Here is a 72089-nt window from a genome sequence, read left to right as displayed (position 1 = left end):
TACCAGAGAAGAGGAATTTCATTTGGAAAAGCACAGTGATTAAGATGCCAAAGGAAGGACTCAAGGTTTCAAACGGGACCACTGGCCCAGAACTTCTTCCAGAGGATCCCGGGGGATCTGGATGAAGTTTTCAAGATGAGGCTCAAGCCTGGTGCAACACCTTGTTTTCACTCGGAGTTTCTTACAGGACTGCTTGGGCAAGTCACTAAGTGACCCAAGTTTGATTGCTCAGTAATAGTGGGCTTCCCAGGTGGCTCAGCAGTAAAGAATCCACCTGCCAGTCCACAGGAGACACGGGAGACACGGGTTGGATCCCTAAGTTGGTAAGATCCCCTGGAGAAGGGGGTGATAACCCACTCCAGTATCCTTGCCTGGAGAATCCCAGGGACAGAGGAGCCGGGCAGGATACAGTCCATGGGGTCACACAGAACCTGACATGTCTGAGCACACACACACGCACGCGCACACACAAACCATCATCATAATGCTGACCTCGCAGGGCTCTTATAAATGCCAAGGACAAGAGAGGGCAGAGGACCTCCCGACACGAGAAGGGGACCAAAAGAAGTGGAGGAACGTGCCCTGGGGCACCCGATGGCAAGCTACAGTTGAAACCCCAGGCTCTGACCTACAGTGATCTCTCTCCACTGAGCCCCAGATATGACAGATGAGAAGCGGGCATTTGCCCATTACGATCGCTAGAGCATCCTACTGGGTGATGCATTTGAGCTAAACTCTCCTCAAGACACATGTCAGCCCAGTAGAGACTTTGTAGGGGCAAAGTTTTATTACAGTCACACAATCTTCCTGAGCAATCTGCTGGAGCACAGGATTTCCACAAGCTCAAACTCAGCTCAAATTCCTTCTCCCATTTGAGGATTAGAAGCTGGGTCTCTACCGAGTCTGCACAAGAGACACAGAGGCAGCCTCATACCACGTACTTGTATTCATCCCTTCTGAGCACTATTTTAGAGCTCAGAGCTCTCAATATTCCAGAGGCACTGATTATCATTAAAAGTGAAAGTGAAGTCGCTCAGTCGTGTCCGACTCTTTGCGACCCCGTGGACTGTAGCCTACCAGGCTCCTCCGCCCATGGGATTCTCCAGGCAAGAGTACTGGAGTGGGTTGCCATTTCCTTCTCCAGGAGATCTTCCCAACCCAGGGATCGAACCTGGGTCTCCCACATTGCAGGCAGACGCTTTACCATCTGAGCCACCAGGGAAGACTCATTATCATTAAAAATGATTATTAATCTTATGGAGCACCTAGCAAGGTAGGTCAGGCTCCTTATAATATTTGATACTCAAAATGAAACTGAGGGTGGGTATTTTTTTTTACCGTTTCCATTTTATGGTAAAGGAAGGTGAGGCCTAAAGGGGTGAGGTGATCTGCTCCAGGTTGTACAATCAAGAAAGGTGGGCAGGATTCAAAGCCTGGTCCTCTCTACCAGAACCGCACTTGTCCCAGGATACCGCATGCCTCAGTCATGCTGACTGCAGTGCCAGCCCCCACATCACCAGGCCAGACTCTCAAAAATGCAAACCTTGCAGGACAGGCAGCAATGCAAATCCACACACAGCCGGAAGCGGACCTACCCTGACAGGCAGCCCAGGTGGTCACTTGGTCATGGAATGTGCCCAGTCTGATAAGAAGGCAAATGTCCAGCACCTTGTGGAGCCAAGACGCGTGTCAGGTTTCACTGCTGGGCTGTGACAGAGTAGGAGCCATATGTGGTCTCCACCAGCCAGGACTGGCTGGCACCAATGCCCATAGCCTGCTCGGCATGGCTAGACCAGCAGTGGGCCCCAGGCAGCACTTCTTATGTCTTTCTAGGGGGCAGGGCACAGTTCCAAGAGAGCAACCAAGGAATAAGGCAGCAAACCAAGGAACAGAGATCCCCTTCAACCTCTGCCTCTCTGCACCCCACCCCTCTCTCCAGGTCAGCTCAGGCCCGTTCTCCATCATCCAGACTCCAATGCCAACTCCAGCCAGTTCTACCTGGAAGTGAGTTATTTCATGTGTCTGAGCCTGAGTGTCCCTTGGTGAGTAAAACTGGGTCCAGTTGTATGAAGCCAGCACATAGTAAGTGCTCAATAAATGCTGGGCACCTCCTCACTTCTTATAGAGGCCTCCTTCCCTGAATTTCAACTTCTCCATCACCAGGTTCATTCAGCTTAGCATTTTATTAGACACTGGCTTGGCCGTTTAGCTCATGATTTTCTATTCTCGTCTTGTCTCTCCTAGAGCTCCTTGGAGCCGAAAAATAAGGCTGATCTTTCTCTTGTGTCCCCACAGAGCACTCAGCACCATTTGGGACCACAATAGGACCCATCACGTGTTGGTGGGTTGGAGCTCCCAAGTTGGTTAATAATACATGAAACAAAGAAGGAAGCATTCTGTGAGGGGGTTTAAGTATCATGTGCTGTTGTGTGCGTGACCTAATTAATGCATTTCACCCTGGCAAAATGAAGCAGATGCTGGTTTTACTTCCATTTTACAGATATAAGTCTTAGGGTGGTAGTACCCAGAGCCACAAGTACCCAGAGCCACAAGACTAGGTAGCGGGAGAAGTCAGGATTTGAATCCACAAATTCCATCCTGGAAGCTCATGCTTTTAATCGCTATCTTAATTCCAGTTACTCAGCCAAGGTCTGTTCTGTAGGGTCAGATGCTCCCCCCAGCCCCCGCCCCACCACACACACACAAAACCATGAGAAGTTAAAGAAAAAGGAAAATGTGACAAGTAAGGATCAAAACACGTCCTAGGGAAAACCCTGGAGTTGCCTGGCATCTTCCTCTCTGATTCAGGATTGACACCCTGCCATCCAGACCACAGCCCCTAACCCTCTCCTGCTAAACTGACACAGAGAACAATGAGCCATAACCCAAAAAGGAGAATCTTCCTTTTTCTTAGAAGCTTCTCCTTAAATGTTTTCCTCAACACCACAGCCTAGAGAAATCATAGGACAGAAGAGGCAAAAAAAATATTCTATAAATATCATCTTGCTTTTCAGAGATCATCTTTATGGCAGGAATCAAAAAAGTGCTGACTTTCTAGGGTCAATTCCACCTGTCTGTTACACCTCAAATTAAAACTATTTGCATATTGCCTAGAGGGCTTTGAAATTTAGAAATTCATGTGCTATATCTTGAAAGTCAAAAAAAAAAAAAAAAAAAGATCAAAACCAGCCAGAACTTGTTCCCAGGAGATATAACTGAAATGTACAAGAATCCACCCCAGCAGCGTGGGGTGCTCTCCCTGCAGGAAGACTGTCACCACTGTCTGGGTCTCAGCCGAGTTTGGTCCCCCCACTCAGGAGTCCAGCCTGGGTTTGTCCATCACTCTAAACCTAGGCTCCAAGCATGGGGCCAGCCAAAGGTGCTATGAGCCCTTCTTGATGCTTCTAGACTCAAAGAATACAAAGCAGATGGTCAGAGAAGGTGGCCCCAGAGCAGCGTCGTAAGTAGATGAGGAGTGATTCCAAACAGAGACGAGAGAGGAGCTCAAGCCATTTGACACATGTGAGCCCTTTTAACTGAAACAACCAGTTCAGAGATCAGTCATATTACCCCCACTTCAGAGAAGAAGAATCTGAGGCTTTAGAGAGGTCAATTGGCTTGACCAGTGTCACAAAGGTAGTAAATGGAGTCAAGATCTGAGCCCAGACTTGCTGGCGCCAGAGCTCACCTCTGTGCCTTGGGTGGCTTCCCCTCCAAGTCTGCACGATAGCTTGCAGATGTAAGTGTAAATGTTACCTGCACATACCACAGCCAGCAGTTCAATCGTTTCATCCTGAGTCTCAGGTCAAATGGACCGATAACTGGGGTGGAAGGCCAGGTGAGGTGTCACCGTCTGACCAGTTCTACATTCTACCAATGCCCACAGTGTCTGGCAGCAGAGACCAGCCTGGCCGCATACCAAGGCCACAGCCCTGGACAAAGGGCAGGCTCCCAAAGGGCCCTGAAGCCACCTGGCCCCTCTCTCCCTGCTGGCTGCAAGGCCCTGGGCTTTACAGACCACCTCACACCCTGTTATCTTTCTCCAAGCTCCTGGCTGGTTGAGGGCGTGGCCCTGCTCTGGTTTAAAGACACACAGAAGAATGCAGGTCACTGACTCAGCATCCCTGTGGCCCCAGCCATCCAACGTCACAAGCAAGTGTAACGCACATGCACCCCTAGCTAAAAACCCATTCCTCAGGGGAGCTGAGCCTTCTGAGTCTAATAGCAATAGCAGCCAGACTATCTGTGGCCACCTGCCTCATTTTGTGCAACAGAAAAGTTCAGGGAGAAGGCCAGTAGCAAGTATTGAGAATCTCCTTTCTGTCAGTCACCAAGTATGTAATGTATGTATTTTAATCCTCCCAAGAACTCAGCAAGGTAACAGTTACAGTAATAGCCCCATATTACAAAGGCCATTTACAATAGTAATTAGGGGCTTAGGCTCTGAAGGAAAAATTGCCTGGGTTCAAATGTTGGCTCCTCTCCTTACTGCTGTGTGCCCTTGGGCAAGTCACTTCACCTCTCTGTGCCTCACTTTCCAAGCTCATCAGTTCTTTCCTGGACTGCAGCCTTCTGCTCCCCGCGGCCCCTTCCTTACAGATTTTGGATTTCCCAGTCTCCTTAATCATGAGAGCCAATTCCTTAAATCAAATCTCTCCAGTAGATAGATAGACAGGTAGATAGTTAGACAGACAGACAGATAGATGTCTGTTCTGTTTCTCTGGGGAACTCTGACTAATACAGATAATAATAATAATGCCTGATAGCACAGATAATAATAATGCTCATGAGATTGCTGTGAGGGATAATGAGTTAAGATACGGAAAGTTCTTAGCACTTTTCCTGGCACCTGATGAGAGCACAATATGTGTCATTTTAAGCTGTATGGATGAGAATACCTGGTCAAGTAACTTCTCCAAGGGTCAAAATCCAGGACTGTCTGACTCGAGTGGGTGATGGAGATGAAACTGAGCAGGTACAGAGGAGAGAAAGAAACCAAGCCCGTGGGTAAGAAAAGCAAGGTCCAGTGCTGGACTCCAGTGGGTCAGAGCCAAGGGCAAGTCGGTTTGAATTTAGCCCAAGGCCAAAGGCAGAAGGGTCCTGCCCTAGGCCTCTAGGAGGCGAGCTTGAGAAATAGTCAGGGTGACCAATCTGACATGTTTTGCCCATCTTTCCCAATTTTGGCACTCAGAAAATCTCCTGGGTTCCAATGTTGCCTCTTCTTACTGCTGTGTGCCCTTGGGTAAGTCACTTCACCTCTCTGTGCCTCATTTTTCATGTTCATCCTTTTTTCTCTGGTCTCCAGCCTGTTGCGTCCCCGACACCCTTCTGGGACTCCTTTAGTCCTGGGCAAACTGGGACAGCTAGGCACCCTAGAAACAGTTCCCCTGAGAAGACAGAGGTCTGGAAGCCCAGACCTCACCCTGTATGAGACCCTCAGACTCACTCGCTTTGCATTAGGACCTCTGAAGAGGTCAATTTTGTGCAAAGAGAGTTATTTGTCAGTTTTACCAAGGAAGAGACATGCCTCCTCTGCTGAAGCTGGTTCACTGCCTCCAACCTCGCCCACTGTGGGGCAACCACCGCCCCATTCAGCCAGCCCTTCACTCCACTGAGAAGGAAACTGAAGCTCAGCACCAAAGAGACCTGCCCAGGGTCACCGACTATCAAAGCCTGGTTTGGGGGCCCCCAATCCTGTGCTCAGTCAGCCACACCTTGGGCCAGAACACTGTGCTGAATTTGAAGGGGACAGCTCCCAGGCATACCCCCACCAGAAATGGGTTTCCTTTCAAGATGGCGATGAGCCAAGAGCTGTTGGACATGACCCTGAAAGGGCCCTGGGATGTCTGGTTTCCTACAGATAAAGAGCCTCTGAAGCCCAGAGAGACCCACGTTCCTGTGACCAGCTCCCCTCCATGTCCTGCTCGCTCAGGGAACAGGAGTTTCCAGGAGGCACCTGAACACACAGAGCTCCCACGTGAGCTGCTAGTTTGCCCAGGGAGGACAGTAAGACAGCTGTCACCTCCCGAGAAGGGAGTTCATGGTCCCAGGGCGATGGGTGGACAACTGAGTCACCAGGGCAGGGATGGTCACCAAGCAAAGACTTCTTCAGAAGCCCCTTCTTTCTCTGTCTCCATCTCTCTTTGGCTCCAAGCGTAGGCTTGTCCTCACAGCACAAGTCTCCAAACTTCTCCACCACCACACCTGACCTCTGTGGCATGCCCTCACTGGCCTGTTCTCAGCACTTCTGTCTGACATGAAACCAGTTCTGACGGGCTCCACGGTGCCCAGATGCTGAGGTACTGCTCCTCCTGTGGTATTCCCCCCGCCACTTGGGTTTCAGTGGTTCAGAAGCTGGAAAAAGGGGGACTAGACTTTGGCACTGTTGCTTTGGCACCTGGAGTTTGGTGTAGGGAAAGATGGAGAAGGGAGATGGTGGTTTAAGAAGCTCAAGATGGGGCTTTCCTGGTGGTTCAGTGGGGAAGAGTCCACTTGCCCATGCAGGGGGTTGATCCCTGGTCTAGGAAGATTCCCCACACCTCGGAGCAACTAAGCCAGCACACCACCATCACTAAGCCAGCACTCTAGAGCCCCAGGAGCCACAACTACTGAAGCCCACATACCCTAGAGCCTGTCCTCTGCAACTAGAGAGTAGCCCCCACAGCACGGAAGACCCAGAACAGCCAAAAATAAATAGATAGGAAGCTCTAGATGGTTCAAGAGCTCTGGTTTCAAGCCCAGTGAAGGTTTCCAAGAAGCAGGTCAGGAGTGCATGACAACCTTTGCTTCCTCTCAAGCCAAGAACTGCTCATTCTGGTCTCACTTACCAGACCCAAGAGAAGACTATGCCCCAAGAGAGTTGGGCCCAGCCCGGCACTTGGGCTCAGTTAATGCTAGTGGATTTGAACCCAGATTTGCCTCGTGGGACCACCACCTACTTCTACTCATTGTGAGCATTAAATTAGATAATAACCCAGTAACACACATTAAGTGATTAGTTAGCACAATGTCTGGTACATTTTAAGTGTTCCATAAAAAGCATTAGCTTTTCCTATAAATAGTATTATCATGCAGTTATTCAAAGGATTGGGACTTAAAATGTTTGCACAACTTTCTCAGGATTACCCATCCCAAGTGAAGGTCAGAGCCAAGCTGATTATGCCATGCTGATAGGAAAACAAAACTCACCAAATAAAGCATTATTACTTTACTAACATTGCCATGACAGACTGAAATCCTAAATATTTGTCACACAGAATATCAAGGAAGTTAGGATTTAAAAGTCAAGATATTTCAAGGGCAAAAACATCCAAAGCATTTCCCATGAATTTGTAATTTTTATAAGAAGGTGATGAATGTTCATGCTGCATGGTCTTCAACCACTCCTGGGCCTGTCAAGCTCAAGGTCATGGCTTGTGGCCTTTAGCTCTGCTTTAAATTGGCTTAGCATCAGTGCACTGTCACCCAACTTCCTGTCTCAAGGGAATAGCTCCTGGGTCCAGCCCAGACACAAGCTTACTGTCCTTAAAGATCTCTAGAAGAAGAGAGTTCTGACCCTCCTCCATTCTCTTTTCCTTCCCCTGAAGCTAATAATAACTACCTGAGCTTATCAAGTATGTGTACGGTCACACCCAATGAATTTTTCATGTGTCATCTAAAGTAATCCTCACAATAGCCCTCTGAGTTACTGAAATCACTGTTTCCATTTTGCAGATATGAAGACTGAGGCTCAAAGAAATTGTCACCTGCCCAACTAGAAGTCTGTGAAGTCACATCACTCATTGCCTGTTACCTGTGTGTGTGTGTCCTATTACTGTTTAAGCCCATTTTCTCTTGTGCAGTCCTCACTGGAGAGACAGTATTTTTCCTTCAACTTGTGTGTAACAACAGTTAAAGATATCTACTGGCACAGCCACTGTGGAGGATCATTTGCTTGTATCTATTGAAATTTAAGCAAACTTTAAATGATGCAATAGACAGACCAGTTAGACCTAACTGAAATCTATAGGACATTTCACCCCAAAACAATGAATTTCACCTTTTTCTCAAGTGCTCACGGAAACTTCTCCAGGATAGATCACATCCTGGGCCATAAATCTAACCTTGATAAATTAAAAAAAATCGAAATCGTTCCAAGCATCTTTTCTGACCATAATGCATTAAGATTAGATCTCAATTACAGGAGAAAAACTATTAAAAATTCCAACATATGGAGGCTGAACAACATGCTTCTAAATAACCAACAAATCACAGAAGAAATCAAAAAAGAAATCAAAATATGTGTAGAAATGAATGAAAATGAAAACACAACAACCCAAAACCTGTAGCACTATAAAAGCAGTGCTAAGAGGAAAGTTCATAGCAATACAGGCATACCTCAAGAAACAAGAAAAAAGTCAAATAAATAACCTAACTCTATACCTAAAGCAACTAGAAAAGGAAGAAATGAAGAACCCCAGGGTTAGTAGAAGGAAAGAAATCTTAAAAATTAGGGCAGAAATAAATGCAAAAGAAACAAAAGAGATCATAGCAAAAATCAACAAAGCTGGTTCTTTGAAAGGATAAATAAAATTGACAAACCATTAGGCAGACTCATCAAGAAACAAAGGGAGAAAAATCAAATCAATAAAATTAGAAATGAAAATGGAGAGATCACAACAGACAACACAGAAATACAAAGGATCATAAGAGACTACTATCAGCAATTATATGCCAATAAAATGGACAATGTGGAAGAAATGGACAAATTCTTAGAAAAGTACAACTTTCCAAAACTGAGCCAGGAAGAAATAGAAAATCTTAACAGACCCATCACAAGCACAGAAATTGAAACTGTAATCAGAAATCTTCCAGAAAACAAAAGCCCAGGTCCAGATGGCTTCACAGCTGAATTCTACCAAAAATTTCAAGAAGCGCTAACACCTATCCTACTCAAAGTCTTCCAGAAAATTGCAGAGGAAGGTAAACTTCCAAACTTATTCTATGAGGCCACCATCACCCTAATACCAAAACCTGACAAAGATGCCACCAAAAAAGAAAACTACAGGCCAATATCACTGATGAACATAAATGCAAAAACCCTTAACAAAATTCTAGCAATCAGAATCCAACAAGACATTAAAAAGATCATACACCATGACCAAGTGGGCTTTATCCCAGGGATGCAAGGATTCTTCAATATCTGCAAATCAATCAATGTAATTCACCACATTAACAAATTGAAAAATAAAAGCCATATGATTATCTCAATAGATGCAGGGAAAGCCTTTGACAAAATTCAACATCCATTTATGATAAAAAAAAAACTCTCCAGAAAGCAAGAATAGAAGGAACATACCTCAACATAATAAAAGCTATATATGACAAACCCACAGCAAACATTATCCTCAATGGTGAAAAATTGAAAGCATTTCCCCTAAAGTCAGGAACAAGACAAGGGTGCCCACTTTCACCACTACTATTCAACATAGTTCTGGAAGTTTGGCCACAGCAATTAGAGCAGAAAAAGAAATAAAAGGAATCCAAATTGGAAAAGAAGAAGTAAAACTCTCACTGTTTGCAGATGACATGATCCTCTACATAGAAAACCGTAAAGACTCCACCAGAAAATTACTAGAGCTAATCAATGAATATAGTAAAGTTGCAGGATATAAAATCAACACACAGAAATCCCTTGCATTTGTATACACTAATAATGAGAAAGTAGAAAAAGAAATTAAGGAAACAATTCCATTCACCATTGCAACGAAAAGAATAAAATACTTAGGAATACATCTACCTAAAGAAACTAAAGACCTATATATAGAAAACTATAAAACACTGATGAAAGAAATCAAAGAGGACACTAATAGATGGAGAAATATACCATGTTCATGGATCAGAAGAATCAATATAGTGAAAATGAGTATACTACCCAAAGCAATCTACAGACTCAATGCAATCCCTATCAAGCTATCAGCGGTATTTTTCACAGAACTAGAACAAATAATTTCAAGATTTGTATGGAAATACAAAAAACCTCAAATAGCCAAAGCAATCTTGAGAAAGAAGAATGTAACTGGAGGAATCAACTTGCCTGACTTCAGGCTCTACTACAAAGCCACAGTCATCAAGACAGTATGGTACTGGCACAAAGACAGGCATATAGATCAATGAAACAAAATAGAAAACCCAGAGATAAATCCACACACATATGGACACCTTATCTTTGACAAAGGAGGCAAGAATATACGATGGAGTAAAGACAATCTCTTTAACAAGTGGTGCTGGGAAACTGGTCAACTACTTTTAAAAGAATAAAACTAGATCACTTTCTAACACCACACACAAAAATAAACTCAAAATGGATTAAAGATCTAAACGTAAGACCAGAAACTATAAAACTCCTAGAGGAGAACATAGGCAAAACACTCTCCAACATAAATCACAGCGGGAGCTTCTATGATCCACCTCCCAGAATACTGGAAATAAAAGCAAAAATAAACAAATGGGATCTAATTAAAATTAAAAGCTTCTGCACAACAAAGGAAAATATAAGCAAGGTGAAGAGACAGCCTTCTGAATGGGAGAAAATAATAGCAAATGAAGCAACTGACAAACAACTAATCTCAAAAATATACAAGCAACTCCTGCAGCTCAATTCCAGAAAAATTAACGACCCAATAAAAAAAAAATGGGCCAAAGAACTAAATAGACATTTCTCCAAAGAAGACATACGGATGGCTAACAAACACATGAAAAGATGCTCAACGTCACTCATTATTAGAGAAATGCAAATCAAGACCACAATGAGGTACCACTTCACACCAGTCAGAATGGCTGCAATCCAAAAGTCTGCAAGCAATAAATGCTGGAGAGGGTGTGGAGAAAAGGGAACCCTCTTACATTGTTGGTGGGAATGAAAACTAGTACAGCCACTATGGAGAACAGTGTGGAGATTCCTTAAAAAATTGCAAATAGAACTGCCTTATGACCCAGCAATCCCACTGCTGGACATACACACTGAGGAAACCAGAATTGAAAGAGACACATGTACCCCAATGTTCATCGCAGCACTGTTTATAATAGCCAGGACATGGAAACAACCTAGATGTCCATCAGCAGATGAATGGATAAGAAAGCTGTGGTACATATACACAATGGAGTATTACTCAGCCGTTAAAAAGAATTCATTTGAATCAGTTCTGATGAGATGGATGAAACTGGAGCCAATTATACAGAGCGAAGTAAGCCAGAAAGAAAAACACCAATACAGTATACTAACACATATATATGGAATTTAGGAAGATGGCAATGACGACCCTGTATGCAAGACAGGAAAAAAGACACAGATGTGTATAACAGACTTTTGGACTCAGAGGGAGAGGGAGAGGGTGGGATGATTTGGTAGAATGGGAATTCTAACATGTATACTGTCATGTAAGAATTGAACCGCCAGTCCATGTCTGACGTAGGGTGCAGCATGCTTGGGGCTGGTGCATGGGGATGACCCAGAGAGATGTTGTGGGGAGGGAGGTGGGAGGGGGGTTCATGTTTGGGAACGCATGTAAGAATTAAAGATTTTAAAATTTAAAAAATAAAAAAAAATAAAAATAAAAAAGAAAGCTGTGGTACATATACACAATGGAGTATTACTCAGCTATTAAAAAGAATACATTTGAATCAGTTCTAATGAGATGGATGAAACTGGAGCTGATTATACAGAGTGAAGTAAGCCAGAAAGAAAAATACCAACACAGTATACTAACACATATATATGGAATTTAGAAAGATGGTAATGATGACCCTGTATGCAAGACAGCAAAAGAGACACAGATGTGTAGAGTGGACTTTTATACTCTGAGGGAGAGGAAGAGGGTGGGATGATTTGGGAGAATGGCATTGAAACATGTATACTATCATGTAAGAAACGAATCGCCAGTCTATGTTCAATGCAGGATGCAGGATGCTTGGGGCTGGTGCACGGGGATGATCCGGAGGGATGATGTGGGGTGGGAAGTGGGTGGGGGGTCCATGTTTGGGAGCTCATGTACACCCATGGCGGACTCATGCCAATGTATGCCAAAACCAATACAGTATTGTAAAGTAAAATAAAGTAAAAATAAAAATTTAAATGAAATTTAAAATTTTCATACTCTGTCACACAACAATCCCACTTCCTCTGCCCTGAAAAAATACTCACAAAATTGAACAAGGAGCTATGTTCAAGAATCTTGGTTGAAACATTATGATAATGGAAATTTGATAACAACTCAAATGTTCACTGATTGGGGAATGACCAACAAAACAGAAAACTATGCTATATACACAAAACATGAAATTTTAGGCTGTGACAGGAATGAATGAATCTGTTACGTTTACATGGAAAGAGAATCAAGACCTATTGTGAAATGAAAGCAGCTCCAGAATGGTGCTTGTAAGCATGATTCCGTGTGTTGTTGAAAAGCAAGTGTTGCTAATATTTTCTATGCACATATTTGTTTTTGCTTGTTGTTTCTAATCTCTAAGTCATGTCTGACTCTTTGCAACCCCAAGGACTGTAGCCCACCAGGCTCATCTACCCTTGGGATTTCCCACTCAAGAATACTGGAGTGGGTTACCATTTCCTTCTCCAGGAGATCTTCCCAACCCAGGTATCACCTTCACTGGCAGGTGGATTCTTTACCACTGAGCCACCTGAGAAGCTCAAACATATATTTAGATATATGTAAATATATAGGAAAAGGTCTGAAATTATATTAGCCAAACAAAATAATTACCTGCTGAATGAGGAAAAGTAACAAAAAATAGGGGATTTGATCAAAAAGGATTCCAGCTCTATCTAGGCAGTTTTAATTTTCCACAAGAATAACATTCATGTGTTACTCTACAATTATAGTAAATTTAATATAAACTTGTTTTAATTATTTTCATTTAAAATTATAGCATGTGGTGGTAAAGGGTGCAATAGACTCAGACAGATCTGGGCTTCTATCCTGGCTTTACCACTCAGTAGCTCTGTGACCTTAAATAAGTTATTTAAGGTCTTTCTGTGTGTCTTTTTCCTCAGCTATAAAATGAAGTTGATAATCACACTTAGCTTAGAAGTTGTAGTGAGGGATTAAATGAGGTCATGAATAAAGCTCCTAACCCTGTGCATACATAGTGATTAACCACTGAAGGCAACTTTTGTTGCTCCTGAAGATATGTGATCCTTCCTCAGTGATCACTGCAAAGAAATAGAAGAAAACAATAGAATGGGAAAGACTAGAGATCTCGTCAAGAAAATTAGAGATACCAAGGGAATATTTCATGCAAAGATGGGCTCAATAAAGGGCAGAAATGGTATGGACCTAACAGAAGCAGGAGATATTAAGAAGAGGTGGCAAGAATACACAGAAGAACTGTACAAAAAGATCCTCAGGATGCAGATAATCACGATGGTATGATCACTCACCTAGAGCCAGACATCCTGGAATGTGAAGTCAAGTGGGCCTTGGGAAGCACTACTATGAACAAAGCTAGTGGAGGTGATGGAATTCCAGCTGACCTGTTTCAAATCCTAAAAGATGATGCTGTGAAAGTGCTGTACTCAATATGCCATCAAATTTGGAAAACTCAGCAGTGGCCACAGGACTGGAAAAGGTCAGTTTTCATTCCAGTCCCAAAGAAAGACAATGCCAAAGAATGCTCACACTACCGCACAATTGCACTCATCTCACACGCTAGTCCCCACTCCAGTACTCTTGCCTGGAAAATCCCATGGACAGAGGAGCCTGGTGCGCTGCAGTCCATGGGGTTGCTAAGAGTTGGACACGAATGAACGACTTCACTTACACTTTTCACTTTCATGCATTGGAGAAGGAAATGGTAACCCACTCCAGCGTTCGTACCTGGAGAATCCCAGAGACGAGGGAGCCTGGTGGGCTGCCATCTATGGGGTCGCACAGAGACAGACACGACAAGCAACTTAGCAGCAGCAGCAGCACACGCTAGTAAAGTAATGCTCAAAATTCTCCAAGACAGGCTTCAACAGTACACGAACAGTGAACTTGCTGATGTTCAAGCTGGTTTTAGAAAAGGCAGAGGAACCAAAGATCAAATTGCCAACATCCATTGGATTATCAAAAAAGCAAGAGAGTTCCAGAAAAACATCTACTTCTGCTTTATTGACTATGCCAAAGCCTTTGACTATGTGGATCACCACAAACTGCAGTAAGTTCTTAAAGAGATGGGAATACCAAACCACCTGATCTGCTTCCTGAGAAATCTGTATGCAGGTCAGGAAGCAACAGTTAGAACTGGACATGGAACAACAGACTGGTTCCAAAGAGGAAAAGGAGTACATCAAGGTTGTATATTGTCACCCTGCTTATTTAACTTATATGCAGGGTACATCATGAGAAATGCTGGGCTGGATGAAGCACAAGCTGGAATCAAGATTGCCAGGAGAAATATCAATAACCTCAGATATGCAGATGACACCACCCTTATGGCAGAAAGTGAAGAGGACCTAAACAGCCTCTTGATGAAAGTGAACGAGGAGAGTGAAAATTTTGGCTTGAAGCTCGACATTCAGAAAACTAAGATCATGGCATCCGGACTCATCACTTCATGGCAGCTAGATGGGGAAACAGTGGAAACAGGGACAGACTTTATTTTGGGGGGGCTCCAAAATCACTGCAAATGGTGACTGCAGCCATGAAATAAAAAGACACTTGCTCCTTGGAAGAAAAGCTATGACCAACCTAGACAGCATATTCAAAAGCAGAGATATTACTTTGCCAACAAAGGTCTGTCTAGTCAAAGCTATGGTTTTTCTAGTGGTCATGTATGGATGTGAGAGTTGGACAATAAGGAAAGCTGAGTGCCAAAGAATTGATGCTTTTGAACTGTAGTGTTGGAGAAGACTCTTGAGAGTCCCTGGGATTGCAAGGAGATCCAACCAGTCCATCCTGAAGGAAATCAGTCCTAAATATTCATTGGAAGGACTGATGTTGAAGCTGAAACTCCAATACTTTGGCCACCTGCTGCAAAGAACTGACTCATTTGAAAAAACCCTGATGCTGGGAAAGATTGAAGGCAGGAGGAGAAGGGGATGACACAGGATGAGATGATTGGATGGCATCACCGACTAAATGGACATGAGTTTGAGTAAACTCTGGGAGTTGGTGATGGGCAGGGAGGCCTGGTGTACTGCAGTCCATGGTGTTGCAAAGAGTCAGACACAACTGAGCCACTGAGCTGAACTGAAAGATCTGTGAGGAGCTGTGATTTACACCTTAGAGTTGGCAGAGATCCGCTGGCGAGTAATAATACCTCATCACACATCCAGATTTCTAAGGGAAACAGCGAGAGCTCATGCCCCTCCCGTACCCCATTCACAGGCACACGCAGGGACACACACCCTGTGGGAGAAGAAATGGGAGGGCAAGCGATACTCAAGAAGAGAGTTAGGAGGAGAAGAGGTGAAAGCATCTGTTTGTTGAGATCAGCAGATGCTGATGGAAGCAGGGCGGGACCCAAGGGCTCAGCTGCGGGGCATCCACTGCCCTATCCCTGACTTCGTGGAGGCTCCTGTCACTCTGAAGACAGGGAGTTCACCACCAAGGAAACCAAATCCCTAGAATAAGTCATTTGGAAAGAGCATCAGATAGAAAAACTTTAAGACAGCGTTTCTTCCTTTCTGTGAGGCGACCACGGGGTGGATCACGCTCAGCACTGGCTGAGCAGAGAAGGTGAACTGGGCCGGTGGGGGCAATCCATGGGGCCGGGGAAGGTCCAGTTAGGAGGACAGGGCTCAGTCCCTCCCAGCCTGGTCCAGCAGAGAATCCCAGTCTGGCTTTGACGAGGTAGGGGTCTGAGGCTGCTATGCAGGATGGCGTATTCATCTGAATTCCTGCGGCTGACTTTAGAGAAAGAACTCTGTAATCTTGCCCTAAATGCTCAGGAGGGACTAATACTTTCCTGGCACTTAGAGACTGCAAACAGAAGTCCTAAGTGTCGCCTTTGCAGAGCTGAATCCGTGTACCCTGTTTAAATATTAACCAGGACTCTACCTGCCTTATCTCTTTTCCGTGGAAAGGCCTTCCCGGAGAAGGAACGCACAGGGCAGAATTCGGCTCCCACGCCACACGCCCACTAGCGTCTCTCCTGAGCCATCTCCGCAAAGGAGACGCTTCAGGATATAAAAAATCCGAATCCACCCTCCTCGGGAGAAGTTCTCCAAACTCTTAAATCCTAAAAGGAAAGTCTCCTTCAGCCATCTGAGTTTGGGGGCGAATCGCAGGAATGTCATCTGTGGGACTTAATAAATCACTCATTAACTTCTACAGTGCCATACCCTGCAGGTGGTGGCAGGGGACTGGGGGAGGAGTGAAGGGCAGAGAGCTGAGCCCTGCCTGAGATTGGGGACCAAATCCAGGTTTAAATCTTAGCCATCCAACCCGGGACCAGCAGGGTCTGCTGCTCTGAGGGCATCCAAACATCTCAGACCTAAAAGACCAGCCTGAAGTAAAGTCTCAAAGGGGCAATGGTGATCCTGTCCCAGGAGGCCAAGTTCTCCTGGTCACATGGGGCCCTTCAGTCTCTTCTGTGCCATCCAGGGCCCTGGCCTCTTCACTGAGTCTTCCCTAGGGACACCCCAGTTCCATGCTCAAGATTCTTGTCCTGATCCCTGACCCCCTTTAAGGGGCAAGAATAGAAAACAATCTCCTTGGAGATGAGGAGAAGGTGAGCCCACATCCTAGGTCTCCTCGTTCACAGAGACCAGCAGGGTCTTCCCGCTTCCTGCTTCTGATGGCAAGGATCCTACAGATAGATGCACGAGGCGTAGATATTGACAAAGGCAGAGAATTTAGGTTCTTGTAACTCCCTGGGATGAAGCTTTGCTGGCAGCTGTGAGCTGGGGGAGTTTCTGCTCATCCTGACTCTAATCAGAGCACAAGTCACAGGACTGAGTTTTCTGTTTGTACAGTGTCCTAAGACTCTTCTGGTGGGATCTCCGACTCAGTGTCATCCTTTGCTGCCTTTCACCCCTCGACAAACAGCAGATCATCAGAGCAGATGAGGGTCCCCCTGCAGAAGGGACTCCTAGCCACCTCCTATGGAGCTGAGAGTTTAGTGAGAGGGGGCCACCTGTCTTTGCTGTTGTTGTTCAATCACTCAGTCATGTCCAACTCTTTGCAACCTCATAGACTGCAGCACCCTGGCTTCTGTGTCCTTCACCATCTCCCGGAGTTTTTTAAACTCATGTTCATTGAGTTGATGATGCTATCCAACCATCTCATCCTCTTTTGCCCCCTTCTTCTCTTGCCCTCAATCTTTCCCAGCATCAGGGTCTTTTCCAACGAGTTGGCTCTTCACATCAGATGGTCAAAGTACTGGAGCTTCAGCATCAGTACTTCCAGTAAATATTCAGGATTGATTTCCTCTAGAACTGACTGGTTTGATCTCCTTCCTGTCCATGGGACTCTCAAGAGTCTTCTGCTGTCTCTAGAACACTGCAGATGGTCTTCTATGCAGGGTGAACATCAGATCTCATAGCAGGCTTCAGGGAGAAATCTCTGAGAGTACTTTTCTTCCTTATCTTCACAGCCACGAATCACTCAAGACTTCAGACCCTAGGCTAAGTACTTTGCATTATATTATATTATTTCATCCAATCCTCATGGCAATACTTTGAGGACCCATTTTATAGATGGAGAAACTGGGGCAGAGGGGAACCAAGCAACTAGCCCTTGGTCACATGGCCACTAAGCGACAGAAGGAGGATTTGAAACCAGGCCTGTCTAATCCCATAGGCCAAGCTCTCGGACAGTCTCCTGAGCCTGGCTGCTGATGTTACTATAGGATGAATTGAGCAGAGAATCGCCTTGTGCATAACTCCAACCCTAGACAAATGAAGTTCTGCCTGTACTTTGCTGTCCCTGGGGCTGGATGGGGAAGGGTGATCTCCTGCAAGGGCTCCCAGCAACAGTCCAAACAGCCCCCCAAGCCTCAGAGGTTAATACAGCTGCAGTTCGTTTGCATTGGTATTGCAGGGCACTGCATTGTCCAGGAGATAAGTCTGTATTATGCAAATTACTTGTGCCAGGATTCTCCAGAAATTACCAAGCCTCTGGGGAATTGCCTGGCTGCTTAACCCTTTCCATCCATCTACAGAGAACGGACAACACTGATCAATGAAAGAGGTTCCCCAGGACAAGACAACCTGATGAGCAGAGGGTGACCTCTCCAGGCTGGTGTGACAGGCACACAACTCATCCCTCGGGTTTGTCCTTACCGTGGGTCTGAAGCCCAACCGGTTTCTTCAAATGTCTCGAAGGGGAAAGTGTTTCCTTGAGAGGATCCTTGGGGCTCACTGGAGTTGGAAGAATTTCTTCCGTGGGGCTTGAGAGCTCAGAATCATTTACTCTGACCAAATGGTGAGGGTTTCTCAGAGAAGGTGGTATTTGAACTGAGTATGGGAGGTGAATCAACAGCAGAGAAGGGGCATGTCATGGACCCAGACGCAGGAAAGTCCACAGCTCATTTTAGGAGCAGCAAGTGATTGAAGTGGACAAACAAAGGCAAAGTGCACTTTTTTTTTTTTTTTTGGTTAGAAAAATCACTATAACAAAGCTGGGTATATTTTTGGACTTCCCTGGTGGTCCAGTGGTTAAGAATCTGCCTGTCAATGCAGAGGACACAGGTTTGGCCCGGGAAGATCCCACATGCTATGGGGCACCTAACCTCTGAACCTGTGCTCTAGAGCACCCAAGCCACAACTACTGACCCTGTGAGTCACAACTACCAAGCTCACGCACCTAGAGCCCATGCCTGTCACAAGAGAGGCCACCACAATGAGGAACCCTCATACTCCACTTGCTACCACTAGAAAAAGCCACACACAGTAGCAAAAGCCAGCACAGTCAGAATTAAATAAATAAATAAGGATATCTATAAAAAATAAATAAAACATTTAAAAAAAAAAACAAAGCTAGGCATATTTTTTAAAATTACAAGTTCACGTCTTTGAGATATAAAATTCACCACCTAAGCGAAAACCAAACAAACAACAAGCTAAAACACCCACACACTTACACAAAAGCACTACCGTCCAAATCCCCTAGATAGGTTCCTTCTGGTGGGCTTCAGAGGTTTGAAAGCAAAAGGTGAGGTCAACACAAATACAAACTCATAATTGGTATTTGCATAGCTGAGCTCCTGGGTCCAGCTGGAGCAGCCCAGCCCCATGGGGACCAACAGATTGGCCACCTGGGGCTTAGACTGCCAGGTGAGAATTAGGGAAGGGCTCCTTCAGGGAAGGTCAATTTCTTTCGGTGAGAGGCACTTAAGACCTTGACTTCCCCATAAGAAGGAGTCATGGAATCTGTTGGCAGGAGCCAACAGATTGCTTTATCCAACCCTCTGCCACCAGGCCAAATCTACTACATATAACACAGTGAAGACAAGTAGCTGGTGATCATCAAATGTGTTACAATGGTGTTCACAGCCCAGTTGCTCCTCTGATGCTCAGAGATCTTGATGACTCTATTCAGCATATGATAACGATGTCTCCCACATTTACAACCAAAAGCCTTTTCTCCAGACTCAATCTTGAGCCTGGAAGTATAAGCATTCATGGGTTTAGATGATAGAAAATGAGTGCCCTTCTCTGCATATGCTTCCTACATTTGCCCTCACTGATCCCTTGACACACCACACTGAATCCCTCCAATTCTCCTTCCACTCAGTCTGTGAAAAAGCCATACCATAATGGCCAAGAATCGGGCATTAAATAAAAACAGAAACCAGTCTCTAGTACTCACAAACTACCGTGTTCTTGGGAAAGTCACTCAATTCCTATAGACTCAGTTCCATCGCTGTAAAGTGTACACAACAGCATCAGTTTTCTGTAAGATTGCTGTGAAGATCAAAGGAGAGTATAGAAGGTAAGTCTCTTTATAAGTTAGTTCAGTTCAGTTCAGTTTAGTCGCTCAGTCGTGTCCGACTCTTTGCGACCCCATGAATCACAGGACCCAGGCCTCCCTGTCCATCACCATCTCCCGGAGTCCACTCAGACTCATGTCCATCAAGTCAGTGATGCCATCCAGCCATCTCATCCTCTGTCAGCCCCTTCTCCCCCTGCCCCCAATCCCTCCCAGCATCAGAGTCTTTTCCAATCAGTCAACTCTTTGCATGAGCTGGCCAAAGTACTGGAGTTTCAGCTTTAGCATCATTCCTTCCAAAGAAACCCCAGGGCTGATCTCCTTCAGAATGGACTGGTTGGATCTCCTTGCAATCCAAGGGACTCTCAAGAGTCTTCTCCAACACCACAGTTCAAAAGCATCAATTCTTCGGCGCTCAGCCTTCTTCACAGTCCAACTCTCACATCCATACATGACCACAGGAAAAACCATAGCCTTGACTAGATGGACCTTTGTTGGCAAAGTAATGTCTCTGCTATTCAACATGCTGTCTAGGTTGGTCATAACTTTTCTTTCAAGGAATAAGCGTATTTTAATTTGATGGCTGCAATCACCATCTGCAGTGATTTTGGAGCCCCCCAAAAATAAAGTCTGACCCTGTTTCCACTGTTTCCCCATCTACTTCCCATGAAGTGATGGGACCAGATGCCATGATCTTCATTTTCTGAATGTTGAGCTTTAAGCCAACTTTTTCACTCTCCTCTTTCACTTTCATCAAGAGGCTTTTTAGTTCCTCTTCACTTTCTGCCATAAGGGTGGTGTCATCTGCATATCTGAGGTTATTGATATTTCTCCCAGCAATCCTGATTCCAGCTTGTGCTTCTTCCAGCCCAGTGTTTCTTGTGATGTACTCTGCATATAAGTTAAATAAGCAGGGTGACAATATACAGCCTTGACGTACTCCTTATAAGTAATGTACTATATAAATAAAAAATATTATAGTATTTCTGCTTGCAAAGGAACACCAATACCACTGAGCAAATAGTAAGCATAAGAAGACTAAAGTAGCTATATTAACACCAAATAAAGTAGACTTTAAAACAAACAGTATGAACAAAGATAAAGAGAACCATTTCATAATGATAAAAGAACCTATTTATCATGAAGGGATAACAACCATAAATGTGTATGTGCCTGATAACAGAGATTCAAAACCTGAATCAAAAGTCAACAAGATTAAATGGAGAAATAAACTCACAATCGTAGATAGAGATATTACTACCCCTTTCAGCCACTGAGAATAACTAGACAAAACTAATCACTAGGACTTCCCTGGTGGTCCAATGGTTAAGAATCTGCCTGCCAATTCAGAGAACACGGGTTCAATTCCTCGTCCCCATGCCATGAAGCAACTAAGCCCGTATGCCACAACTAAAGAGTAGCCCCCACAAGCTGCAGCTAGAGAAAATCCACTCACAGAAATAAAAACCCAGTGCAAGCATAAATAATTAATAATAAAAAAACTCATCAGTAAATGCATTAAAAAACTGAAGCGACACTATCAACCAGCTTCGATTAATTAATGTTTATGGAATACTACATCCAACAGTTGCAGAATTTGTGGTTTTTTTTTTTTTCAAGAGAACATCATATATTCACCAAGAAAAACCAAATGTTGGTCTAGAAAACAAATCTCAATACATTTTAAAAGATTACAATTTTATAGAGTATATTCTCTCACATAGAATTAAATTGCAAACCAATAATACTACAATATAGAGAAAATGCCATTTGGAAATTAAACAAAACACATCAAAATAACCCATGGGCCAAGGATGAAATAACAAAAAAATTTTTTAATATCTCTAACTGAATGATAATGAAAATACAATATATCAAAATCTGTGGAATGCAGCTAAGGTCATGTGAAAGAGAAATTTTATAGATTTAAATATGTATATTATAAAAAGGCATTTAAAGAAAAATTGATGACCTGAGGATATGTCTTTAAAATACAGATCAAATATAATTGTCAACCAAGAGTAATTTTGTTCTCCAAGGGGTGTTTGGCAACATCTAGAGACATTTTCTGTTATAACTTGGGGAGGGAAAGTTATTGGCATGTGGTGGGTAGAGGCCAGGTTTGGCCCTAAAAATTCTGTGATGCAGAAGTCAATCTCCTCCTACAAAGAAGTATTCAGTTTCTCCAAAGATATACATGTAGCCAATAGACACAAGAAAAGATGCTCAGTATTATTAACTATTAGAGAAATGTAAATAAAAACCACAAAGAACTATCACATTATACCAGGCTGAATGACTACCATCAAAAAGTCTACAAGGAATAAATGCTGGAGAGAGTGTGGAAAAAAGGGAACCCTCCTACACTGTCAGTGGGAATATGAATTGGTACAGCCACTATGGAAAACAGTATGGAGGTTCCTATGGTATCTCTTCATATAGAGCTACCATATGATCCAATAATCCACTCCTGTGCATATATCTGAAAAAGATGAAAACTCTAATTTGAAAAGACACATGCACCCCAATATACATGGCAGTGCTGTTTACAATAACCAAGACACAGAAGCAACCTAAGTGTCCATCAACAGATGAATGGATAAAGAAGATATGGTGTGCATAAAAAAGAATGAAATACTGCATTTGCAGCATGGACAAAACTAGAGAATATCATACTAAGGGAAGCAAGTCAGAGAGAGAAAGACAAATATTATATAGTATTATTTGTGTGTGGAATCTAAAAATAATACAGATAAATCTATATATAAAACAGAAACAGACTCAAAGACAAATAAAGCAAGATTATGGTTACCAAAGTAGAAGGACGGGATGAGGGATGATAAATGAAGAGTGTAGGATTAACAGATACACACTATGGCATATAAGATAGATAAGCAACAAAGATTTATTGTATAACAAAGAGAGCTATATTCAGTATCTTGTAATAAATTATAATTGGAGAGAATCTGAAATATATGTATATGACTGAAATATCTAAAACTAACCCAATAACATAAATAAACTATACTTCAATTTGCAAAGAGAATTATCCAGTCAAATATGTCAATAGTGCCACATCTAGGGAATCATAAATAAATATATCATCAAAAATATTCCCACAAAGAAAATTATAGGCCCAGAAAATTTCCCTGGTAATTATAGCAAACATTTCAGGGAAAAATTAACACCAGTCTTACACAAACTAGTACGGAAATGTGAGAGACAACACTTCCCAATTCATTTTGTGAGGCTAACATGACCTATATCAAAACCTAATAAAGACATTACATGAAAATGAAATTGCAGAGCAATATTGCTCATAAATATAGATGAAAAATTTACCAAAAATTTGCACTGTGGCCAAGTGAAATTTATCCCAGGAATACAAGGTTAATTTGACTTTCAAGAGAACTTATCAATATACTTCACACATGAACTGAAAGAAGAAGGAAAAATGCATGAATATTTCAATGGATCAAAAAAATTCAAACTAAGCACTGCTGTGATTTTTTTTAACTCAACAACTAGGACTATAAGGGTATTTTCTCAATCTGATAAAGGTTACAGATAAAAATCCTATAAAAAAATCATGTGTAATTATGATATTACCATATGAAGAATTATGGATGGAGGTTCATGACATTGTACAGGAGGTGGTGATCAAGACCATCCCCAAGAAAAAGAAATGCAATAAAGCAAATGGTTGTCTGAGGAGACCTTACAAATAGTTGAGAAAAGAACAGAAGCTAATGGCAAAGAGAAAAGGAAACAAATACCCATCTGAATATGGAGTTCCAAAGAATAGCAAGGAGAGATAAGAAAGCCTCAGTGATCAATGCAAAGATAGAGGAAAACAATAGAATGGGAAAGACTAGAGATCTCTTCAAGAAAATTAGAGATACCAAGGGAATATTTCATGCAAAGATGGGCTCAATAAAGGACAGAAGTGGTATGGACCTAAAAGAAGCAGGAGATATTAAGAAGAGGTGGCAAGAATACACAGAAGAACTACACAAAAAAGATCTTAATGATCCAGATAACTACGATGGTGTGATCACTCACCTAGAGCCAGACATCCTGGAATGTGAAGTCAAGTGGGCCTTAGGAAGCATCACTACGAACAAAGCTAGTGAAGGTGATGAAATTCCAGTTGAGCTATTTCAAATCCTAAAAGATGATGCTGTGAAAGTGCTGCACTCAATGTGCCAGCAAATTTAGAAAACTCAGCAGTGGCCACAGTATTGGAAAAGGTCTGTTTTCATTTCAATCCCAAAGAAAGACAATGTCAAACAATGCTCACACTACCGCACAATTGCACTCATCTCACAGGCTAGCAAAGAAATGCTCAAAATTCTCCAAGAGAGGTTTCAACAGTACCTGAACCAAGAACTTCCAGAAATTCAAGCTGGATTTACAAAAGGGAGAGGAACCAGAGAACAAATTGCCAACATCTGCTGGATCATAGAAAAAACAAGAGAGTTCCAGAAAAAAATCTACTTTTGCTTTATGGACTATGCCAAAGCCTTTGACTGTGTGAATCACAACAAACTGTGGGAAATTCTGAAAGAGATGGGAATACCAAGCCACCTTACCTGCCTCCTGAGAAATCTGTGTGCAGGTCAAAACAACAGTTAGAACTGGACATGGAACCATAGAGTGGTTCCAAATTGGGAAAGGAGTACATCAGAGTTGTATATTGTAACCCTGCTTATTTAGCTTATATGAAGAGTACATCATGCAAAATGTCAGACTGGATACAGCACAAGCTGGAATCAACATTGCCGGGAGAGATATCAGTAACCTGAGATATGCAGATGACACCAGCCTTATGGCACAGAGTGATAGAACTAAAGAGCCTTTTGATGAAAGTGAAAGAGGAGAGTGAAAAAGTTGACTTAAAACTCAACATTCAAAAAACAAAGATCATGGCATCCGGTCCCATCACTTCATGTTAAATAGATGGGGAAACAATGGAAACAATGACAGACTTCATTTTCTTGGGCTCCAAATCACTACAGATGGTGACTGCAGCCATGAAATTAAAAGACGCTTGCTCCTTGGAAGAAAAGCTATGACCAACCTAGACAGCATATTAAAAAGCAGAGACATTGCTTTAGTGACAAAGACCCTCTAGTCAAAGCTGTGCTTTTCCCAGTAGTCATGTGTGAATGTGAGAGTTGGACCATAAGGAAAGCTGAGTGCCAAAGAATTGATGCTTTTGAAGTGTGGTGTTGGAGAAGACTCTTGAGAGTCCCTTTGACAGCAAGGAGATCCAACCAGTCAATCCTAAAGGAAATCAATCCTGAATATTCATTGGAAGGACTGATGCTGAAGCCAAAGCTCCAATACTTTGGCCACCTGATGCAAAGAACTGACTCACTGGAAAAGACCCTGATGCTGGGAAAGACTGAAGGCAGGAGGAGAACGGGATGACAGAAGATGAGATGGTTGGATGACTTCACCAACTCGATGGACATGATTTTGAGCAAGCTCTCGGAGTTGGTGATGGACAGGAAAGCCTGGCGTGCTGCAGTCCATGCGATTGCAGAGTCAGACGTGACTGAGCAACTGAACTGAATATCATATATTATGATGGAATATTGATTTATTTCTCTCTAAGATTGAGAATAATGCAAATACGCTGTTTCTCATCACTTCTATTCAACATTTTACCAAGGTTCTAACCAATACAATAAAACACAGAAAAGAAATAATCCAAACAGATTGGAAAGAAAGAAGTAAAGTGCCAGCTCCAACCTGAGTGTTTACATGTGAAATCATTAGGAATCTACCAAAATAGCTACTAGACCTCACAAATAAGTTTAGCAGGATTGAGGAATACAAGGTCAATCCACAAATAATGATTGTGTTTGTATGTATTAGTATCAATCACAAAATAAATTTTAAAATACAATTTCTTTTATAATAACATCAAAAACATAAGATACAGCAATTATCCACCAATAAAAAAAGAAAGACATAAAATACTTTTGTAATAAATTTTTTAAATGCATAAAACTTGTACACTGAAAACTAAAAAGTCTTACTGAGAAAGTTTAAAGTTCTAAATTCATGGAGAGACATACCATGTTCATAGATTAGAAGATGCAATGTTTTAAGATGTCAATCATCTGCAAATTGATCTACAAATTTAATGCAATCCCAATCATAATCTCACTTGGTTTTTTGTAGGAATTAATAAGCTGATTCGAAAGTTTACATGGAAATGAAATGGACCTATAATATTCAAAGCAATCTTGAAAAAAGGAAAACAAAGTTGGAGAACTTACATATTTGACTTCAAGAGTTTCTATAAAGCTATATTAATTAAAACAGTGTGGTAGTGGTGTAAGAATAGATAAAAAAGATATCAATGGATCAGAAAAGAAAATCCTGAAATGGAATCACACTTACATAGTCACTTATTTTCAACAAAAACATGAGAGAAATCCAATTGAGAAAGGAAATGCTTTCAAACAAATTACATGAGAAAAACTGAATGCTCATGTAGGGGGAAAAAAAAGAACTTTAACTCCTATATCTACCCCCCCCCCATACACACACACAAAATGGGTCTTAGGTTTCAATATAAAACATAACACTAAAAAAAAAAAAATTAAAAAAAAACATAACACTACCAAGCTTCTATAAGAAAATAGGGTAATATCTGTATAACTTATGGGGTGGGTGCAAGAAGGCAAGAATTTCTTAGATAGACAGAAATAAACACCCATAAAAGAAAAGATATTCTTGGGCTCCAAAATCACTGAGGATAGTGATTGCAGCCAAGAAATTAAAAGACACTTTCTCCATGAAAGAAAAGCTGTGACAAACTTAGAGTATTCAAAAGCAGAGACATCACTTTGCTGATAAAGGCCCATAGAGTTAAAGCTATGATTTTTCCAGCAGTCATGCATGGATGTGAGAGTTGGGCCATAAGAAAAGCTGAGTGCCAAAGAATTGATGCTTTTGAATGGTGGTGTTGGGGAAGACTCTTGAGAGTCCCTTGGACTGCAAGGAGATCCAACCAGTCCATCCTAAAGGAAATAAACCCTGAATACTCTCATTGGAAGGACTGATGCTGAAGCTGACGCTCCCCCAGTATTTGACCACCTGATGCGAAGACTCATTGGAAGACTCTGATGCTGGGAAAGATTGAGGGCAGGAGGAGAAGGGGGCAACAGAGAATGAGATGGTTGGATGGCATCACTGACTCAATGGACATGAGTCTGAACAAACTCCAGGAGATACTGAAGAACACAGAAGCCTGGCATATTGCAGTCCATGGGATTCACAGAGTCAGCCTTGACTCAGCAACTGAACAACAAAAGGAAAGAATAATGAATTGTACTGCATCAAGTTTAAAAGTTCATCCTCATCAAAAGATACTATTAGAAAAATGATAGGCAAGCTTCAACTTGAAGAAAATATTCACAAAACATAAAACTAACAAATTAATTGTATTCACAATATATCAAGAACTCCTATAACTCAATAAAAGCAGACAATTTACACTATTAAATGTGCAAAAGATTCAAACAGACATTTCACAAAGGAAATGAATGATCAATAAATACGTGTAGAACAAAATGTCCAACATCATTAGTCATCAAAGAAATGCAAATTAAAACCAAAATGATATAGACCAAATGTTGGCAAGGCAGTAGAGGAACTGGAACTCTCATACGTTGTTGGTGGAAGTGTAAAATGGTATAACCACTCTGGGAAAGATCCATCAGCTTTCTTATAAAATTAAACATGTATCTACCATATGATCCAGTGGTTTTATTCTTAGGTATTTACCCAAGAGAAATAAAAATGTATGTACACACACACAAAATAAAACAACTTATACAAGAATGTTTTTAGCAACTGTATCCATAATAACCTCAAACTGGAAACAGCGCAGGTGTCAATCAATAGGAAAATGGATAAGCAAACTACAGTAGATATTCTTGCAAGTAAATATTACACAGCAATAAAAAAGAACAAACTACCTATATATGTAAAATACAGATTAATATAAAAATATACAGAGCAAAGCAGTATTTACATAAGAGAATGTTCACTATGTCATTCAATTCATGTTAATTGTACAATCAGCAATTCTGATTAATCTATGGAGAAAAGAAAAATGATGGTTGCCTTTAAAAGGTAGGCATGGAGATTGACTAAGAAGGGGTGTGAGAAAATTTTGGGGTTGATAGTAATTTTCTGCATCTTGATGAGAGTTATGCAGGTGAACTAATTTAATAGTACCTTTAAGATTTATCTGTTTCACCTTATGCAAATTTGATCTCACAATTAAAAAAAAAAACCCTAATCTAATATTCATTTCATGTAGGCATCCTAAAATATATAGGGATTAGTATGCCTGTATCAGCAACTCACTTTGAAATCTATCTAAATACAGACATATTAAAGGATAAATAGTGGGTGATTAAATGAACCAGACTGACTTGTGATAGAATATTAATTGTAGAATCTTAGGTAGTAAATATATAGATGTTCGCTGTACAATTCTTTAAATTTCTGCATGTGTTTGAACATTTGCATAACAAAATGATAAGTAGGAAAAAAGTAACACTCATGTGAAAGATCAAAACTCTCCCTGGTGACCTCAGGATATAAGCCTGAGAAATTCAGCCGTGGGTAGACAAGCTCTCGCCACTGCATAATGGCCCATCAGCCCACCTGTGCCATACATTGGTTATCCAACACCCAGACTTCTAAGAAACCTAGGTTATTCACTGCACTGAACATTCCCAGAAAAAGAAAACACAATAAGTTATTACTATTTTCAACAAGTGAAAGTCACTCAGTCGTGTCCGACTCTTTGCGACCCCATGGACTATGCAGTTCATGGAATTCTCCAGGCCAGAATACTGGAGTGGGTAGCCTTTCCCTTCTCCAGGGGATCTTCCCAACCCAGGGATCAAGAAGTGTACATTCTAATCTTTAAAACTGTGATTACTAGTGTGGTAAAACCTATGACAACTACATGACTTATATTTTAAAAAACAGCACTTTTATTTCAGACCTAAATCTGGTAAAAAAAAATGACAGCTGTAAAAAGGAAGGTAAATTATTTCCAACCAGGAGATTCTATTTCAACATCAGCTATACGATAACTAATTTGCCTCTAAATTTTGTTTCTATAAAGTGTTTCTATAAAACCTATGAGATGCTTTTAAATTTTAAAAGTTTAAGATGTAGAAACTTCTAACCGTCTACTTAAGAGGAACTAACATTTCTGGAGGGCTTTTGAAATGTCAGAAATTACTGTAGGCTCTTTCATTATATTATCACATATATTATCCCCGTTCAAGCAGAATTTTGTCTGCGCCAAATTATTCTTTCTTTCACTATGTTCCACTGCCTCATATGAGACGACTTTTGATATGTGAAAGAGACTGTGATTCCATTTCAAAAGCACACCTAATCAACACCTGGATATGAAAACACCAGCAAATGTACAGGGGTCTGAGCTCGTCACTGTAAGCTGGTGCTGAGTCACTGTGGCGGTCAGACAAGTTCTGTTCAAAAGCCCCTTCAGCATCACGAGGATGTCTGGTCTGCCTTCTCGTCTTCAAGTACATAGACCAGAGTCACTGTTCCCAGGGGTGAACAGGAACAAATGCTGCAACTCTGAAAACTCTTTATCCTGACTTACTTCCCCAGCCACAAAGAAAGCACACGTCTAGACTAAGGTCTGCCGTGGTACTAAGGCATTTTTAGTACATCTTAGCCTCAAAAGCCCTTACTGGTTTGCATAGAAAGGATTAGGCTATTTCTTCTTTTTAATAAGAAGGCTTACAGATTTCTGTTCAAAAAGGGGAACGTGACTATGTAAATCAAAGCCTTTTGGGAAAACAAATGAAAATCCCTTTCAGAAACACATGAAATACCTATTTCAAATAATCTCTGTAAAAACTTCATATTAATCATCTCCTTCCTCTGAAAGTCATTTTTAAGCATATCTACAGATTGGGGCTCCAACAAATACTTTAAAAGAACTGAATTTTGTTGAAATATTAATGCATTTTATTTCAGCCCTTTAAATATTCCAATCTGTGTTAAGTATGTCGGATAACAAAGTATCCTGGCACCATTCTGGACGGAGTAGTTGCTCACTATGATACTGCAGGTCATGATAAGAAATAGATACATTTGGTCTCATCCCCAGTCTTCGTCTCAAATCAGAAACTGCAGGATTATTCATTCACTAGTAGAATTCCTGGTGTTCTTGACCTAGTACTGACTTAGAACCTGTGACAGAGCTCTTCAGACTAGAGTCAGTGTTGTTGACTGTACGACAAAATGATTAAAAGGAAGAGCATCAGATAAGGTAGGCCACTTACTGACTATGTGAACTGGGACAGATTACTTAGCTGCTTTAAATCTGTCTCTTCGTCCTATGAATGGGAATTAACATTGTATAGTCTTTGTCTTTTGTGAGGATTAAGTGAGAGGGCAGTAACATTTTCATTAGTAAAGGTGGGACAGCTAAAGACTTGTGTGTAGATCTACCACCCCCGCTTGCTTCACTCTACTGCACCCTTCCACTTGTCCTAACTCTGAGCTTCTTGTGGTCAGGGCTATGCCTGACTTTTCCTTGAATTCCCCAAGTACCCAGCACACCATTGCTATTGCACCTGGTAAATGAAACAAGGCTCTCCAGTCTCATTTACCCACAGTTGGTGACAACCTTCCTTAGACTCCTGGCTCCTAGTCCTCCAGCTCTCTGAGGCCCTCCAGGCATCAAGGTCTTTCTCCACTGAAATACATAGATAGCAAATAAGAACATTGGTCAAGACTTATTGGAAAAAGCAGATTTCTCAGTCCTACAAGGCTCATGCTTTAATGTTTTGTTCAGTTTGAACATCACAAAGTCCTCTGCCCAGGGAGGCTCCTGAGTTGACAGAACCATAAGCTTATCCGGGGTACTCTACCATAGCTATTGGCCCCATCGTATTTTCAGCTGGCCCAGGAGGCTCCGTATTGAATACATCAATCCGTTACTGAAGTTTAACAGCACACAGGTGAGACAAAGAGAACAGATTCTAATATCCTGCTCTTTCCTTTACATTTCATTTTTGCATTTGCTTGTGGGAACTATGCACATTGAAAGAAAATTCTCATGCTGTCAGATAATGGGCATCTAAAATGACTTTAGCTGCTATCTCTCAACTAAATGTATCCACTCCACAGGTTTTATAGAGTGATTGCTAAGACCACTAAGCTTCCACCCTCTGATGAAGAGATGGTACAGTACTATACCCCTGCCTGGCTTGGTAGGAAAACACAACACTAACTGAAGAGAACAGCATCTCTTTCTGACTTATTTCAGTCAGAAAGAGATGCTGTTCTATCTCATTAGGGATGAACTGAGAGATTGGATTTGATGCATATACACTATGGACGCTATGTATAAAATAGATTACTAACAGGTACCTAGTGAAGAGCACAGAGAACTCTACTCAGTGCTCTGTGATGACCTAAATGGGAGGGAAATCCAAAATAGAGGGGATATATGTATGTGGAAAGCTGATTCATTTTGCTGTACAGTAGAAACTAACATAGCATTGTAAAGCAACTATACTCCAATAAAAATTTAATTTAGAAAAAAAAAATAGTACAGCATCAATTCTATGTATCACACACGAGTTGCTGAAATCTCTTGTCAGTTTTCAGACAGCCATCCCTAAACAACTGACATTGGAGGGTAGATGAGCAGTGGTTCTGGGCTTGGATTCCATGTTGAAATCACCTGAGAGCTTTAAAATCCCTGATGCCCAGTTCTCACTCCCAGAAATTCTGCTTAGTTGGCCTAAGTCTTGGTCTGGACACAGGAAAGGAATTTTTCAAGACACTCCCAGTGATTCTAATGTGCAATCGAGGCTGAGACCCCTATTAAGAGTTTCCCACCTGATTGAATTGGGTAAAAGAAGCCATTACCCTGACCTTAGGGATAATGTGCCTTCTCTTAAGACTTTCCCAGAAGAGTTGACATTGACTTATTAGTATGGGTGTTGCTTTAAGACCAGGTTGGATAAAGAAAACCTTTTGTGAGAACTTGATTTTAGTTTTGAGACAGTATGTAACATGTGGCGTGTGGGTGCTCAGCTGTGTTCAACTCTTTGCGACCCCATGGACTATAACCCGCCAGGCTCCTCTGTCCATGGGAATTTCCAGGCAATAAGAGTGGAGTGGGTTGCCATTTCCTACTCCAGGGGATCTTCACAACCCAAGACTTGAAGCTGCATTTCCTTCATCTCTTGCATCGGCATGTGGGTTCTTTGCCATGTGCACCACCTGGGAAGCCCGAATGTAATATGCATCTCATGTTTTTACCACTCCTTGTCTCAGATGAGAAACCCCAGGATCATTCCCTGCAGAATCCATGGTGTTCCTAAACCTAGTACTGACAAGTCAGTACTGACTTAGAACCCTTTACAACCGGGTTTTTAAGGCCACAGCCAGCATTCCTCATGTGGCACCCAGAGGAGCTTTTACCAAGAATCTCAATTACAAGTTCTGAAGTGGGGTACATGAAACCTAAGGATCACGTGAGACAATCCATTGGTGTGCAGACGAAAATCTACTAATTTATAAGAAAAACAAGAGAGAAAGAAAAAAATCAATATCTACTTGTGTTTAATATGTGGACTGAGGTGATGAAAGGTCCTAATTTACTCCAGACTAAAGGATTTCCTGGAACACAGGACTAAATCCGGGAAGGTCCCAGGCAACCAGGAAAAACTGGTCACCTAACATGGACTAATGCTGGCCCCCAACTTGGATATGTGTGACTGATGGCTCTGAAAGTGTCCCTAGGGACAAGCAGAAGTTACATGCAGGAGGGATGATGGTGACGCCCTGGCTCAGCTTATTCATTGCCATCATTCAGCAACCTTTGAAGTTTACAAGGTGATTATCAGTGTGATTAATTTTATAAGTGCAACAGTTTTAAAGGATACAATCTTTATAGTGATATGAGATTCTTTCACCACAAAGAGAATAACTGATTATCTCATGGCAGAAAATCCCAAAGAATTGTCAAGCTTAAAAATAAATTACTACTAATTTTTAAAAACACAATAATACTAAATTTTCTCATCTTTTTGGTTAATAAATTGACTGTCCAAAATATGCTACCTACAAATTTTAAAAAAAAAAAATTGTCTTACAAGTTTAAACACAATTTGCATTTAATCCAGGCCATCAGGGTATAGATGATATTTTAGTAGTGCTTTTAGAAATTCAGTAACAGAAAAAACTTTATAAAGTGAGGTCTAATGGATATTTAGGGATTATTCCACCATTATGTGATATTATTGCTAACAACAATTAAGTTAAATGTGTCACCTGTATCTTTACACATTTTTTTAAAAAGTAGAAATGGAAATTTTTAGGCTATTTAAAATTATCCACATAAAGAGTTTGAGGATTTTTACTCAATGTGTTAAATAATAAAAAGTCAACATTTTCAATGAGTTTGCAAGACTAGTTGTCATCAACTAAGATGAAATTTACCAGCCAAATTTTAAAATAAAGCCTAAACACATGAAAATATGCTCAGCATCACTCATTGTTAGTGATAGTGAAATCGCTCAGTCGTGTCTGACTCTTTGCGACCCCATGGACTGTAGCCTACCAGGCTCCTCTGTCCATGGGATTTTCCAGGCAATAGTACTGGAGTGGGTTGCCATTTCCTTCTCCAGGGGATCTTCCCAACCCAGCGATCAAACCCAGGTCTCCTGCATTGTAGACAGATGCTTTACCATCTGAGCCACCAGGGAAGTCCATAAATGGGGTTAGTGCCCTTTTAAAGGGACCCCCATGCTACTCTAGGATGGAAACATATACATTACCCTATGTAAAGTAGACAACCAATGGGAATTTGCTGTATAACTCATGGAGCTCAAACCAGTGTTCTGTGACAACCTGGAGAGGTGGGATATCGGAGGTGGGAGGGAGGTTCAAGAGGGAGGGGACATATGTCTGACTCATGTTGATACAGGCAGAAACCAACAAAATATTGTAAAGCAGTTATCTTTCAATTAAAAATAAATAAGATTAAAAAAATACAAATCAAAACCAAATGAGGCATCATCTCACGCCAGACAGAATGGCCACCATCAAGAAGTCTACAAACAGTAAATGCTGGAGTGGGTGTAGAGAAAAGGGAACACTCTTACACTGCTGGTGGGAATGCAAACTAGTACAACCACTATGGAGAACAGTGTAGAGATTCCTTAAAAAACTTAGAATAGAACTGCCATATGACCCAGCCATCCCACTGCTGGGCATACACTCCAGGGAAATCAAAATTGAAAGAGACACATGTACCCCAGTGTTCATTGCAGCAGTCTACAATAGCAAGGACATGGAAGCAACCCAGGTGTCCATCAGTAGATGAATGGATAAGGAAGTTGTGGTATATATACACAATGGAATATTACTCAGTTGTAAAAAAAAGAATGCATTTGAGTCAGTTCTAATGAGGTGGATGAAATTGGAGCCTATTATACAGAATGAAATAAGTCAGAGAGAGAAACACCAATGCAGTATATCAATGCATATATATGGAATTTAGAAAGACAGTAATGACGATCCTATATGAAAGACAGCAAAAGAGACACAGATGTAAAGAACAGACTTTTGGACTATGTGGGAGAAGGGGAGGGTGGGATGATTTGAGACAATAGCATTGAAACATGTATATTACCATATGTAAAATAGATGTTCAGTGCAAGTTTGATGCATGAAGCAGGGCACTCAAAGATGGTGCTCTGGGACAATCCAGAGGGATGAGGTGAGGAGGGAGGTGGGAAGGGGATTCAGGATGGGGGGACACATGTGCCCCTGTGGGTGATCCATGTTGACATATGGCAAAAACCACCACAATATTGTAAAGAAATTATCCTCCAATTAAAATGAATTAGATTTTTTAATGGAAAATATAATAAAATTGTCTTTGCAAAATTGAGTTTGAAATGAGTTCTGTAATTTATTTAGCATAGCCAAGTATATACTATTTTAATTTGGATTTAAATATCTTTGTATGGTATCTTTTTCAGCTATGATATCTATTCAAAAGGTACTGAAATAAATTGAACTTAGACCCAGATCTTCAAGTTGGTATATTACAAAGATTTTTAAAAGCAATTAGACATATTCAATAACATTTCCCCCTCTAAATATTATTTATAGTAAATGAGATCAAAAGTACCTTTATATCATTAATAAATAAAAGCTAAAAATTATCTATTTTATACTTACCTCATCTTTTAAATTTCTACTTTTGGCATCACCAAGCTAGAAAACTTTTTTTCAAAAATGAAATCTGTAATAATTCATGATGCCTGTGTATCCCAGAGTTGGCACTTGATAAAAATGTTCAATGAATGAATGAATCCCTCTTGCAGTGTTCATTACTGTTGACACTTATAGGATTTTTTAAGTTGAAGAGTATTCCATTGTATTTATATGCATTTTCTTTATCCATTGAAGACGTTATGGTAAGTGAAATAAGCCAGTTACAGAAGGAAAATACTGCATGATTCCATATATTTATATGAAATATTTAAAATAATCAAACTCATAAAAGTAAAGAATAGAGTGGAGTTTGTCAGTGCCTAAGAGGAGGAGGGAAAGAGAAGTTGCTAATCAATGGGGATAAAATTTTAGTTATGCAACATGAATAAGTTCTAGAGATCTGATGTACCATATTAAGCTTACAAATAACAACACTATGCTGTAAACTTCATAATGTGTTGAGGATAGAGACCCTTGAAATGGGAACACTATCAGCCTGTTGTTTCACAAGGCTTGCCAACTTGTGTTTTATTTTAAATAAAGGTTGCAAATTTTATTGTCAAAAAATGCTTGGAGGATAAATCTAAGTTTTCTAACCAAAATTTAAAAATTTTAAGCCCTCTCACAGTAGTCATAGCTGTACTTGGAAAAAACTTACAAATATATTCAGTTCAGTTCAGTTCACTTCAGTTGCTCAGTCATGTCCGACTCTTTGCAACCCCATGAATCACAGCACGCCAGGCCTCCCTGTCCATCACCAACTCCTGGAGTTCACTCAGACTCACATCCATCGAGTCAGTGATGCCATCCAGCCATCTCATCCTCTGTCATTCCCTTCTCCTCCTGCCCCAAATCCCTCCCAGCATCAGAGTCTTTTCCAATGAGTCAACTCTTCGCATGAGGTGGCCAAAGTACTGGAGTTTTAGCTTTAGCATCATTCTTTCCAAAGATATCCTAGGGCTGATCTCCTTCAGAATGGACTGGTTGGATCTCCTTGCAGTCCAAGGGACTCTCAAGAGTCTTCTCCAACATCACAGTTCAAAAGCATCAATTCTTCGGCGCTTAGCCTTCTTCATAGTCCAACTCTCACATCCATACATGACCACTGGAAAAACCATAGCCTTGACTAGACAGACCTTAGTCGGCAAAGTAATGTCCCTGCTTTTGAATATGCTGTCTAGGTTGGTCATAACTTTTCTTCCAAGGAGTAAGCGTCCTTTAATTTCATGGCTGCAATCACCATCTGCAGTGACTTTGGAGCCCAGAAAAATAAAGTCTGACACTGTTTCCACTGTTTCCCCATCTACTTCCCATGAAGTGATGGGACCGGATGCCATGATCTTCATTTTCTGAATGTTGAGCTTTAAGCCAACTTTTTAACTCTCCTCTTTCACTTTCATCAAGAGACTTTTTAGTTCCTCTTCACTTTCTGCCATAAGGGTGGTGTCATCTGCATATCTGAGGTTATTGATATTTCTCCCGGCAATCTTGATTCCAGCTTGTGTTTCTTCCAGTCCAGCATTTCTCATGATGTACTCTGCATATAAGTTAAATAAGCAGGGTGACAATATACAGCCTTGAGTACTCCTTTTCCTATTTGGAAGCAGTCTGTTGTTCCATGTCCAGTTCGAACTGTTGCTTCCTGACCTGCATACAGATTTCTCAAGAGGAACGTCAGGTGGTCTGGTATTCCCATCTCTCTCAGAATTTTCCACAGTTTATTGTGATCCACACAGTCAAAGGCTTTGGCATAGTCAATAAAGCAGAAATAGATGTTTTTCTGGAACTCTCTTGCTTTTTCCATGATCCAGCAGATATTGGCAATTTGATCTCTGGTTCCTCTGCCTTTTCTAAAACCAGCTTGAACATCAGGAAGTTCATGGTTCATGCATTGCTAAAGCCTGTCTTGGAGGATTTTGAGCATTACTTTACTAGCGTGTGAGATGAGTGCAATTGTTCGGTAGTTTGAGCATTTTTTGGCATTGCTTTTCTTTGGGATTGGAATGAAAACTGACCTTTTCCAGTCCTGTGGCCACTGCTGAGTTTTCCAAATTTGCTGGCATATTGAGTGCAGCACTTTCACAGCATCATCTTTCAGGATTTGAAACAGCTCAACTGGAATTCCATCACCTCCACTAGCTTTATTCGTAGTGATGCTTTCTAAGGCCCACTTGACTTCACATTGTCTGGCTCTAGATGAGTGATCACACCATCATGATTATCCAGGTCGTGAAGATCTTTTTTGTCCAGTTCTTCTGTGTATTCTTGCCACCTCTTCTTAACATCTTCTGCTTCTGTTATGTCCATACCATTTCTGTCCTTTATCGAGCCCATCTTTGCATGAAATGTTCCCTTGGTATCTCTGATTTTCTTGAAGAGATCTCTAGTCTTTCCCATTCTGTTCTTTTCCTCTATTTCTTTGCATTGATCACTGAAGAAGGCTTTCTTATCTCTTCTTGCTATTCTTTGGAACTCTGCATTCATATGCTTATATCTTTCCTTTTCTCCTTTGCTTTTAGCTTCTCTTCTTTTCACAGCTATTTGTAAGGCCTCTCCAGAGAGCCATTTTGCTTTTTTGCATTTCTTTTCCATGGAGATGGTCTTCATCCCTCTCTCCTGTACAATGTCATGAACCTCATTCCATAGTTCATCAGGCACTCTATCTATCAGATCTAGGCCCTTAAATCTATTTCTCACTTCCACTGTATAATCATAAGGGATTTGATTTAGGTCATACCTGAATGGTCTAGCAGTTTTCCCTACTTTCTTCAATTTAAGTCTGAATTTGGCAATAAGGAGTTCATGATCTGAGCCACAGTCAGCTCCCAGTCTTGTTTTTGCTGACTGTATAGAGCTTCTCCATCTTTGGCTGCAAAGAATATAATCAATCTGATTTTGGTGTTGACCATCTGGTGATGTCCATGTGTAGAGTCTTCTCTTGTGTTGTTGAAAGAGGGTGTTTGCTATGACCAGTGCATTTTCTTGGCAAAACTCTATTAGTCTTTGCCCTGCTTCATTCCGCATTCCAAGGCCAAATATGCCTGTTACTCCAGGTGTTTCTTGACTTCCTACTTTTGCATTCTAGTCCCCTATAATGAAAAGGATATCTTTTTTGAATGAGGCTGCAATGGCCAGCGCACTCAGCGTGGCCGAGAGGAGCTACCCCATGTCGGAGGTCAGGGGCAATGGTCTGGAGGAGCCACCCCACGTCCAAGGCTGGGGCGGCAGCTGGGAACAGCAACCCACGTCCAAGGAGCAGTGGCTGCGCTGGCGCAGGAGGACCTAGAGGAGCTATCCCACGTTGAAGGTCAGGAAGGGCAGCAGTGAGGAGATACCCTTCATCCAAGGTAAGGAGCAGCGCCTACACTTTGCTGGAGCAGCCGTGAAGAGATACCCCACGCCCAAGGTAAGAGAAACCCAAGTAAGATGGTAGGTGTCGCAAGAGGGCATCAGAGGGCAGACACACTGAAACCATACTCACAGAAAACTAGTCAATCTAATCACACTAGGACCACAGCCTTGTCTAACTCAGTGAAACTAAGCCATGCCCGCTGGGCCACCCAAGATGGGTGGGTCATGGTGGAGAGGTCTGACAGAATGTGGTCCACTGGAGAAGGGAATAGCAAACCACTTCAGTATTCTTGTCTTGAGAACCCCATGAACAGTATGAAAAGGCAAAATAATAGGATACTGAAAGAGGAACTCCCCAGGTCAGTAGGTGCCCAGTATGCTACTGGAGATCGGTGGAGAAATAACTCCAGAAAGAATGAAGGGATGGAGCCAAAGCAAAAACAATACCTAGTGGTGGATGTGACTGGTGATAGAAGCAAGGTCTGATGCTGTAAAGAGCAATATTGCATAGGAACCTGGAATGTCAGGTCCATGAATCAAGGCAAATTGGAAGTGGTCAAACAAGAGATGGCAAGGGTGAACGTCAACATTCTAGGAATCAGTGAACTAAACTGGACTGGAATGGGTGAATGTAACACAGATGACCATTATATCTACTACTGTGGGCAGGAATCCCTCAGAAGAAATGGAGTAGCCATCATGGTCAACAAAAGAGTCTGAAATGCAGTACTTGGATGCAGTCTCAAAAACGACAGAATGATCTCTGTTCATTTCCAAGGCAAACCATTCAATATCACCGTAATCCAAGTCTATGCCCCAACCAGTAATGCTGAAGAAGCTGAAGTTGAATGGTCTATGAAAACCTACAAGACCTTGTAGAACTAACAAATAGATTAGGAACACCAATTTACAAAAGTTCCTACCCAATATTCAAAAGAAAAAAAAAAAAACCTAAGAAACATCACGTATCTGTAAAGTCTACTAAAGGAGAATCTATTATAATCAACTGCAGTCTTCCACTCAGTATTTCCTAAATGGAATGGAATGATCTCCCAAGTTAATTCAATTCAATAAGGAATTACTGATTGCCTCATATTGGAAGTAAGTTTGTAAAAAATAAGTTATCTATGATGCCCGATTTCAAAAATTCAAGTTTAGCTCGAGAATGTGTCTTCAAACTTCCACGTACATGTAAGTACATGTAATGTTTGGAGAATTTGAGTCACTTGGCTGTATACTTTCATGATTTTGCATATGTCCAGCCTCTTCGTCTTATCACATACTCATCTTCTCCTTGATCCCTGTTTTCACGTTGAAAGTGGACACCCTTGTGAATCAGAATCCTGTAAAGCACCAATCTATACAGAACTAGTCACTCTCTTCATGTTGTAGTGCAAGTGGTTCACCCTTCTATCACATAAGGGGTGAGTGAGGGCTGCAAAGCGCATTTTTAAAAGGTCTTTCCCTTCAGTTGCGCCTTAGTAAATCTAGAGAAAAAAGCCTCGAATCCATTTCCTTCCAGGTCTTTTTTCTGGATTATGATCTACATGAAGAATAAACAAAGAAGACAGTGGTGGTGATAATCAAAAGTGAAGGAAATAACCAGATGTATTTTTGTCCCCCCAAATTGGAAATAAGGGACACAGCAGACTAAAGTAGATCATTTTTAAAAACGACAATCATCCCAGTAAATAATACCAATGAAGGCAGTGAGCTCAGAAATTCTCGGTAACTCAGAAAATCACCAGGAAAAGGCGACCCCTCCAAAATGTAACTCATGCCAAGGACTGGTGTTAGAGGAGGCTGGCTGGCTTCTAGAGATCCCATTTCATTGTGATGTCTGGTCCTAAGAAGAGATTGGCCTCCTTTGGGCATAGCACTTGGCACCATGTCACATGTCCCTGTGTCCCTGTTCTGATCGGTGGACTCTAAGAACCTGCTTTGGAAGTGCCAGGGGCTGACTTATCCCTGGACACCCAGCATCATAAGCAGGTACTCATGTTCGACAGATAAGAGGAAGAGTGATAGGGTTAAAAAGATTTGCTTCTTTTTCTCAGAGCCCTACTCTTCCAGACACCAAGCCTCCTGGCTTTGCATGTTTTGCTTGGGAGAACTGGGCTGCAAGCAGAGTGGGGCTACACTTATCTTCCCTGGCAGCTGGTCACATTGCAAAGTCAACAAGACTCGTATAAGCTCCTTCCTTGAACGACACTGCCTGACATGGAACTGCAAGCTAAGGGGATTAATCTGATAAGAAATAAAACACTTCAGCACAGAGAAGTCTGAGCAAATCTTTATTGAAAATGTTTCCATCTTAACAGAAAGCCCCAGGAAGAAGCTTAGATGGATGGTTACAATCAAGATATCTGACCTTAAGAAAAGAAGGAAAAAAAAAAAAACACATCTTAAATCTTAGCAAATATGTCAAGTATTCGATTTTATTGCTTTGCTAGTTTTGCCAACTTAAGCTCCCTAATAGAGGCTGCTTCTGCACCTTCTCAAAGCTTCCAATCGTAAGTGGGAAAATCTTGCATAGTGTTTTTTATAGGAAACCAGGGCTTTTGATCAAACAGGCCCAAGACTCCCTTCTCTCTTGCCTACTCACACCACTGCCAACAAAGATGGAAATTTGCTATCTAAAATGCTATTTTAACCTTTCAAATCTAAAAAAATTAAGTCTGAATAAAACAATTCAAGATATCAGTTTTGGGGACTTGAGGCAGATACCAGAAAGTTAAGTCAAAAATAAACCCAAAGCAGAAAAAAATCCAAAGAAAAAAGGCATTTTTTCTCCAAAATGTTATTTTAAATGGTGAATCTATGTCATTCCCCAGAAAAGTCCACTACTTCTATATGGCGTCCTCCAACTAATGCTAGTTTCCCATGCATACAGCCACTGTCGGGAGATGAGCATTCTGGTGGCAACTGTGCTTGGGCCCCTGCAAATCTGATGTTTCTCCAGCAAAAAAATAAAAACAAAAATGGAAATGAAACCTGGCAGTCCTTCTGACTGAGGCTCTAGAAGCCCCAGGAAGGTTGGTGCTTGGCGGGGAGGTCTTGACTCCACATAAGGGTGGTCCATGGAAGTTCAAGAGGCACATTGGCCATACTCAGCCAGGACCCACGCAACATGATCTCAGTGGATCTTGGCCTGCACTCAGCCCCGCCGGGTCTGGACATGGAAAGACATATACAGTCATTCTGTTTATGAAAGCTCAGCTCTCCTTGCAAGTATCCTCAAGGAGAGCAGCAAAACCATCTATTAAAGCTATATTTTTCTTAAGTACATTCCCCTTCTTAATAACCAAGTAATTAAAGCAAATCATTCCTCAGTCCTTCTGCTCTCCCCTGCCCCCACGCCCACCCCCAAGTATGCACTCTAACTCCCCATCCCTCCTCTGTACCCCCCCCATCGGTCCAGCCCCTACCCACTCTGATGTTCCTTCCCACCCCCCACCCTCCACCCATCACCTCGCTGAGCCCCAGGTCTTGAGACCCTGCTGCCTAGACTGCAGAGCTGGCCAAAGCTGAGAACAGCAAACAAAGGAGCAATTATGGGAACTGACACTCAAGGCCTCCAGCGTTGGTTCTGCCCTTGGAGATGCTGGCAGGGCTGGTCTTCTCACAGGGCACCCCGTCCATCTCAAAATGGCAAGGCACAGGACGTCACTGCCTGCAGACGGCTCAGTGGGGCTGCTGCTACCGTGAAGCAGGGGGCACTGGAGAAAGGGGCCTTCTTCAGGAAGGGAACGTGATAGAAGTGAAAACCCTGGGCCACAGAAATTAGGCAACACCCGGCATCAAATCTTATCTTTAAAATCCCTAATTCCTTCCCAACAGGGAACCGAAACAGAAAAAGAAATAAGAAAGGGTGAGTGAGAAAGATGGGGAGGAATGGAAGGAGGGTGGGAGAAAGTCTGGTTTACAATTCTAGCTTAGGGTAGAAAGTGTAGTTACGAAATGGCAACTTCAAGCAGAAATGAATCGGAGGGTCTGATCCCTGGCTTATTTTTAAATCCCAGTTTCAGGGAACAGGGTGCTGAACAGGAGGTTCTGGGGGGCGTCAGCGCTAAAAGCCTTCCACGGAGAGCGTGTGGTTGAGCGCGTAGGTGTCGCTATCTTCTTCCTCCAAAAGCAGCTTATCGATGGTCAGGGAACCGATGGCTCTCCTGGGGTCCTCGGCATCCGGGAGGACTGGCTCAGGGATGGAGATCGGGAGCTGGACAAATTGGGGCCCAGGCAGGGCTGGGGCTGGAGGCTGGTACTGCAGGGTGGAGGTGGGCAGCGTGGACAGAGGCTGAGGCCATGGGAAGTAGGTGAGGGGGGCCTGGTGCTCGGGGCCCTCCAGTGGGGGCCCCACGGTGGGCGCGGCGGCACTCCTCGTCTGTGATGGGGAAGACACAGGGTGGTTAGCAGCCCCGGGTACCCACCGCTCACCCCGGTTCTTGCGGAGATCTCTGTTTGCCTCACCTCAGCCCTGTCCTGCCATCTCACTCCAGAGGGCTCTGCCTTCCCCTGGGCAAAGTCTCCCCCAAGGGAGAAGTGAGACAAACTTCCACACCCCCTTCCCTGTCACTCACTAGGTATATGCCCTCTTATACTTCCCCACCTGAAACCTCTGTTTTCTCATCTGTAAAACAGATTCCCCAAAGGACTGACATCACCGGGCTGAGTGAAGAACAGATGCTTTTCCAGATTTCATTGAATATAAAATGCACCCAGATTTCAGAGATATCAAAATATGTGTGTGCAGGGGTGACATGCATCTTAAAATCAATGATAAAACAGCATATTAAACAACAAGCCCATCACACAGCATAGCAGCTGTATTGCCAAGTGGCCGCTGCTGTGCCGAGACACAGACTGTCCTGGCTCCACACAGCAGGTTTGGGATTCTGAGGACCCCTTGAGCTCAGCTCCACTAGCCTCCCATTACCTTATCCTCTGCTGTTGCTTAGCTGGGCCCCCTGTGGCCTTTCCAGGGACCTCCAAAGGTCAGGGCCATTCTCCCAGGTGCTCTGTAAACAGTATCTTTCACCTGCATGGCAGCCATCCTACAAATCCCAGCTCAAGCTGCCAAAACCAGGGCCTGGATGCCACTGATGAGGAAGGAGGTAGGAGAGGACTGTCTTTGCATGGAATCATGTGTGTGAGAGAGGCCAAAACCTCCCCCATCATCCTCTGTCCCCTGCCACATTTCCTCCAGGCCACTGTGTCTTGAGAACAAACTAATAGAGTCGTTAGTCCTGTGTGTTCAGTCATGTCTGACTCTGTGGCCAACCAGGCTCCTGTGTCCATGGAGTCATTCAGGCAAGAATCATGAAGCAGGTTCCCGTTTCCTACTCCAGGGGATCTTCCCTACCTGGGGATCAAACCCACGTCTCTTGTGTCTCCTGCATTGGCAAGTGGATTCTTCACCACTGGGGAAGAGCTTATTTCAATCTTTTGGGACCTTGCTGCAATGCATATTCTGGTACAGGAGGTCTGATCAGACCTGGATTCTGCATGTCTAATAGGATCCCAGGTGATGCCAATGCAGCTGGTCCAAGGACCACAGTTTGAGCAGCAAGGCTTTAGGGTATTTATCTATAGAATAATAGAGCTGGAAAGGGTCTCAGAGGACTTTTCAGCCTCCCAACAAAGCCTTATCACTTCTAGTATTTAAAAAATCCAAATGGAAATCGTACATACACCTGGGCAGGTCAACTACCACTGCAGATATCTTGGCTCAGGAATAGAATTACATCAACCCGTCATACAGGTCTTATCTCCTGCAGATCAGGAGTAGAAATTGTTAGCTCTAACCAGCTTTGATGAGTTAATTTACAAAATGGCAAGACAAATAAATTATTTCTTAATAAATATGGTTTGTTTGATACACAGAACTTTTCAAAGCAAGAGATGGGATTGATGAAAGGGATAAAGAAAAGAATCCCTGGTCCTGAAATGGCTGGGAACCATTGTGTCCACCACTCCCCACCCCCACCCCAGGCCTCCGATATGGAAATGAGCTGCCTGAGAGGGGTGTTGAATGAACTGCTTCCCATCCACCATCATTCAGGTCCCACCACTGGTTTGCTGAGCAGCGGGTAGGCATGGAGGGACAGGGGTCCTGCAACCCAGGCCTGGATGGTGCTTGAAGGGGAGAAGCTTCAGGATAACACTGGACCTTGAGGTAAACAGACGGGCTTGGGGGGCGGGGGGGGCAAAGCAAGCTCCATCATCATGGGTGGGCTCTGCAGTGACTCATGAGAGCCTCGATCTGCCTCCCACAGCCTTCCTTGGACTGGTGCTAGATATGGCTGTAACCACTGGTCTTTTCCCCTCTGAACACCTGGGGGCTTCCCATTCCTTTGGTCAAACAGGCACCATTCACATAAAACTATTTCTCTTCCTTCCTCCATTCCTAGAGGAGCAAACCCTTTCTTTCCTATCCAGCACTTGAAGATAGCACTTGGTTAATGCTATTGGTCAACTTTGAGGCAATCATAGTAACTCGTATCTATTGAGTGCTTTCTGTATTTTGGAAACCAGGCTGAGCCCAGGAAGTGTTCTAAGCAGTCTAGGTGCATCAGGCCATTGATCATGACATCAACTCTTTCGTTAGTATTCCCATTTCACAGATGAGAACATTGAGATTCAGAGCATTAAAGCACTGTGCTTGGGGTCACATAGCTAGTGAATGAAGGGGCAGAGTGTCAGACAATCTGACACCAGAGGTGGAACTCAAAAAATTACCCTGCAGGTGGGTCTCTCTCCATCAAATTACAGTTTTCTGAAAAGTTGTCTCATGTGTTGCTCAGCCTAGAAATTTTCTGAAAAATCCCATTATTGGGTGAATAATCACCCCCTAAATCATCTGAGTAGAAAGGAGAGGCTGGCTCTGGCAAGAGACTCCATGCAAACATCACCTGGTTCCCCATTCAGGAAAAACTGAGATCCATCCCTGAGACTCAGCATATCTGAGGCAGCAGGGGAGATAGGGCAGATGGCAGGCAGGTGGGCGTGCCAGCCCAGGGAGTACAAGGCATGACAAAGGAGGCCGTCAGCCTTTCTATGGGAGACATCTGAAGTCACTGGGAGCGAAAGAAGGCCTCCCTGGGCCATTCACCCAATAATGGGGTTTGTCTGAGCAACACGTGACACAACTTTTGAGAAAGCCATACTTCTGGTGGAGTGAGAACCACCTACAGGGTAGTTTTTTGAATTCTGCCTCTAGTGTCAGATCACCTTAAGCCCCACCCTGGAGGACACGGTGGGCTTAGATGATCTGATTATCCTGGGCATCAACAGCAAGGAAGGTCAGGGGCAGGAAATCAGCCCAGGTTCTAGAAGGGTGCCCTCTGCATAAATGCTATCATGTGACGTACCGTGACGTTGGTGATGAGCGGCTGGGAGGCATAGGTCAGCACCGAGGAGGGCCCCACGACCGTGTAGCTGGGGCACACAGGCTGCACATACATGTCAGCCGAGTAGGGGCAGCTGACAGCCTCGTGGGGCACGTACTCCGTGTAGGGTGTCCATGGGGCCAGGGGCTGGAGGGCGGCCGGGGTGGGCTGGGAGAGCCAGCCCGCACACAAGGCCCCCTCCTCCGTCACTGTGGAGGCAGAGACCTCCATGTCAAGGCAGGAAGGACCTGCGGGAAGGAAGACGTTACAGAGCTGCACGTGACACCCAGACGAGGGGCTGGGAGGAGGCCGGGGCTGCGGGGAGCTCTTACCCACTGTGGTGTAGGTCGCCAGGGGCTGGTGGGGCAGCACCACCTAGAGGGGGGAAGGAAGATGGGGTGCAGGTTTCAGCCACCTCCAGCGAGCCGTCTGCAGGAAGCTCACCCAGAGGGTCCCAGGGCAGGAAAGGAGGGGGTGAAGGGCAAGAACCCCCGTCGTTAGAACAAGCACCTGCCCCCCGACCCAACCAGCACCACCTATACTTCCCAGGGGGTGGGTGTGTCCCCTGAGCAAGAAGGCTGTGCACTTAGGGAATCAGTCTCACCCTGTCCCAGGGGGACCCTCAAATCCTATCAGGACGTGTGAGACACCTGCTGCTCAAGTGGGATTTCTCACCCCATTTCAAGTAACTCAGCTTCTTCTGCCCTGGGCCAGATCTCCAGGAGCCACACCTCTGCGACGTGGTCCTCATGCCCTCACTGAGGATCCCATGGAGCAAGGACATACACCCGGCCTGACCCCTTGGAGCACTCCCCACTCCCTACACACACACACACACTCCAATCACAGCAGCCCCCTCACCGCCGTCGGTGTCACCGATGTCCCACTGTTGGCATGGCCCCGTTTCCTCCGCAGCAGCTCCTTCACCGGCTCCTTCACACGCACGCCCTGGTACGGCCGGGGTGGGGCCGGGGCTTGCTCTGGAGCTGTGGCTGCAAAGAGAGCATCACTGGTACTCGTCTCCCTGTGCAGACAGCCCCCAGCCCAAGGGGCCCGCTCTCCTTCAGGGTCTGCCTGCTCACCTAAGCTGTGCTTGAAGGTGCGGGACCACACGTGACTTCCTAGGACTTTCTCCCAGGGTTAGCACCCCTCCTGCCCCAAACCTTCTAGGCTCCCCTCCGCCCAGAAGATGCAGGCTCGAGCACTGCAGCGTGATCTCAACCCAATTCCCCAACCTTTTTGTACACTAAGCACCTCCTGGAGCCTGTTGGGCCAGAAGCTCTGTCTAGACTCCTCCTCTCCACCTTCTGTGAAGGTCTCCCCTCTTCATCTCTACCAGTGATCTCCCAGGGTCAGGAGTCCCTCTCACTATTCTCAACCTCTTGAGATTCTTCCTGACCCAAGACTACTACTACAACCCTCCTCGCTGACCACCAGGGCCCACAGACTTTGCTTCATCCTACAACCTCCTCAACACTTCCAGACAGGTTAGAATTCATCATAGGGGGCAGCAGAGGATGGCATAAGAGCAGGGACTCTGAGTCAGATGCCACAGGCCTCAAAACTTGCCTCTGACACTTTCTAGCTGTGTGATCCTGGGTGAGTCACAGACACATCTCTCTGTGCCTCTTAACTGGTAATTTCTTATCAAAGGAGTATCGTAAGGAGTCCCTGACACAGTAAATGGGAAGCGTAATACAGGCTTCCCAGGTGTCGCAGTGGTAAAGAATCCACCTGCCAATGCAGGAGACACAAGAGATGCAGGTTCAATCCTCGGGTCAGGAAGCAGCCCTGGAGAAGGAAATGACAACCTCCTTCAGTATTCTTGCCTGGAAAATTCCATGGACAGAGGAGCCTGGCAGGTTATATAGTCCATGGGGCTGCAAAGAGTCAGACACGACTGAGTGATTGAGCACACACACACACATAGTACATGCTTAATATAAAATCAGAGACAGAATTAGGGGCTTCCCTGGTGGCTCAAATGGTTAAGAATTTGCCTGCAATGCAGGAGACCCAGGTTCAATCCCAGGGTCGGGAAGAAGCCCTGGAGAAGGGAATGGCAACCCACTTCAGTATTCTTGCCTGGAGAATTCTATGGTCAGAGGAGCCTGGGTGGGCTACAGCCCATGGTGTTACTAAGAGTTGGACATGACTGAGTGACTGAACACTTTCACTTTCACAGAATTTAAATACAAGCATTCAAATAAATCTGTAGTCTATGTAATAATTAGTAATCCCTTTTTTGCTATGAATTTCTTATGCCCCTAGCTAGACTATAAACTTTCCAAGGTGAAATAGAATACCTTATTTCTCCATATCTTCCCAAGTAGCATGTCCACGCTGCTGCTGCTGCTAAGTCGCTTCAGTCGTGTCCGACTCTGTGCGACCCCATAGACGGCAGCCCACCAGGCTCCCCCGTCCCTGGGATTTTCCAGGCAAGAACACTGGAGTGGGTTGCCATTTCCTTCTCCAATGCATGAAAGTGAAAAGTGAAAGTGAAGTCGCTCAGTCGTGCCTGACTCTTAGCGACCCCATGGACTGCAGCCCACCAGGCTTCTCCATCCATGGGATGTTCCAGGCAAGAGTACTGGAGTGGGTTGCCATTGCCTTCTCCAAGCATGTCCATAATAAACTTGATAAGTTATTGATTGATTAACTGGTTGGATGGTTTCTCAAAATGTGCTGCCGACTCATTTTCCCTTCACTTTTCCTGGACATTCAGAATGGGCTGCAGTGAGTGCTTCCTGGGGTTTCTGCGGCCCCCAGGAAAAATAGTCAACGGTGACCCATATTCCTGGGGCCAGAGAGGGTCCAGCTTCATCTCTCAGAGAAGGTTCCCTCTGCCTTCTGTCATCAAGGCCAGGAAACTGAAGCACCACAGGCTGGAACACGGGGCTTTCCCCAATCAGGAGAGCAAGTCAAAAGCATCTACGGCTGGCAGTGACAGTCTGCCCTTCCAGATGGAAGCCTGGCGCCTTGGACCCCTGCAGGGCAGACCTGGGTCAGCCCAGAAAGGCAAGTAGCGCTGGGCCTTCAGCTCACATGGTATCACTGATAAGGGCCCAGGGACCTGGGCTCTGAATCAAAAGCCCGGAAGCCCAGATATCTATTAAACCCGGATCTGCAGCGCTGCCCTAACCGAACTTTGCTCAGTAAATACCCAGCTGATAACACCCCAAGCCTGACCAGCACCAGACCTCCATCCCTGCTCCAGACACAAACATGGCCGGGCCTGGAAGCCCAGGCAGAGAAGCAGGGGTAAGAAGGAAGGGGTGTCCAAGAGCTGCAGGAATACATGAGAGTCTGAGGACCCCAGACTCAGATACATTCACAGGGGCTTCCTATCCTGGCCAAGTAAGCTGAAGTGACTGGGGAGTGATACAAAACACAGATGCCCAGACCCTGCTCCCGAATAGTCTGATTGTGGGTGTTTGATGTGGACTTATGAGTCTGTATTTATAAACATCACTCAGGTGATTCTGAAGCTCTGCTGGGATTAGAATCACTGCTAATTCACCCCTGATTTCCCTTTAACATTTCAAGAAGAGGTTTATTATCTTCTTTCTAACATGCCCTGTCATAACAAGGGATCCTTACTGATATTCACTTATTCTTTCAAATATTTCTGGATGCTGGGAACACAGCACTGAAGAAGATAGACGTGGCCACTGCCCACACGCCTCTTGCAGTCTAGTGGGACAGATGAATGATAAAGCAGTTATAACTTGTGAAATTCAGGCTGAAGCAGGAGTGTGTAGCAGAGAAAGCCAGCCTGGGACCTGCACCCTGGGACCCCTGTGCACCATCATCTTTGTTTAAGCAGCAGTGACCACAGACTTAAGAGCCTAAGATACTTGGGCTATTAGTTTCTGGTGGAAAGGTCTCAGTCGACTTACATCCCAAGCCTCAGTTTCCTCATCTGTAGAATGGGGCTAATAGTTCCTGTCTCACATGGTTCTTGTGAGGATTAACTGAAATAATCCATGGGAAGCTTCCAAATCCATGTCCAGCGTGCTATTATCCTTCCTCCTCCCCACCCACGTCCACCTTCCTCTCTAGACTGCTACCGTCAGAAAGCTCTTCCTCCTACTCAACCTGCCTCATGGTGACAAGCAGCATTTTCCTTTGTGTTACCTTCTAATGAAACTCGCAATTCATGATCCATTTAAAGCTTTTTCATGGACAGAATGAGGATCATAATGGTTTGTATTTGGTAAGGTAACCTGAGAATTACATGTAAATGCTTAGAATAGAGCTTACACTGAGAAAGCATTAAATAAATGTGAGCTAATACCATCATTCAGAGAAGGCAATGGCACCCTCCAGTACTCTTGCCTGGAAAACCCCATGGACGGAGGAGCCTGGTAGGTGCAGTCCATGGGGTTGCTAAGAGTCTGACACAACTGAGCGACTTTGCTTTCACTTTTCCCTCTGATGCATTGGAGGAGGAAATGGCAACCCACTCCAGTGTTCTTGCCTGGAGAATCCCAGGGACGGGGGAGACTAGTGGGCTGCAGTCTGTAGGGTCACACGGAGTCGAACACAACTGAAGCAACTTAGCAGCAGCAGCAATACCATCATTGATATTTGTAGCAGGTCCCCTCCCAGCAAGTGAAGACAGATCCCAGGTGCCCTATTGAGTCGGAACAAAACATTCCATTCCTTCAGCTATTTCCTTTTTTGGATTCCAAGAAAGAGTGAGGACATTAGAATAATTTATTGCAATCTAAATTAACACAATAAAAGTGGGGAAGATAATAGGCAGAAAGAAGCAGGCACTGGCTGGTGATTTTTAAAAAATAGCCAAACGTTATTATTAATATTTGAATTACCATATGTTGATTGTGATTTCCTCCCATAGTATCAAACATCAGTGTATAAATAAAAATTAAACCTAGATTTGCAAAGAACTTTGCGTTAAGACAGCCATAAAAAGCAGCCACTGTGAACCCATGTTCTGATTGCCTTTGTGCTTCTTCTCAGTGATCAACAACTCACTGGGACAGGGCTCATGAATTTTAACCTCTCTCGGAAGTGCTTCAAGATGTAGTAAAATAGGAATGTTGTTCATGTTTGTCCCCTCTGAACAGAGCTAGTTCGTTTCTGTTTGTAGTTAGTGACGCCCTCTACAACTGATTAAGAGTGATTCCCATGCTGTTTCCTTCGGCTACTTCTTAATGGCGTGTTTTGAATCCCTCTAACCTTCCTTCTGTCTGCGTCACTCCAGCACAAGTTCTGCCACTTCCCCTTATGAAGATGCCAGTGGTGACCGCAGGCCCCAGGTGTGGCCTGACACGGGGCAGGGGGCAGGGGGGAGGGCCTGCCCTCCCGCACTCTGACCTCCCATTCTCAGGGTTACTCACAGCTCCAGCAGATAGGTTCACAAACATATCATTCAACCTACACTGGTCTCTGGTTGAGTTGCTAGCTATTCTTAGGCAGACAGTGCGGCCTGAGGCCTTGTGCATTCAGGAGAAACTTGACGGATAGAGTTATTTGGGGGTCTGATCACTGTGGTCACGCTCTTCATTCAGCTGGGGCACAAGAAAATCACGATCCCCCACGCACACACCTCAGACAGGTGTATCATTCGGCCCCCACTGATCTGCTGATACACTTCTGGGGAAGGGCCAGGGGGACTCCAGATCCCACTGCCTCCCCGGAAGTGGACACGGGGACCGCCAGGCTGCAAAGCAGCCACCTGGGCACTTCCCGCTTCCTGACAAGTGAGGGCTTCCTGCCTCCTGTTGGTTTTGAATCAATGAACAAAGAGGGCTTGCGGAGCTGCTGTGAGCAGAGGTCATCACACTCTGAGGTCTGGACTTCCTCAGAACCCACAGTGTCAACAGGTGTGCCCTGGAACAACACCATCTGGAGAGCAGTTTCGAGGTCCCCACCTCTTCCTACTGCAGTCATGAAACTCCCACAGCTCCCAAGGACCTCCTGGCTGCCCACCCAGGAGTCCCCAAGCACTGCCAAGGAATTCTGTCACTGCTGTCAGGGGAGCAGGCAAGAGTGAGGATGCTTCTGACAGTGTCTTTGCAAAGTGCCCATGAAATATCAGAATCCAAAGCCTCAAGACAATTCCCACAGGACCCCAATGGCCCAAGTGTATTTGCAAGGTGGAAAACCTGCAGTTGGCATCTTTCACACCAACCTTTGTGAAGCAGCAATAACCATCCATAATTCCACAGTAAACTCTGGACTCCCTATTGCCACTAGCATGAGAAATGAGCCCACAAACAGAAATTTGGAAGAGGAAAATAAGTTTTTCTGAAGTCATAATTGCTTTGCCTTAGGTCTTCTGGATCCCTCAATAAAATAACTAAAAAAATTTTAAGATTATCAAAATAATTTCCTCAGACAATAAGACTAAATAAAAGAAGAGCCAAGGAATGTAAAACTGGAGAACAAAATAACACACTAGCAGAGACGAAAGTCCAGTTTCCCAAAGCGGAGTTGACCAGAGATTTTCACAGCCCCCAATGGAATTGCAGGTACAGGTAACACTCTCTCAAAACCTAAGTTTTCTCACCATTTATCCTGTGGTTTGAAGACCCTTTACATCTCTTGGGGGCATCCACGTGTCCAGCACTGAGAAAACTCTTTCCACCTAAACATAAGCCTCTTGACTCTCACGGGGAATCTCCAGGTTTAGTCTGAGAAGTTCAGCCATATTATCTTTCCACCACTGCAAGTCAGTAGGCAATGTTGTTTGGGAGAAAAACAAAACTCATTTACAGAAAAACCTATGAATCTGGCCCCACTGAGGGCTTCCCTTTTCCAAAATGAGCAACGAAAAAATCTGAAGGTATAAAAAGTCAGCAGAGGCTATTTCAGTTCCCCCTGCCACGCACCCGGACATGCTCCACATCACAAAAATAAGAGTCCTGCAGCTGCTGTTCCACTGGAAAGCACAGACCATGACAGAGTCAAGCCCAAGGGTCACCTGAGAGAGCACCCTGGCTGCATGTGGGCCCTGGGCTTGCTTTGCACCAAGCTTCGGGAACATAGGATTCTACTGATTTAAATAAACATGGCCCTTGGTTCCTTGATGAGGTATAATAAACATCACCAAGGAAACATGCAAAATTGCCAGCACTTGTTTATTTAATGACCCCATGCAAACCATGTTCACACCACAGTAAGAAAGCTACAACTAAAGAGGTAGGTCCCAGTGAAGCCAACACCCAGGCATCTCCTCGGGGCAGCTTTAAGAGAGCCCTCTTCAGGCAGGAGGTACCTAGAACAGTTCCCAAGATATTCTTGAAAGCTTCTCCCAGCCATTGTCCGGTCACAGATCTCCCATGAGCCAAAGGGGCCAGGCCGTGAGCTGAACCCCAGTCGGGATCACTGCCGTAAGGGATTCAGGGTGAGCCTACATTTCCATCATCAGGGAACCAGGAAGAGGAACCCATCCCACCCATCTTGACAATCTCTCATTGACAGCGCTTCCCATTTACAACTGACTGGTTGAAACTTGAGGATGCACCCACATGAGGCCATTTTGAACTACAAAACTTTTCTGGCCCAGAAGGACACATAACCCAGTATTGATCACTCCAAAATAACCGCAGTAAATATTACTCTCTTTTGCTGATGAATCTTTAGTAATATTTTAAAACATAAAAAAGACCCACTAAGGAGAAACACAATAATTTTTTTCTTTATTTATAGCAAAACCAAAACCAAATAATTGAACAATAGGCATTCAAGGCATTCAAAGCCTAGGGCTACCTAGCTTCTAACTAGAAGCAAAGTCATAAAAGCTGCTGTCACTTTTCACTTTAATGAAAAGAAGCTTGTTTGCGTTCTTGACCTAAGATAGTTGAGGACTCCCGAGAAAGCTTAACACAATTCAGCTAAAGGATTATTCATATCCTTAACTGAACACTACGGCAAGTGTGGTTGGTGAAGGTCTGAGTCATATTTTTTAATTTGTTCTTTGCATTCACAGACAATGGCTGATTTTTTTTTTTTTTTTTTTTCCTAACTGGAAGAAAGAACTTGGGCTTTGGCCAAAGATTGGACTTGACATTTTCCCACCCAGTTTACACTAGATTGTAGTTTACTTTTTTTTTTTTTCTTAACATCGGCTAACAAAGAGATCCCATATGCATGTAAATGTAGGCTTTCTATTCACTAATGTCTGGACTGAGAAAGACCCTGCAGCCAGGAAATAGCAACAAGTCACTCACACACTTTAGCAATCTACTATCAGGGCCGAGGAGAAACAGACAGATGGACAACAAAGGTGGCTTTAAAGGTGTACACAAGATGCGGGACAGTGAACCCTCAACTGAATTAGGATTTGATGTTGCTTGAAGGCTGCTGGTCACCAAACAGGAGTGAGTCTTTGTGTGTAGACTAGGGTGTCTCCATCAGGAGATCTCAAACATGGAAGCTGAGCCCATGTTCTCTGGTCCAGTTGCAGAAGGGAAGGGAACGGTCAGTATTCCCGGCCAACCCCCAAACCTCCTGTGTCCCCATTTTAAGAGGCATATTCCCATCAGCCCCCACAGAGCTCATTGAGCAACCATAGGCAGGTCATTGAAAATGCATAAGGAGGTCCACAGTCATTTAGGACTTCCCCCGACCTGGCCAGACCTAAAGGACCCAAAGGAAACACCCTTGGGGTGACTATAGAGTCCCAGATCCAAGGGATCTAGAGGCCAAGTAATCCCTATTTCTGCTCTCTGCTCTGCTAAGTCGCTTCAGTCGTGTCCGACTCTGTGCGATCCCATAGACAGAAGCCCGCCAGGCTCCCCCCGTCCCTGGGATTCTCCAGGCAAGAACACTGGAGTGGGTTGCCATTTCCTTCTCTAATGCATGAAAGTGAAAAGTGAAAAGGGAAAGGGAAATCGCTCAGTCGTGTCCGACTCTTAGCGACCCCATGGACTACAGCCTCCCAGGCTCCTCTGTCCTTGGGATTTTCCAGGCAAGAGTACTGGAGTGGGGTGCCATTGCCGTCAAAGGAAGCTAAATTCGGCACTGAATGGACACCCAGGGTGATTATTCTCCTCCCAAATTCCCAGGTGGTGCTAGTGGTAAAGAACCTGCCTGCCAATGCAGGAGACTTAAGAGACACAGGTTCAATCCCTGGGTCTAGAGGATCCCCTGGGGGAGAGCATGGCAACCCACTTCAGTACTCCTGCCTGGAGAATCCCATAGACAGAAGCCTGGCGGGCTACAGTCCATAGGGTTGCAAAGCATAAGTAAGACACGACTGAAGTGACTTAGCACACCCACACCTGAATTATGTTAAACTTAAGTAGAGAGCCCTATTACCCAGAGCCCCCTCTCATTCACCAAGCTCCTGTCTGAACATTCCACTCTGCAGCCTCAGAAGTCCCTGAATTGTCCCAAAAGTTGTGGATGAGCCATCCATGACCTTGGGTGGAGTCAGCCATGTGACCTCTGGTGTCAGAACCTTCTGACTCTTTCCACAGAGGCTCTACTGCTGAGGTGTCCCTCCCTGAGAGTGCTCAGCATCGCTCACCCAGCCGTCCACCCTCCTCCAATCTTCCTGCAGATCAAGGAGAGTATAGAAGGCTCTTAGATTCTGCTCTTGACTCCCAGAGACAGTGTCAGAGTGAGGCCTCTGTTTTTGGAGACTCATGTATGTTGAGTGCAGGGCTCCCAAAGGTCTGTGTGTTTCCTGCTCACAATCTTAACTCCCAGAAACTCAGAAATCACCACTCTCACCTTTGCATGTCCTGTGGCTCACAGAGAATTTGACACAAATGCTTTCACCATAACTTCTGAAATAGACAGGGAAGTCTTCCTCTCACCCTCCTTTTCACGGATGAGGAAAGTGATTCTCAGAGACATTCAGTGACTTGCCCAGGGACTGCCCTTGTAAACAGCAGTGTCATCAACTAAACCCAGGACATCTGATTCCAAGTACAGTCCACTTCTGCCTCACTTTCTGCCTCCTCCCAGACCAGGGCAAATCTCATTTATTCCTCTGGGCGACGCTGGAGGTTGGTGTCAAATGGTCCCCTGCTCAGTTCTAACCTCCCTCCCTCCAGTCTGGGAGTCCGGGCCTGCACCACTCCCTCGACTGCCAGTTCCCACAAGAAACGACATCTCCCAGCTGAGGAGGGAGAGAGAAGTCCATGAGAAGCTTACCGGCAGCCTGCTCACATGAGGAGTGGCGAGAACTGAGACCCACACAATTCCCCGCAAAGTTTTATTTTTGGTATTTTCGACCGTAATGACAGCAGATAGGTTCACCTGAGAAACCAGCTGCATCTGCCCTCCTTTTACAGAAACTGGGGTCACCAGAGCAGAAAGGGCTCCCATCTCACATACCATGTCTCAGGGTACCAAGGAGATCCCTGGCAAAGGGCTCTTTAAACAGGGCAGAGCAAGCCATGTCCCTGCCATCATGGAGCTTACCATCTAGGCCGGCAGAGTATGTAGACTTAATCAGATCATAGCACAAGCAAACCTAGAATTACAAACTGGGACGGAGCTGCATCTGCCTCACAGTTGAAGTGTTCTGGGCTCGTTTGGCTCATTTTCACCTCAACTTGGTTCAGTCAGGCTTGAATGAGCAGCAAGTTGGGGGCCCCTGTCTCCAGGGGCTGTATGAAGAGGAGAGTGTTTGAGCACAACTGTTCTGTCTCCAGTGCAATGAGACAGTTCTGGGGTTGGGCTCAACCCACACCATGCATGGAAGCCTGACCCCAGATCGAATAAAGTAGCCCCAGACATTCAAGATCCTTCCTCATCCTAGGGACCCAAAGATGTTTCACTTATCCTGTCCTGGCAGATTAGTCCCCTAGGGGAAGACCCAGACCTAGAAACTGAGATTCCAAGATGGAAATCAGCTGGCTTCAGGAGTTCCAGACAGTCTCAGATCTAACTTTCTGACAGTCCTATCTGCAGGAAGCCTTTTGAGTCAGGCTAGAACAGCTCTCAGTGAAGTCAGAGACCACCTCCTTCTAACGGTGGACTCATATCAATTAGGAAGGGAAGAAGCATCTAATGCAACCCTAAAAGCCTTGGCACTGAAGAGTGGTGTGGTGTTGTTTGGAACGCAAGCAGATCTAGTTTAGAATGTCGACTATATAGCTTATCACTGTGTGACCCTTGACAAATAATGTAAACTGTGTGCGCCTCATTTCTCCATTTGTGGCGTGAAAATAATGATCTCCATCTCACAGGAATGTCATGAGGATTGTATGAAATTAACCAAACAACTAGTATGTAATAGGTTTTCAAGAAATGGCTGTTTCTCCTTTCTTCTCAGCCAAAAATCTGTGGCCCTTCACTCATCAGAAGAGTAGCCTTGGTACAGTGACCCTGACGTGCCCTCATCCAGCTGCATCCTAATACTGAATGTCTCCATCCTCAGTATACCCAGGGCCTTCTCAACCTGCCTTCATTGTATTCCTGAAAGTCATCCCTCAGATTCTTGGGCCTGATGTCCCCAGCGGCGGGATGGCCCTGTTCAGGAGACAGGGAGGGCAATGATGCTACAGAGAAATTGATCAGAGATCTTACATGCAAACAGAGCATGTTTAAATAGAGAAGAGACAAGAAAATCCTGGCATTGACCTCTTGTAAAGACATCAGGAGCTGAGCAGAAGATCTTTTTTAATTCCAAAGCCACCAGAGGATTAAACTTGTGGCATATTTTCATTTTTAAGGACTACCCCAGGAAGGAGCACCTTGGAGATTTTTGAGTGGCAGACAGAGTAACCTGTATGTATCTCCGAAAGGACAGGGATGCAGCCATGACTGAGGCCATTGTCACAGATCCATCTTTAAAGGGCTAGAAGCCTAGGAGCACACTTCATACGTGGGATGGAAACGTGGAAGTATATGAGGGAGGGCTCTTTAGTGAACAGAGGGGAGCTTTATCACCTATTCGAACAAGACAAACTTCTGGCTGACATAGTGAGTATTGCCTCAGCTTTATCTAGAGCAATAGGGATCAAAACAGGGAAGGGACCCACATTGGGAGCACTAGACCACACCCAGGGTGACCCAGCCCAGGCTTCTCACCCAGGTTCTATAGCAAGGCAGGACCAGAGTGAGGAGCTGGAGCAGAGGAGACAGATACATCTTCCCTCTTTAGACTGAGACCCAAAGCCTGAATCTAGAATTGCCTGTATAATCTAGAACAGGAAAAACCTATAGTTAGAAGCTGGAGGAGGGGACATTCAGTTGTTTGTTCCTTGATTTGAGCAATATCTAGTTTGGGATTTCTAAGACCAAAGGGATTCCTACAAAAAAACAAAGTTTTCCTGAGACCTTCAGGTGGGGACAATTTCCTTGGAGGAAGGACTCTTTAGACCCAGCATCAGCTATCTGTTTGGGTCAAACCCAACTGTCCAAGACATAAGGCTCATGGTGGCCCTGGGTACAGCCTACATGAGTGAAGGTAGCCCTAATAATTGACACATGATGTGAATGTAACTGCCAGTCAAAATGAGCTTTTGTTTTAAGTCTCTGGTTTACTAACTGGTAAATTTGTGATGTGGGGGAAATCCCTTGTGAAGGATACTGAAGAAGTTAGAACAACAAGCTTGGGAAAGACATCACTTGGTCAAACTTTGAGGAATGTGCCCCCTTCCTTATTCACAAGGTAGCTACAGAGACTGAAAACATGACTTTTCATGGCTTCAGAGCTTCATGGAGACTAATACAACAAGTTCTACAGTGACTCACTTTTCTCTAGGAGTGAGGTCTTTACCCTGGAAGTATTTAAACCAGGGACCTGTCACCAGCTATCAGGGTTCTTGCTAAGAGTAGAGGACTGGTCCCCAGCAGAATTGTCAGGCTGTGATCTAAAACTCTGGAATAGAGTAAAGGTGTCTATAAAGTGAATAATTCTGCCAAGAAAGGGAAGAAACTGGGGGGGTCTGGGGGTGAAGGAGCAATCAGAGCTCCAAGATCCTCCTCAAATTGCTCCATGTTTATTTTTGTATCAGAGTTCTTCAGTGATTTTGCTTGGAATAAAGGAGTTGGCGACAAAATTGTTTTAGACACCAACATACAGAGCCTTGGGTTTCCTTCCCCAAGCTAGTATTTCATGTCCTAAGAAGCCTCTTCTGTCCCCAGAATCTAAGCAAGAAGTCTAATCACCATTTATTCTGGAGGAGGCACATCTGAAGCCATCTACATTCTCCACGACACCTTCCCTGATTCCATTCTCCTCTCCCTCCTGCTGAAGATAACTTATTTCATTGGTTGATTCCTCTAGCTGGAAATAATCCCATTATTGGATGGATTCAGGCTTGCATGGGATGAGCAATGGATGGCTGACTTTCCTTAAATCCCCTTCTTTTTAGAGTTGGTATTGCTTTCATCCAGCATTAAAACTTGCTTCTATCTTCAACTCTCTCGCCTCCCTTTTCCTTCACTTCACTATCTTCCCAGCATTTCTCAGTCCTGGAAGTCATATCAATCCTTATACTCCTCTTCCAATTAAATGTATGATTCTTGCTAGAGAATCAAAAAGGAATTCAGCTTTTCTTAAGCATGATCAGATCCTTTCTGGTCCCAACACCTGGTCTGAGTATGATTCTGGTACGTAATTCTTTGGCTACCTGCTCTTCCCAGAAAGTGATACTAATGAAACCATTACTAAGAAAAGGAGGCAGCACATTGCTGTTTCAGTTTTCGGTATCATTTGTGCTATTTCTTGCAGACTTCAAGCTAGATTATGACACCTCAATTCCAATCTTGTGAATTTAAAAAACAAACACAAGTTTGCCAGTCAGTACAAGCCTGCCACCATTCCCCCTTATGAGGCTGGTAGGAAACTGTAAGCCCAAGTTTCAAGTTTGGTCACAGAATGGCCAGCTTCACCATCAGCCTTGACCATTGACCCCATCATGAGTTACAAGATACATAAACTTTGTCCTCAGAGGTAACGTGAGAGAGAACAGAAAAATAATGACAGTTAACTAACAGCTACTGACTGTTAACTTAATGCCAGGCACAGTAGTAAACACTTACCACAACCCTATGAAGAACTGCATTCCCATCGTGCATATAAGGAAATGGCAGCAGAGCCAGGTAGAGGGACTCCCCAGCATCATACAACCAGTGAGGCATAAATCCAGGATTCAAACTCATATCTGCCTGCCCCAGGGGCTAAGCTTTAAAACCATTAAGAGGAAAGAAAGAACAGAGCTGTCACTCTCTAAATCAAAATAATCCCCTAAACCTGGCTTTCCATGCCTTATTTATACACACAAATACACACACACACACACAAACACACACACACATACAATGTGAAGGGACAACCTGAGTTTTTCAAAGTCCAGATGGTTCAGAATGAAAGAAGTGCTGAGAAGACAAAAGCCTGGGCTCCTAGCACAAGCTTCCACACAGAGCTGCCCAGAAAACACATTGGCTCTGTTATTCTGGGGAGATTCTAGGTCCTTCCCTCCCCTTTGACTCTGCTATTGCAGGTAAAATATCTGCAAAGAGCCCAGTAAAGGAGTATAGCAAGAAAACAAAGACTTCATTTCCTTCAAGCTGAAACACATGCACCAAAAATGAGTTTTCAAAGTATGAACAGACATTTGCCAGCTGGTATGCTCCATGTGTGTCCTGGTCCTTTACCTAACGTGAAAGGCCTGTGCTTCTACCAAGAGCAGGCTCCTAAGCCCCCTGAATGAGACAAGAACCTCTGGTAGAGAGACAGGACAGGTGAGCAAGACAGCACTCAGGGTAAGTTACTAACTCATCTTTAAGCTTCGTTTTCTCATCTATGAAATAGAGCTTAAAACAGAACCCACCTCATGAAGTTTTTACGAGGATTAAACGAGATAATACATTCAAGTGTGGCAAAGACTGGTGGTTACCACACCCAACACCTGCCCTTTCCTTCCTTGCTATCTACCCCTATGTTTTGGAGGATTGACAACGTGTCCAGCTGAACAAGGACCCTATTCTCCCTCAAAGATAGGAGTGGCCATTAGATGTCAGCAGAAGTGTGTTGGTGGGGAGAGGCCATGATAGAGAAGCATGATCTTTTTGCCTTTCCCTATTCTTCTTCATGGTCCAAAACACAGATGTGATGGCTGGAGCTACAGTGCAACTAGAAAGCAAATTTGAGGACAAAGGCCACATGCCAAGGCCAGCAGACCAAAAAGACAGAAGTAGCCTGAGACTGTTGGCACTTACAGCTTCCATATAACCCTGCAGACTACTATGCACCACTTCCATGTGAGAGAAAGAATACCACTTTCCTATTCAAATCCATGTATTTTCTGGTCTCTTCAATAACAGTCAAATGCAATCCAAACTGATCAAACAGAACATCTGACAGACAGCATGGCACCAGGTAAGCACTCAGCACCCCATAGCTAATGTTTACTCCACGAAAAGGATTGAACCTGCTATGCTCATAGTAATGCAATGTCCAAAAGTATATCAGAAGCCATCAGTTTCAGCCTCCGAGTCAGTAGTTCTCAGCTTGACTGCACATTAGAATCACCTGGGATGCATTTGAAAATACGTATTTTTTCTTTTGAAAATAAGTATTTATTTTTAATAAGTACTCATGAAGACTCAGAAACTCAACTTGGAAAAGGATTTTAGTCCAGTTCAGTCCCCTTGCCCTCAGCCAGGAAAAGAGAAGTTCCATTTTATGGCTGGCCAACTTGCAACCCAGAGCAGTTGGGTGGCATTCTCTAAGCCCCCACACCTAATTATCCAGAGACTGGAAAGTGGAACCCAAGTCTCCTTCCTGCAAGAATAATTTTTCCCATAACCTCATACAACTAGTGAGGGACAGGGAGACCCGGCATGCTGCAGCCCATGAGGTCACAAAGAGTCAGACACAACTGAACAACAGCAACAACATACAACCAAGACAAGAGGGTTTCCGAGGAGGTCTCTCCATCCCAGGAGGGCCCACTCTTATCAGGGAGTTTTTCTACAAAAATGAGAAAACCACAATGTTGTTAAGCATTTCATATAGCTGAAAATTATGTTAATGGTCACACTTAGCGACATTAGTTGGCTAGTGATCAATTAGCCAATTTTGGTTGTTTGGCTCAAAGTAAGAAATTGGGGGACAGCTTCATTTGGTGGGAAATAAGCTACTTTAGAAATAAACTAGAAGGTGAAAAACAACCTAATATCTTTACTTTGTAATAAGAATGTTTAAACCCCCAAATTTACAGGACTTCTGAGTGAATTAAATGCCCAGGTATTTAGCTAGTAAGTGTGGACAACCTTGATTCTTTTTTGTGCCTCACAACAGACCAGCTATGCAGCTTTGAATCAGAAGAGAGCTTTCAAAACCTCGGACTCAAGAACTTTGGAGCTGTAGAGGGGAATAAGGTTGGCCTTCTTATCTAGTTAATATAGGGAGAAGAAGTAAAGTGTCCACCTTGAAGACAACAGCTCTTCCACTGATTAATCTGTATGTTTAGCTGATGTGTGTCACGTATTTCACCTCTTCCTGTGCAGTGAATTCTTGACCATCTTTTGCATCCTAATTGTCTTTATCAACAAGAACCACTGAATCAACAGATAAACTTGGTAAGAAGCAAGGGTGTTTATTAGGCATATTACTAAAGTTGTAACAGAATAGAAATATTAGAAGCAGTCCACAGACCTACATTACTCCTAGTTATAAGTTCATCTGAATTTATGCAGGAGAGTTCCAAATACTATATGTATATAACAAGTTTTTCTTATCTTTAACTGTACTTTTAACTGCTCTCAAAAAGTTGGCTATTTAGAGGAACCTTGGAGTGAAGTACAGAATTCTATATTACGGAGAATTTTGAGATCTGAATTTATCTATTTGGTGAATCTCTGTTCAAGTTATCTGAAAGTAAATATTCATGCCATAATAATTTCATAAGAAGTATGCCCTGTTCTTAAGATGCCTCCTTGAGCACTACAATGAAGGAACATCAAAACCAAATCTATAGGACATCAAGTCAAGCAGTCAGTTCAAAGAAAAGCAGTCAAGCCATTCTTTTGTTATAATGCAGATCTTTCTCTAACATGAATAACAATTTTTAAAAAGTCATTCAATTCATTCATTTTCTAACAAGTAGTGTTGAGTCTACTATACATAGTCCAATCCCCTTTAAGAAGTCAACCAAGTCAAACTTTTCAGCATTGTGTAAATCATATCATCAATTAACTGTTAGCTTTATCTCCCATGGGTGTTATCATTGTGCAAGCCCCCAGTAACTCAGAGAAATGAACACCTAAAGTACTACCCAAGTTATTTTAAACCCAGAGGTCAGAAAACCTTATTTTAAAGGGCCAGATAGTTATGTTTTTTGCAGGCCATATGGTCTCTGGGGCACCTACTCTACTCTTTCATTGTATCAAGAACAGAAGCAACCCTAGACAATATGTAAATGAATAGACATGGCCATACCCCAATCAGTTTTTATTTACAAAAATAGGTTGTGGGACTGATTTGCCACTGAGGCCACAGTTGCAGACCCCTGTCTGATTTAGACCCTTGGAAAACTGTATGTAGGTCCTATCAATCAAAAATCTTTTGATATGCCTTTTAACTATTCTAATCAAAGTGTGGAAAATGACTGGAAAAGATTTGGCATAACCCTAAATTACCCATGATGGGCCCACGGGAGGTGTCCCAGGAGGGATGGTGCTCTCATACCACTGTCATTAATACTCAGGAGACTTGATGACACTTTCCCTATTCTCTACTTTTGTTCTGACAAAAACCTTGTAAGGCAGCCATTAGAACCCCATTTTCCAGATTTGTAAGAATGTGAAAAGGTTAAATCATTAAGCTGCAGAGACGACTTTCAAACCCAGGCCTGTCTCACCGCATCGTGCCTGCTATTTCTACAGCACTGTTACTAGTTGGCCTTAAGAAGGGCTTCTTGCTGGGTAGATGTCAGTTTTTCACATCCATACAGGACCTGCTGGACTCAGTGCAGAACCTGAGGGGAGGGAACAGCAAGTGGATCTGCAGGGAGCATGACTTCTTTGTTCAACTGACCAGTCAATCAAATCGCAAATTCATGGCTGTGGCTTGAAGATTTCTGCCTCTGTGTGCCCACAGTTAGCAGCTGATCTGAACCAAAGCCCATCTTCACACTTAGGCTGCAAACAGGGGTCAGGGGCCAAGCAGGGAGGAAACAACATCTACAAAGTGAATGTTTTCTTAACCCTTTCCAGAACCCCATAATACAGTCATTTCAGCTCATGCCTCGAGGGTGTTTTCTGAAAAAAGAAAGTGCCTTTTCAGCACTCTTGGTGTCTGATTTCAAATTCTGACCTTCTATCAGGTGATTCTAGTGGGCTGACAAGGCTGCCCTGTTTTTACTGGTTTTCCCACAGGGTTTAGTCACCCAGGTACCCTCATGCCCTAGACAAGGGCCTCACTTGGGGTAAGGGGGTGGGTCCAGTGCCCAGGGCCTTTCCTAATTTCCTTTAAAGTGCCAAAGAGCAATTAATAAGAATTTTGATTACGTACATCTGAACATGCAGAATCATTCACAGGTATTCCGAGGGTGAACTTACAACGTGGTCTCCCTGGGGATGGAGTTTTGCTGCACCTGACTGACCTCCAGGGAGTGAGCAGGAAACACGCCTCTAGCATCCCCTTTAAAACGAAACTGTTAATCTCTTAGGAGAAGTTAAAGAAGGAAAAAGGCAGTGTGTAACCAAGAGTGGGAAATATGGCAGCTCATGTACACAAGGAAGCAACCCATATCTCAGGCACTGAAGCAGAACCACAGCAGACAACATCATCTCAGCAGCATCTCAGCTTACTAAGGGTAGCTCTGTGGAACCGGTGGCTATCATTTTTACCCTATTTTACATATGAGAAACCTGAGGGTTAAAAAGAAGAAAGTGACTTGCTCTGAGCAGGTAGGAACTAAGGCAGAAGTCCCTGCAGGGGTCACATAAAACCCACAGACTGAGCTCTAAGGGTCAGGGTCAGGGCATACGGAGACTCAGTAGCTCCCAGGAGGGACATCATTGCCCACCTGCCACCATTAATGCATTTCCACAGGGCCGTCTGCCTTTGCCCCCAAAGGGAAGCATCTTGCTCGATCCTTCTTCTGGGAACAATAGCCACTATCCATACTAGAATATCCCTAGGTATCTTGGAAGGTTTCTATCATTCTTAAACCCAAATTAGAATTCACTTCTTTTCATTGAAGAAAAAAAAAAACTGCATCTTGCCAACATCAAACAATGATGAGACTTCACAATCTCAGAAACTTTGAAATTGTTCCTTCACATTACACATTAACAAGCTCAACTCTTGGAGAATTGACACAAGAAATAAAGGAAACAATGAGCTGCTGATAAAGTGACTGTAAGCTATGTCTAAATGAAGGTATGTTTTCAGAACTTCAAGGGCTCCAATAGACTATCTTGTGTAAAAAATAAAGCTCCCTAATTTATCTTTTTCTATAAACCTAGGTTCTTTTGTATTAAGTTCACTTGCGGTAGGGTGTACCTGAATTCATTAAAAGGCATTTTAAAGACCTAAGAACCTCTTAAAAGAGCAAATTTTTGGTACCTCTTTCTTGAGAGCCCCAGGAGGGTTCAGCTCTCATGAGGCTATTGAGCTGACTTTGTTTTTCTGAGAAAGGAATGCTGCCGAAAAACTCTGTGTGACTTCAATTATTAATAACAGGAGTGTCTGTTCAGTCCCACATGTGGAAAATAAAGTTCACAGATGTTCCATCCAACTCCAGGGATAAACACTAGGGTTCCCGGTAAACCCGCGCCCCCTTGCGCAGGAACCCAGGAGGCTTGCCACAGGAGGCGAAGAATGACGGGAGGCAAGATAGGAGAGCAGTGGAGGACAGGCTTGACAAGCCAAGTCTCCACATCCTCCCCATGCAGTCAGCGACACATTGTGACTTTGGCAGAAAGCTCAGTAACCCAGAGAGGAACGGGCCCACGGAACTGAACAACAGGCTGAAGAGTAGCTGTTTATAAAAGGAAAGCCACTCAGGTAAACCGCTGCACTGCCTTCCCCTCCAAATTTTGTTTGGTGATTCATCAGCTGCCCTTTGTTCACCACAGTGATTCGTGTGGGAGAGAGGATGAGCTGTCCCACCTTGGAACACTCGTTCGTTCCCCTCCAACCTGGAAAATCAGCATCACCTCTGACAGGTCGGTTTCTCCACTGGGCTCCATCTCGCCCACCTCGCCCTTCTGCCGCCCTGGCTGGGAACGGGGACCCACTGCCTGTCACCCCAGCACCTCCCAGCTCAGGCTGCCTGCTGGAGCCCGGGCCCTCCCTCGCTGACACGGCTCCGGCAGCCACGGGCCAAACCACTTACGTTTCTGCCAGAGCATGGCCTGCGACAGGATGTTGCCTTTTCTCTTTGAAGCAGACAGTTTGGCTTCTTTAATGTGAGACCCGGTGTGCTTGCCTCCAGTGGAGCCACCGCCTGCTCGGAGGCTGCTTCCTCAGCTTTTAAAGGCCGAGTTCCCGCTGCGGGGGCACCGCGTCATCACATCCTCCCACCCGGGCGCTGCTGCACCTCTTGGCCGGTGGGGCGCCCTCACCCGCCCGCGCGCCCTCGCGGGCCACCGGCGGCCACCCCGTCACGCTTGCTCGCGGCCCGCCGGCCGCATCTGCACGACGGCCGGGCCCGGGAGGCCGTGGGCGCCGGGACGAGGCCTGCAGAGTGGACCGGGGTGCGCGGGGCATGGGCAAGTGTGCGTGAGTGTGCACTCCGTGAGCAGGTGTGTCCAGCCGTGTCAGCCCCCGCGAGGGCCCCTGAGACCCCCTGGAAAGCTCCGGGTTTTCTGTGGCGCCCATTTCAGGCCTCTCCACCACACCCGGGTGTCGACAGCACTCCGTCCGCCCTGGGCCCTGCTCGACGGGAAATGCGATTCCCGGGGGACACGGGTTCTCAACACAGGAGGAAACACCTGTAGACGCTTCAAGCCTCACTAAACAACCTCCTCATTCTTTTAATAATGATTTTCTGTGTATTCCATTTTGAACCACGTTAGCCCCTTCCCTTGCCCACCACCCCAACCACCACCAAAGTGGCCAGGCCTAATCACGGTGAAATCAGGGGAACACCAGCCCTGCTGGTCCCGGCGAGCCCAAGGAGAAAGAGGCCAGCTCACTCAAGGCAGAAGCAAGACCGGGCCGGGTTCTTTGTCTGGAGCGGGTTACTCTAAGAAGCTTGCTGAGGAGATGTGAAGGGAGTCTCCCTCCCAGCCTGCACCACCTGTTAGCAAGAAGCCTCAGGACGGAAAAGCAGTGGGTTACACCCTCGGATAGTGATTGGTGTGCCAGGCCACAGGTGCCTTCCCAGTTCATTGTTGTCTGCCCTTAGGTTCCTGAGTCCACATGCTCAGGCCCTGATGACCCCATCTCTTTGGGTTCAAGACCTCCTGAGTAGAGCCCCCTATGGCAGGTCTAGGGTCTTGTTGCTCTTCCTTCCAAACTGGCTCAAAACCTGCTCCCTCAACCTAGATTGAATCATGCCATTCTCCAGCTTAAAAAGCCTTCTTCACCTGCTGCCTTCAACCACAAAGCTGGAGGCATAGAAGGCCCCTGGCGATCTAATCCTTATTGGCCTCCCCGGGCTCATGGCTCACTGCGCCCGCCCCCACCACTGGCCCCTAGTGGTCTTCTAAGCACCTCTGCCCTCCCTGTAGCTCCCTGTCTTTGACACCACCATCCTCTCTCCCTCGGTTCCTCTTCTCCAGTTCTTCACCTGAACATCACCTCCTTTTTCAGGATCCAGCTCAAACAGTACCTTTTCTGGTGAAAAATGTTCTGACTCACCAAACCTCCTGGTACAGAAAATATGTGTCCCTCTTTTCTCGGGCCCTGGAGCACATTCTCTGTTTGTCACATGGCACTAAGTTGTTGTGTGACCCCATGAGGTTTTTTTCTTTGTCTTCCCGATGCCAACAAAGAACCTGGAGCACATCTATCTCTCAGTAAAATTTCAACCAAATGAAATGATGAATGTAATGCATTAGTCTCTAATGGATTATTGATTTGACGGCAAGCCTTGAGAAGAAATGTTATCCCCATAAGTTACTCAAAAAACAGCAAAGTCTAGCTCCTGACTTAGTTATGAGTCCTCAACACAAAGCCTCTGGACTTTAAGACATGGAGGTCTACAGTCGTGGCCTGTCAGGCAGCAGCACCACGAGGCCTCGGGCCACCCTGAGGAGTGTCCACAGAAACAGGGACATGACCATCAGGTCTGGCTCCGTCAGAAGAGACATGGGTTCCCTTCAAGGCTCTGGCACTCACTGACTGCTTCCCCTTGATCAAGTCAAGTAATCCGTGTTTATAAAATGAAGAAGCAGTTCTCTGGATGTCTCTTAGGAGGAATGTAACCTCATTTGTCCTCTCTCATATTGCTCTATAGTTTGGGCATCTGTCTCATTCTCTCCAAGTTCCATGAAGTTAAGAATATTTCTTTATTCATCTTTGTCTCTCCTCATAGGCCTAGCATAATGACTTCCTTGAAGTAATCAAAACTACTTACACACCAAGCTCCACGTGAAGCCTTAGTTACATCATCTCGTCACCCACAACTCTTTGAGAAAACTTCTATCCATGTTGTTCAGAACAAATGCTTAGGAAATTTAACTTGCCCAGTATCACAGGGCTATTGGGGCTTTCCAGGTGGCACTAGTGGTAAAGAATCCTCCTGCCAATGCAGGAGAGACAAGAGATGTGGACTTGATCCCCAGGTGGGGAAGATTCCCTGCAGTAGGAAATGCCAGCCTTCTCTAATATTCTTACCTGGGAAATCCCATGGACAGAGGCACCTGGCAGGCTACAGTCCATGGGACCTCAAAGAGTTGGACACGACTGAGCAACTGAGCACACATAGGGCTATTAGGTAATAAGCTAGGTGTAAGATACAAGTTCTGTCTAGAACTGGAGCTTTAAATAGTTACACTTCATTTGTTAAGTTGAAATCAGTGAAAGCTGAATATGAATTATGCTTATTAGTGGAAATATATGATCACTAATATTAAAACCTGGAGCAGATCAATAGACGTTTATATCCCTTGGGATAAATCCTTGTCCTCTGGCAAGAAGGGAGGGAGAAAACAAACCCAGAGATGCTCTAAGAAATCCAATCTCATACAGTGGTAGAAGAAAAAAATGTTAGTAGGCAAGTCCACTGTCATGTCCAGTTTTAAATGTCTGTCTAATTCAAAGCTATGATTTTTCCAGTGGTCATGTAGGGATGTGAGAGTTGGACTATAAAGAAACCTGAGTGCCAAAGAATTGATACTTTTGAACTGTGGTGTTGGAGAAGACTCTTGAGAGTCCCTTGGATAGCAAGGAGATCCAACCAGTCCATCCTAAAGGAAATCAACCCTGAATATTCATTGGAAGGACTGATGCTGAAGCTGAAGCTCCAATACTTCGGTCACCTGATGCTAAGAGCTGACTCACTGGAAAAGACCCTGATGCTGGGAAAGATTGAAGGTGGGAGGAGAAGGAGACAACAGAGGATGAGATGATTGGACATGATTTTGATGGACATGAGTTTGAAGAAGCTCCAGGAGTTGGTGATGGACGGGGAAGACTGGCGTGTTGCAGTCCATGGGGTCACAAAGATTCGGACACCACTGAGCGACTGAACTGAACTGATGGCTGATAGACTCAAAGCTCAGAAGCAGAATCCAGTTCAGTGCTTCCAGCGAAGAAATTAGGTGTATCAAAGTGGATATCAAAGACCATGTGTAGGCAGGTATTTGGAAATCAAGACTTGATCAAAATGGCAAATATTTTCTGGGAAGACATTTTCTATAAGTCAGAATTAAAGTCAAACTACATGGCATAGTTTGGAAAAGGACAAGGTGTCCATGTTTATGTAATACTTCAAGCAGTGGAAGAAAAAAAAATTCTGTTAACGCCACCCAGATGTCTCTAAATACATGGGCTCACATTTTTTAACAAACTGATATGCCAAAATTAAAGCTCCTAAAATAATTCAGTAAAGAACCTCTTAGCTTTGCAAGAAATGATTCACCACAAACTGCATTTCTTCATTCAACAAGTATTTACTAAGTGCTCATTATGCACCATCGTCTATACTAGATTATTTTTCCATTTTCATCTGGACTTTTATCATGCTCTTCATCCATGGCACTTTATCATCATTGGTCCATGAAAGTTCCCTCTCTTATTTATTCATTCACTGTGTCATCCATCCATTCACTTTCCTATCACTTTCCTATCTTCCATGCCTATCCTTTGTTCTGACTTCCTTTACCTCCACCAGACACCCACCATTCCAATCAAAGCAACTATTTTCGTCTGGTCAACATCTATCCTTTTTTTCTGCAGACATTTGTACCTGTTCTTACAAAATGTGTACTGTTTTGTGCATGTGGATTTTTAATTCATGTAAGTGGTGCTATAAAACAGAGCTCAACTGTTTCTTCCTTTCCGACTCAGAGCTATGTTGTAAGATCCATCCACATTGCTATGTATACATTCCATCTGTCATTCCTAATGACCTGAAAGTATTTGGTGGAATGCAGCCCTGCATCATACTTAACCAGATTGTCTCCAACCTCTCCCTCCACAAACAAACCATCAATAAACATTCTGATATGTATCCTTTTACAAAGGCATGTGAACATTTCCTTGGAATTGTATGCCCAGAGGTACGATTACTAGGTCAAAGGATATGCATATATTTAAGTTAACCAAATACAACCTGGACTCCCACCAGCAGTTTGTGAGGCTTTATATGTTTCTATTTCGCCACCAAACTTGGTATCATCCAGCTTTTTAATTTTTGCCACACTAACAGATGTAGTGCTATTTCGTTGTGGTTTTATTTTACATTACTAATGCCGATAAATTTGGGCATCTCTTCATATGTTTCTTAACCTCCAAGGTTTCCTCTTCTCTAAAATGCCCTTCACTTCTTCGCCAGTTAATCTACTGGGGTTGCTGTGTTTTTCATGCTGATTGTCAGAAGTTCTTTATATATTTTATATGTACAATTCTAGGTATTATCAGTTTTACTCAATAGAAATTTTCTTCTCCTAACCTGCCATTCAACTTTATTCTCAATGTCCTTTCTTTAAATAGAAATACTTTGGCTATGGGTTTGACTTCGAATTCTATTTTATTTCATTGATCTCATTGTGTGTTCTTGTATTTACACTTTATAGTTTTCATTTTTATTACAGCACATCTTAAAATTATAGAATAAGTTTATCAAGCCCCTCAAAAAAAATCCAGCTGGAATTTTGGTTGGTTTTCACTTAATTTATTGATTGCCTAAAGGAGGGGATTGATATTGTTATAAGAATAATTTGGCCCTGATAAGCATGGGCTAGCGTTCTGTTAGTATCAACTGAGATCATATTCTACATTCTTTATTATTAGAGTTTTAAATTTTTATCCATAGAAGTCTAGAGAATTATTAGATAAGTGAAGTCTTGAAATTACAGCTTCTCTTGTCATTTTGAAGAGTATCTTACTTTTTATTATAGTTCTAAGTGGTTATTTTTTATTAGAAAAATTATATAATATTTGTGATATTTTATTTTTGGCAAACTTGGTGAACTCTCTTAGCTTTAATAGTGTGTCTGTTGATTATTATGGTTATGCTAGGGCGATGATTATCTCTTCTGAAAATAATGACAGTTTTATCTTTTCCTTTCCAATCCTTACAGCTCTTGCTTCTTTCCTTTCCTTATAATGTTGGACAATCTATGATAAACAGCAACGGTGATAGTTGTTATTCTTATCTTGTCCTTCTCTTGGATATATGTTGAAAATAATTCCCTAAAACTTTAAAAAAATTATGAAAAATCTAAGATTAAAAAGGGTTTATTAACAGTGAAACCATACAAGTAAAGAAAAATGGGAAACTTCCCCAGGGGCCTAGTGGTTGAGACTCTGTGCTTCCACTGCAGGGGGACACAGGTTCAATCTCTGGTCAGGGCCAAAAAAAATAAAAAGAAGAAAAACTAAACTTGGACACTATAATGCAGTTTTTAAAAAGTTAATACAAAGAGGAAAGTCTAAAACTTATTGAGAAGTTCCTATTAACAGCTGAGAAACAAGAATCATACTGATTAATATAATTCTCAACAGCAACACTAGATGATGCAAATAGACAATGAAAAAAATATTTTTAAAGTATGGAAG

The 72089-nt window shown here is 43.8% G+C and overlaps 1 protein-coding gene across 2 annotated transcripts; it reads right to left on the bottom strand.

Annotated features, from left to right (window-relative positions):
• On the bottom strand, positions 40864-66458 carry POU2AF1 (POU class 2 associating factor 1). Of its 2 annotated transcripts, none has more exons than XM_018059807.1 (5): positions 66256-66458; positions 46832-46962; positions 46303-46345; positions 45953-46218; positions 40864-42966 (listed from the first exon to the last, which is right to left on the bottom strand). In XM_018059807.1, the coding sequence occupies exons 1-5, from the start codon at positions 66269-66271 to the stop codon at positions 42652-42654; spliced, it is 771 nt and encodes a 256-aa protein (XP_017915296.1). In that variant the 5' UTR covers positions 66272-66458; the 3' UTR covers positions 40864-42651. The 2 variants fall into 2 exon arrangements, with proteins under 2 accessions (XP_017915296.1, XP_017915297.1); XM_018059808.1 differs by having other exon boundaries at positions 42038-42966; positions 45953-46179; positions 66256-66404.

The sequence above is a fragment of the Capra hircus genome, chromosome 15, assembly GCF_001704415.2.
Source record: "Capra hircus breed San Clemente chromosome 15, ASM170441v1, whole genome shotgun sequence".
Lineage (NCBI taxonomy): Eukaryota > Metazoa > Chordata > Mammalia > Artiodactyla > Bovidae > Capra > Capra hircus.
The sequence above is the reverse complement of the archived record's forward strand: the minus strand, read 5'-3'. Positions and strand labels throughout refer to the sequence as shown.

Coding starts and splice junctions, on each gene's coding strand:
- POU2AF1 (XM_018059807.1), bottom strand. Junction 46,219..46,302: donor GGCGACCTACACCACAGTGG/GTAAGAGCTCCC, acceptor TCCTTCCCGCAG/GTCCTTCCTGCCTTGACATG. Junction 42,967..45,952: donor CGCTCATCACCAACGTCACG/GTACGTCACATG, acceptor TCCCCATCACAG/ACGAGGAGTGCCGCCGCGCC.